General features: G+C 42.3%; 1 protein-coding gene across 2 annotated transcripts; it reads left to right on the top strand.

Annotated features, from left to right (window-relative positions):
* Positions 1-1,332: 1,332 nt before the first annotated feature.
* Positions 1,333-27,143, top strand: Slamf6 (SLAM family member 6). 2 transcript variants are annotated; one of them, XM_038349474.1, is made up of 8 exons: positions 1,333-1,656; positions 14,938-15,285; positions 19,400-19,663; positions 20,116-20,229; positions 20,558-20,590; positions 21,557-21,630; positions 23,919-23,990; positions 25,303-27,143. In XM_038349474.1, the coding sequence occupies exons 1-8, from the start codon at positions 1,575-1,577 to the stop codon at positions 25,342-25,344; spliced, it is 1,029 nt and encodes a 342-aa protein (XP_038205402.1). In that variant the 5' UTR covers positions 1,333-1,574; the 3' UTR covers positions 25,345-27,143. The 2 variants fall into 2 exon arrangements, with proteins under 2 accessions (XP_038205402.1, XP_038205401.1); XM_038349473.1 differs by lacking the exon at positions 25,303-27,143 and having other exon boundaries at positions 23,919-24,164.
* Positions 27,144-60,948: the final 33,805 nt, after the last annotated feature.

Raw genomic sequence — 60,948 nt, 5'->3', positions numbered from 1 at the left:
AATTTCAATTTTAATCAGATCAGTTTTATTTATACCACACAACTGCCACTACAGCACGAAGGCACACTGTCCCATACCAATAGGAAAGAGTAATCATATCAGGATTGCCCCATGGATGCTCCGCCCACAGCTGGATCCGTCATTATTGCATGAGTCTCACCCATAGCAAGGAAGCAGGCAACTCCTCCTCTCAGATTCCTCTTTGTTTTGTTTGTCCCAGTTCAGGCACCAATTGTGACTTTTTTTTTCTGGAGAGATTTAAACAAGTATCTCTCTTCACCCCAGATTGATCATTGACAACAAAACAAAGAAACAGCCCACATAAAGTCTACATTAGTTCACTGGAGTTACCTACCTGCGCATGAGTGAGGTATTTGCATACCTGAAAAGCCCACTGCCAAAGCACAATCAATGACCTAATAGAAGGACCCACTTCTCAAATGTCCCACCACCCCTCTGCATCACCACACTGGAGACCAAGCCTCCAGAATACAAATCTTCTGGGGTCAGAACAACAGGAAGTCCTGAGCAACGCTATGAGCCAGCAGGATCTGCCTGACGTTACAGACGACAAGGCGAGCATTTTCTCAAATGCACAGACAGCTCATGATACAAGTCTCCCTAAGCTTTCTGAAGTTAAAATTATACAAAATATTTTTAAAATTTATTCTCTTATATATTACATCTCGACCACAGTTCTCCGCCTTCTTTCCCTCCCAACCCCCCCCCACACACACACACACACATTCCTCCTCGATTTCCCTTCAGAAAAGAGCAGGCCTCCCAGGGATATCAACATAGTATCTAGAGTTGCAACAAGACTAGACACCTCCCCTCATATTAAGACTGGACTATGTAACCCAGTAAGAGAAAAGGAATTCTAAGAGCAGGCAAAAGAGTCAGAGACAGTCCCCACTCCCACTGTTAGGAGTCCCACAAAAACACAAAGCTGCACAACCAGAACATATTTGTCATATGTTACATAACCACAACATGGGTCTAGATCAGTACCATGCAGGCTCCCTGATTGTCACTTCAGTCTCTGTGAGATGCTATGAGCCTAGGTAAGTTGTCTCTAGATTTTCTTGGGATGTTCTTGATCCCTCTGACGCCTGCATTCCTCCCCCGCCCCATCTTCCACAGGATTCCCTGAGTTCAGCCTAATTGTTTTTAGGTGGGGCAGGCCATCCAACCTCTGGTTCCTGGCTCTCCGGGCACTGTCAGGCATGGGCTCCCTCTCAGCAGCGTGGGTCTGAAGCTGGTCCAGTCATTGGTCGGCCACTCCCACCATCAGCACCACCTTTACTTCAACACAGACTGTAGGCAGGAAATTGTAAGTCAAAGGTTTTGTGGCTGGACTGATGTTCCAATCCCTCCAGTGGAAGTCTTGTCTGGTTACAGGAGATGGCCAGTTCAGGTTCCTTATCCCTCATTACTAGGAGCCTTAACTTCTACAAGGTATTTCTATGAGCAGTGTGTGACGGTAAAGATCAATAACCAAAGGCTTGCTAACGCAGAGGAAGAGCTCACAACACTAGAGGAAAAGGAAGTCTCAGAGACAAGCTCGTGAAAGAATGGCTGTCTCAAGGGCTCCGGGGCCTGACTCCGCCCGTCAGATCATCTGGCTGTTCCCACTTGTCTTCTGCCTCGGCTCAGGTAAATGTCTGTGGACACTGATATTGTCGCTTGTTTGAGTCCCATCTTAGGGACAGCTTGCTCAATCTAAGTCATCTAGATCGGGCTGACTGCCTGGTTCTCTGTTCAGAGACGGAGGAAGTTTGAGGTGATTTATAACAAACTGCTGCCCTCAGACTGTGGTGGCGCTGAGTTGGGGCAAACATTTCAGATGGGGCTGAGGTATGGAAAATGAGGCTTTGTAAGTCAGGACTGTTTGTGACCAGTATGTTGTGGTACAAAAATAAGTTTTGGGGGGTGGGGAGTCTTCTACATTTTAGCCACTGTGATACTATGTATGTTCAGGGGGAGGTTATTATCCTTTCTGAACTTCACCCTTCATTCAAATACTGAAAACCCAGCACAGCAGTTGGGACTGGACTGTCTGTGCCTGCTTCTTCTCCCTGCTGTCTGTTTTGAGATCAGGAAGGCTCACATCAGGTTTGAGAAGTCACAGGGTGTCCATCTGGGCTGAAGTGCCCTAGCAAAGGTGATCAAAGGTTGCTAACTCAGACCTAACTCTGAGGGAGTTCACTGGAAAAAAAAATGCTAGCATTTATTTTGCTCCAGAAATGGGCTACATATTAAACATGCATTATGTTTAGAAGTCTTATGGCATATATGTGAATTTATTCTATTAATAGCTTCATGTTAACACAAGGAACTGAGACTATGATCATTTAAATAACTTGCCAAAATTTCATTAGCCAGCAAGAGGCTGAAAAGCAAACAACAACAAAAAATCAGTTTCCTAAACCTGTCCGTAACTCAAGAAAAATCAAGACAGACTGCAGACGTAGAACTACGTTAATTGACAACAGAAATAAGAGGAAAGGAAGGTTCATTAAGTCATTGGCTAACCATTCTAAAATGCCTACTGAATGACTGGGCTGTAGTAGTTTCAGGAGCTAAGTTAGCGTCAGCAAAACTTTCTCTTCTTAAGGAATTAACACCTTGGGAAGGACGATAAGCTCTAAACAAGTAAAATGTGCACTGGCTAGCAACAAATAATTCTGAAGAAATGAGCGAGAAAGAGAGAAAGAGGAAGGAAGTCATATAGCAGACAAGACAGTCAAAGATAGGAATAGAGGTCAGCTCCACTTTGGATCTTTATGATATCAGTGCCATCGCCAAGAGGCAATTCCTGGAAGGAGCTAGAAGCTGAGGCAGAAGACTAAGGCTGAGAATAGAGACTAAGTCAAGCTAAAGAGAACAGAGGAAGGAGGACAGAACCTTGGGAAATACAAACAAGATGCAGAAAAAGACAATAATTATTCCCCTCGCGTCTGTATCACCACTTCCTGACCTGGGACAGGCCAGCAACTTGAGTGTTTAGCCTCACATTTATCGCTATAAAACGGGAAATTCCTGAGAGTCCTCTTATTAAAATCCTCTCCCCCCTCCCCCCCCCCCCGCCATCTCGTGGATTCTTCTTATAACAAGCCTGTGAGATGTGAGGCTCAGTCCCCATCTGTGGATGAGGAAACAAGGTGCAGAGCCTAAGTAACAGCCACTGCCACACAGCTGTGGGGGAGGGTGCACGTGATGGTTGACTGAATCTGCAGGAGATAGAGGCAGGTGCTCAGAAACCCCTCGGTGGAGCAGAACTGTGGTTGCCCGCCGCCGCCGCCGGGGTGGAAAGTGGAGGCAAGGCAGGGCACCAAAAACAAGGGAGCTGCTCTGGACTCGGTGAGGAAGAACTTTCTGGAATAGGTGCTGGAATAGGTGCGAATGATACGTGAAGTTAAATAGAGAGTGAATCAAAGAAACGTGGGAGGGAGAGGGAAACGGAGCAGGGAAGAGTTTAGAGTGAGCGAGCGAGGAAAGACAAGGCCGCTGTAGCAAGTATGTAGGACAAAGATGCTCTCAGAGAAGATGGAGAGAATAGCTCGCTCGCTACAGCTTTCAGGTAGGTGAGACACATCCTGATTCCATTTGAGAAACTTAGCTCAAAGACAAACCACGTTGGAAATCTAATCTTCCTTCTTTTGTGTGCACCTCTGAGTGTTTACTTATTCCTGCCCGTTTACAAATGTGTAGGAAGGACATCCACTGATTGTCTTCAATGACGGCTTCTCTCTCTACCTTTGTCTTCTGAGATGGGGCTCTCAATGAACCCGAAGCTTGCTCTTTTGGCTAGGCTGACTGATCAGTAAGCCCCAGGGCTCCTCCTGCCTCCCCAGGGCTGAGTTAACAGCACTGGCTTTACATTAACTCCCCTTGACTTTGTACTTGGGTCCTGGGGATCTGAACTCAGATGGTCCTGCTTGCATAGCAAGCACTTGGCCAATTTATGCCTCACCCCAGCCCCCTTCATTCCCTTTAACTCATTTCCTTGGGTGCAAAACTAACCTACCATGTGACCTGAGCATTGTACTCTTCAATGAACAGCAGCTGTGACTACCAGCACAAGACATGCACAAAATTAGGCCTAGCAACATCCTGTCAAGGAGATGGAGGAGGCCAATCAAGCCCACTTCTCCCTCAGGACTTTTAAGTGGTTAATGGTTGGTTGGGTAGGGAGAGACATTTTCCTCAGTGGTGTGACCTCTCCTGCCCTCCATACATAACCCCTTACTCCTATAAGCAACCCTAAGAAACTCATTGGCTCATCGGAGGGAAAAAGAAAAAAGAAAAAAAAATAGAAGACAGATTAACAGGAGTGGGAAGGGGTCAGACAGGGCACTGTGGGTAAATATGATCAAAATGTATACATAAATGAAAATACAATGAAACCTTTTAACTACATATAATTAATGATAGATCCTATCAAAAGCACTTTTTGGACCTAATCTGACATCCAGGTGTGATGGTGCCTGCTTTTAATCCCAGTTCAGGATACTGAGGCAACCTGGGCTCTACAGCAAACCAAAGTGGAAAAACCCTGAAAGCAAAGCAGCGGTTATAGAGGAAATCAAGCACCGTGGTGGATCTCAGCTACTTCTCTACTTATTCTTTCTACGTAGGAATTTGTCAAACTTTCCTGTATATATCACTGAGAATTTTACTAGAATGGAGACTCTGAGGGAAGCTGTAAACATCTGCACTTCTAACAAACTCCCAGGTGCTATCAGGGTTGCCTGCCCAGGGACCGCACACTGAAACGGGTGCCAGAGGAAAATAGGAACTAATTCTTGGGGTGAATTTGAAGGATGCAGATACAGGTGCTGTGGGGCCCAGGGAAGAGCAGTGGCCAGATGGACATATGTGGCTGGCTCTCAAGTCTCCCTTCCCTCCTACCCTCTTCCCTTCCTTCTCTCCTCCTTCCACTTATTTTGCAGCTAAGGATCCAACCTGGAGCCTCAAGCATGCTACCATTCTGCCACTGAACTACACAGGCAGCCCTGGTTCTGAACTTTTTGAGACAAAAGTGTGTATGATTCTACGGCTAGCAGATTGTTGTTGTCTAATGACGCCCCTCCCCCGAGTGTCGTTATCTTCTCTTTAACAACCATCAGCTGTTCAAATGGTTATTTTACCTCATCAAAGGCAGAGTGCTGTTTCATATCTTGTTATTATGCTCAAATACACATGATTTTCCATTGCTCAGACTCTGTGTTCTGTCGTGTTTCTCTCTCCCCTCCCCCACACCCCGTGATCTCTACCCTTCCGGGCCTCACACCTCTCCACTCTGGGTCCCTCACTCCAGATCTAGCTTAGATTCTTTCCTTCACTCACGCTAAGGCCTTTGGCTTTTGTTTCGTTTTTTTAGTGTTTTGTTTGTTGGGTTTTTTGTTTGGTTGGTTGGTTTCTCAAGAAAGGGTTTCTCTGTGTAGCCTTGGTGCCTGTCCTGGACCTCACTCTGTAGGTCAGGCTGGCCTCAAACTCACAAAGATCCACCTGCCTCTGCCTCCTGAGTGCTGGGATTAAAGGCATGTGCCACCGTTGCCCAGCTGGTTTTTTATTTTCGAGATGAAATTCACATAGCACATGTTCTGCAATCATCACTTCGATTGTTTTAAAATGCCCATCGCTCAAAAAGAAAATTCCAAGCTGGGGATGTAGCCCAGTGGTAGAGTTTGCGCTTCAAGACCTTTGGATAAAACCAAGAGAGAGAGAGGAGAGAGAGAGAGAGAGAGAGAGAGAGAGAGAGAGAGAGAGAGTGCTGTTCTTCACCTCCCGTTTTCCCGTTTCTTCTTGTCCCAATCTCCTAGCCAACCCTAGCTTTCTGCATCCATTGAGCAACTAAATGAAGGTATATAATGGCTGACCTACTGTGTCCCATCTAACAGAATGTTGAGGATCTGCTAAGACATTGTGTACTAACATCCTTTGATATACTTTTTTTAGTTTTGATATAATAGAATTTACCTATGTTTTTCTTTCAGTGTGTTTTTAGTATCATATCTAAGAATTCATTGTCCAATTCAAGATCGTTAACACTGGCCCCTGTGGTTGTTTATAGTTCAGATCTAGAGCTTTGTGTGTGCTAAGCAAGTACCCTGCCACTGGCTGTATCCCCAGCCCAACTTTTCTGTTTTCTTCTACAAGTTTTATACATTTAACTCTTACAAATACTTGACATAGTTTGAGTTTTGCTTTGTTGAGACAGGGATTCACTAGTCTTGGCTGACCTGGAACTTGCTATGTAGACCAGATAGGACTAAAACTTATAGAGATCTTCCTGCCTCTGTCTCCAAATGTTGAGGCTGATGGCATGTGCCACCACACCCAGTTATAGTTTAAGTTGGTGTGAGAGACAGGAATTTAGCTCCATTCCTTTGTATTTGTCCCAGCATCTTTTCTTTTCTCTTTCCTTCCTTCTTTCTTTCTTCCTTTCTTCCTTTCTTTCTTTCTTTCTTTCCTCTTCCTCCTCCTCCTCCTCCTCCTCTTCCTCCTCTTCCTCCTCCTCCTCCTCCTCCTCTTCCTCCTCCTTCTCCTCCTTCTCCTTCTTCTTCCTCTTCTCTTCCACAAAGATAGCAACTAATTCTTTTTCACATTCGGAAATACTTAACTGCCTGAGTTGTATTGTTTTATAACTGAAAATTTTGGTTTGTTAAAGGGACTTGAACAATTACTTAGTATCAACCTTTTTTAGCTTTAAAACTAAAATAATGGAAATTTGATGCTAGGATCTGTCATAGAAGAAAGAACATGTGGCATTTGTCTTCCTGGGTCTTGATTATTTCATTCAAGAAGATTTTAGTTTTACCCATTTTCCCTACATTTCATAATTTCATTTTTTATAAATGAATAAAAAGTCTGTAGTGTATATATATGACATTTTAATTATTTGCTCATCTGTTAGTGGTCATCAAGGATGAATCTGTTTCCTAGCTGTGAACAGAGCATCAGTGAGCATAGTTGTGTAGGTGTGGAAACCTTTGCTATTTCTGGACCATATGCGAGTTCTGTGTTCAGTGTCTTTGAGGAACCTCCACTCCACAGTACATTACATCCCCACTAATACTGCACGAGGTTTCTCTTCACCCACATCTTCATTTGCAGTCATTTGTGTTTGTCATGTTGGCCACTCTGACCGACCTGAAATGGAATCTCAGATGGGTTTTGATTTTCATTGCCCTCGTGGGAGAGGATATGAACACTTTTTTAAAATATTTATTCGTATTCTACATTTCTCCTTTTGAAAATTCTCTGCTCATTTCCACAGCCTGTTTTTGATTAGGTTGTGTGGTTTGGGTGTTCAGCTGTTTCAGTTCTTTGCATATTGTAGATATTAATCCTCCACTGGGATAGAGAGTTGGTAAAGATTTTCTTCCATTATGAAAGCTGCTTTGACATTTGATTAATAGACTCATTGTTCTATAGAAACTTTTATTTTCTTTGAAAGTTCCATACATCTAGCCAATGTGAACTGGTCGCATCCATTCACTGCTTCCTTTCTCCTATTCCGCTTTGGCAATCCCGCCCCACTTTGCCTGCCTCTCGGCTTCATGTTATCCTTCTTCTTCTTTTATGTAGGCTGCCATTAATGAGCCTCTGAGTCCAATTAGTGCTGCCCATATGCATATGAGCGTGTGGCTAACTACTGGGGCATGAACAACCTATTATCAGCCACATTCCCAAAAGAGAGTGACTCTCTCTCCCTCAGCAGCCATCATCTGCCATCAGCCCCTCTGATATGTGTGAAATTTTGACCGGCTTCTCTTCTGCAGGTAACCACAGCTGCTGTGAGTCATTATGAACAACGTCCCTTTCACATCTAGATGGTATTTCACGGCTCTGCATTCTTTTCTCTTCCTCTTCTTTGAGGTCCCTCAGCCTTGGATGGTGAGAAGAAGTTGGTATAAATGACCCATTCACAATTGAGCACCCAGAGTTATTTATACCCAGTACTTTGGCTAGTCATGAGTCTATGAATTAACTACCAGTTGCAAAAAAAAAAAAAAAAAAAAAAAAAAAAAAAAAAAAAAAAAGAAGCTACCCTGATCAAAGCTGAGAGCAGCACAAATTTGTGGGTATAAACACAAATGTTTAGAACTCAGTTTGACGACTGAATGAACATTTAGCAAAATTCTGCAAACAAAAGTAGGTACCCTCTTCCTTGTCCAGCGCCTATGAATTCCCCCATTAAAGTCCTCTCACCATGCTAACATACCAGGCACAAAATCTTTCCTGTGCAACAGGCCTTATATCTGATCATAAAATAGTTGGTTTCCCCCCTGCAACAGGCCTTATATCTGATCAGAAAATAGTTGGTTTCCTCCCAGAACCTTTGATGCTACTATTGAACCAAAAGGCATACCTTGCCCACATGTCAGTGTTGTAGCACACAAGGTCCAGCACTGAGAGAATATTGATATCTTTCTCCCTCAGAGCTTGCATAGCACCTTCTGGAACTATGTAAGTTGGCCAGCAGCAAGAGAGGATCCTGGTAAGTTAGAGGTTGATTTCACTATATCCTGTATCCAAAATGAGCGGAATCTTCAGCAACAGAGTCTTACCATGTTGTTATGGTGGGCAACCAAGAGCCATTGCAAATGCCAGCATCTTTGAGTCTCCGCTAGGATCTCCCTGACCAAAAACTCATATGGGGCATCTGTGCCTGGAACCGAGATGTTTTGTGGGGTATTGTTGATGCTTCTGTAACCCACTGAGTCCAGTTAGTGCTGCCTGCTAGGATGTTGACCGATTTTGTTGGCTTGATCTTGTGCAAGTCACCATAGCTTGCTGTGAGTTCATGAGTGGCACTGTGGTGTCATGTCTAGAAAACAGCATTTCTTAGCATCCCTCCGCATTCTCTGCCTCTTCCATTCTTTCCACATCATCATCCCTGATGTTTCCTGAGCTTTGTGGGGTTGAAATGATGTCCTGTTTAGGGATGAGCATTTACCAGTCATTTATTCCCACCCTTTGACTATGAGTCATTACATTAACTCTTGCCCATGACAGAAGCAGTATCTCTGGCCAAGGTACCCCTAGCTATGTTGTTCTTCTGGGTCCTATTGTAGGTGGAATTTGTTTTCTTCATCTCCTTTCTAGATTGTTCTTCATTGATAGTGTAGACAAACACTAGTTTTTGTTGGGGTTTGTTTTTGTTTGCTTGTTGAGACAACTTCTCTCTTCATAGCTCTGGGTATCCTGGAACCCACTATGAAGACAAGGCTGACCTTGAACTCACAGAGATTACTTGCCTTTGTCCCTCCCCACCCCAAATGCTGAGATTAAAGGCACGAGCCACCATACCCAGCCAAACTAGTTTCTATATGTGTGATCTTGTGACCTGCAATTTTGCTGAATTCACTTATTAGCTCTGGTTTCTTTTGTGTATTCGTCAGGAATTTCTGCTTACGTAGCCATAGCATCTATGAGCAGGAATCGTTTTACTTTTCGTTTTTTACAATTGATATGCTTTTTGTTTCTTTTTCTTACCTATTTTCTCTGGCTGGGCCTGCTAGAATAACACTGAATAGAGGTGGTAGAAGTGGATCTCATTTTCTCCCAGCCTTAACTGGAAGACATTCAGTCTTGCGTATTGTCTTAGCCGGGGTTTCTGCTATTGTGATGAAACGTCATGACCAAAACACGAGTTGGGGAGGAAAGGGTTCCTTTGGCTCACACTTCCATATCGCTGTTCCTCACTGAAGGAAGTCAGGGCAGAAACTCAAACAGGGCAGGAAACCGGGGGGGGGGGGGGGGGGGGGGGGGGGGAGGGGGGGGCAGGATCTGATGCAGAGGCACCATGGGGAGATGCTGTTTACCGGTTGGCTCCTCATTGCTCAGCCCTTATAGAACCAGCCCAGGTGTGGCACCGCCTATAATATGTTGTCCCTCCCCCATCTTTCACTAACTGAGAAAATGTCCTACAGGCCTGCCTACATCCCTCTCTCATGGAGGCATTTTCTTAACCGAGAGTCCCTCCTCTCAGATGACTTCAGCTTGTCTCAAGTTGACATATAAGTATCCAGCACACATATTAAGTAGAATGCTAGCTGCAGGTTTTCATAAATGCCTTCTCATAAATGGTTTTTATCAGGTTATAAATGTCCCCTTTCGTCCCTAGTTTCTCAAAGAGTGTTGTTGGGTTCTCTCAAATCCTTTTCTTTATCAAAGGAGGTAGTATGTCTCTTTTTTTTTTCCTTTGTTTTGTTATTATCCATATATTACATTGTTTTGTTGTTATTTTGTTTTGTCTTGTTTTTTGTTGTTTTGTTTTTGTTTGTTTTTTTTAAGACAGAATTTCTCTGTGTAGCCTTGACTCTCCTGGATCTCGCTTTGTAGACTATGGTGACCAGTGTACTGGGATTAGAGATCCCAAGTGCTGAGATTAAAGCCACCACTTCCCAATTTGCATCATCTGAGATAAATTTCATTTAACCACGATGTATAACCTAATAGTGTTGTTCAGTTTGGTTTGTTACTATTTTGCTAAGGAATTTTTCATATTTAGTACCTAAGTGATTCTCAGCCTGTAGGTCACAACCATTGGAAAACACATATTTCCGATGCTCCTAGGAACCCATAACCATAAATTTATTTTTGTTGCTGTTTCATAACTGTGATTTTGCTACTGAGCAGAGTCTCAGTTCCTAACACCCTCAGAAATATGTGTTTTCCGAATGTCGCAATCCATATAATGAGAATCGCTGGAGAGTTAGGATTTTTGTTTGTGTGCTTGTTTTCTTTTTCTTTGACTTTCCTGCTGTCTTCGGCTTTGTTAAATTATTGACTTGAGATCTTCCTTCTTTCTGACTGTAAGCATTCAGAGCTAGAAATGCTCCTCTGTTCCGTGCTTTGGCTGTACCCCTATGTTTTGGCATGCTGTGCTTCCATTTCACGCCTCCCAAGCTACAGTCTAAATCCACTGATTTCCTCTGTAGTCCATCGACTGGTTTACACAATGGAGTCTAACTCCCACATTATTTGTGCATTGTTTGTTTATCTTTCTGTCTTTGATTTCTGGTTTTATTCCATAGTAGTCAAAGAAGAGTTTTTCTATTATTTAAGACATTTAGAATTTTTTGATACTTGTTTATGCTTTCATATAGTCTATCTTGGAGAATGATCCAAGAATACTTTCCTTCAGGACCTATCCAATCAATTCATCTTATAACCTTGAGATCAAGCTACATGAAGTATCTAAATATCTTCCTTCTCCTATAAATCTCTTAAGGTCTTAGCCTCATTCTTGCTTACCTGGTTGGAAGAAGACCTCCATTCAAAACTGATACCACACTTGTTCTTCTGAGCCCCACTTTGGCTTCCTCCTCAGAAACAGCTCTCTGTTTTCAACATTCCTTTCCACCGTATCTTTAAAGCCATTCTCCATGTCCTGTTCCCTTTTCTCTAAATTTACCAATGGCTCTTGCTATCCTTTCCCTCATCCCACCTCTACCTAAAAGGTCTACCCTATATTTCTCTTCCTTTCTCTGTCAACTTGCTCAATAAATCAGTCCCCACTTCTTTCACTCTGAATTCATTGTCTGGGAAGTAAAACAGCCCACCATATCTCTTTTGCCTGTGAACAGACCTAAGTGTTCTAGGTTAGAAACACCAGATCTCTTGTGACTTTCCATTCTTTTTCAGAGTCATCTTAGGCCTACCCATGACTTATGCTTCCCGAAACACTGTTTTCCATATACTTTTCTACTTCTCCAAAGTATGCTACATTTACTAATACCTTACAAAGTCAATTCCCACTGGTCAAGTGACCCATTAAGACTTTCTACATTCTAATTTCAGTCTACATAGCTTTCGTTGAATACTCTAAAGCAATTTCTGGAGGAAAAACGTTAAGTCAGACACTATTCATGTTCCCAGAAACATGTCATCCATTGGTCGGAACATGAAAAGTATGAGATCATGTTTCCTGGTTTGCTATCACCAGAGAATATCAGCACCCTCTCCATAATCCAAGTGGTCCTCCAGTGATTTATAGAGTACCAAAGGAATGCTTTCTATGTATCCTACCGGCCCCCAACATGCCAAGTAGCCTGCCACAGCCAGAGTCATTTTGAAGCATCTTTCCAACTTCTTTTTTTTTATATTTCCAACTTCTATCCTGGCTCTACTCTTCCATATTTACTGCCAACAGAGCACTTAGACATCCTAGAATGTCAGTATCCACACCAAAGGTATTGGTCCAGAGTGATTAAAAACATGTGTCCAACCCAAGAAAAAAAAATTCTGTGTTTCCTCTGGGACAAACCCCATCACCTAGTGATCTTTTGAACATGTTCAGTAACTTTTAATTTTCATCTTCATGCACTACAAGCAGGTTGGCTCAAATCTAGTTTTGTCATTATTTTGTCTTAGACCTGCAGGGAACTGCTCTTACTGTTCCTTCTGCTCATGCACCTCTCTGTCTCCAGCATAGCTCCTTTCTCCTCCCCCTGTACCGCTGAAAAGTTCCACAAACAGAAGGAGAGGCAAAGAGGTATTCCAGCAACCTTTCAAAGACAAGTAACAACTTCCCATGTAGAAATAAGGGGAGAGCATTTCAGACAGAGGCGACAGTCATGCAAAGGCAGCAGAATCGTCTAGGGAATTTGCACATCACTGAGCAATGGGAAAGCCCCTGCTGTCATTCAAAACCTTCCTACAACATCATGTTTTGTGGCTTGTTCCTTCCTAGCTGTCCCTGGTCCATCATTCACTATCTGTGCTTCTGTAGAGCACATATATACCTCCATCAACTCATTATTTATTGACTGGAAATTGTGCTAAGCAATAAGAAGAGTACATAAGAAACAAGCGTAACGCCTGCTCTCATTTAGCAAGAAAAGGAGGAAATAATACCATAATTAAAATAAAGGAAAAGAGTACTCAACATAGATGGTATGACAGTGGTGTTCAGACAATGCAGAGGCACCGAATCCCGAGTCAGTGCCTACTGTCCACATCATGGCTACTCATTCACCTGCCAGTCCTCTCTGCCAGAGAGTGAACCAGCAAATCAGGACTATCGTGTTCATCCATACAACATATGTATTCCCCAGATCCAGACCAGAAGCAAACATATGAAAGGGAATTAATAATATGGTCTGGATGCCATGATTTCCAAATTTTACCCACTAAATTAGTACAAAACTAAGTAAATCGTAGAATATATTTATTCTTTTTAAATAAACTAATAATTCAGGCATAGTAGCACATGCCTGTAATCCTAGACCTCAGGAGTCTAAGGCAGAGGATTGCCAGTTTGAGGCTAGCCTGGGCTACATTTAAGACCTGTCTCAAAAATCACAATTACATTGAAAAGTTTTGATCTATAAAATCAAGGGAACTTAAAGGACTCTGCTAGGCAGGGGAAAGAGGAGTTCCTGGTGAGTCCTGTGATTCCTGACAGTGCAGTCTTGCTTGGTTTAAGCAGAATACTGCTTGAGGGAGCCTTTTGGACTCAAGACTTTGCGTGTTATTTCTTTACTCGTGTGGTTCTGAGAGGAAAGCGAGGTCGAGACGACAAATAGCCGTGTGCCAAGAGGCTGATGGGAAACAAGCCGTGCAGAAGGGGATGTGCGATGGCAACGCGGATGTGCCTGGAAATCCTATGACCGCTCAGAAAAGAAAGCAGAAGTGCAAGGTCATGTAAGAGCTGAGTAAGGGTCAGGATCCTCGGGGCCACCCCATGAATACACACATATGCAACTCTTCCCTGGAAAGTAAGAGACACCGCCGCCCCCGCCAAGAAAATTGGCGTCCCAATCATGTTTAGGTGTTGACGGATACCACACACTTCCACAGATCATATCGTTGGTCAAACACTGTGCAGAGTGCTAAGGGTTGGAGTAAGAGAACAAGCACCGTGAGACCAGCAAGCAGAGCGCTAGAAAACAAAGTGACGGCGCTAGGAATTCATTGACTCTGAAGAAGCATCCATCCTCTCTAAGAGCTGTAACCATGGGGGTGGGGTGATGACTCAGCAGTTAGAGCCTGGGCTGCTTTCTCAGAGAACTCTGGTTTGCTTCTCAGTACCAACAAGGCAGCTCACAACTGTCTGTGACTCCAGTTCCAGGGGCCCAACTCCCTTTCCTGGCTCTGCTATATGTACAACGAAGGACCATTAGCTAACCTCTCTCTATCTCAGTCTCTTTACCCACAAACAGACATTTTTTTAATCTGCCTCAAAGACAGTTATCAACATCAAATGATGATGCAGGCAAAGAACAGCACATGCAGTAAATCCCTATTATTGGCTTTCTGGATTGCAAAAGCATGCTACATAGACAGACGTTAGGTAAATCCTAAATGACTGGCCGTGCCAATACTGCCATCAGCAAAGACTTGCAATTGTTGGAGTTTGTGTCCAGGGGTTAATAAAGTTTCTTATCCCTCTCACAGATTGGTGCCAAAATATTTTAAAGGCTTAAGGGACTGGAGAGATGGCTCAGGTTAAGAGCACTGACTGCTCTTCCAAAGGTCCTAAGTCCAATTCCCAGCAACCACATGGTGGCTCACAACCATCTATAATTAGATGTGGTGCCCTCTTCTGGCATGCAGGCATGGAGGCTGAACACTGTAATAAATAAATTATTTATTTATTAATTTATTATTAATAAATAAATCTTTTTTTTAAAAAAAGGCTTAAGGTCACTAAAGATTGACCAGCCAGGGTGGAAGTCGACCATGGGTCAGAATCATCTATCTAGACCAGTTGCCTATTGACCAAGACCACCTGATATTTTGCTGGAGGTGGAGCTATTAGGAGTGTCCACCACCACACTTGTAACGCTTTTTATCCCCATCACACCTCTCGCTTTCCTCCAAAGAGCTTAAACAGACTGGCAGAATAAACAGAAAGGATGCAGAAATGGAAGGGGCTGTCAGGAGCAGTTTTATAGTCTTCTCCTTCTGTGTTTACAGGGAATGAAGTTCCACAAAGCAGCGCAAGCCCAGAGGTGGTGAATGGTATCCGAGGGGGGTCTGCAACTCTTCTTCTAGAGCTTCCAGCAGGAAGGAATGCCAGTGTCATCGTCTGGCAGCACCGAGGAAGAGAGTCGCACGACACTCCAATCCTTATCATCCAGTTAAACAAGTCTGCAAGTCCACAAATCACGAGAACCGATCCAGAGAGGGGAAAGCGACTGAACATTACCCAGTCCTCTTCCTTACAGATCAGCAACCTCACAATGGCGGACGAAGGATCGTATACTGCACAGATAAGCACAAACTCCAGACAGTACTTGTCCAAGTATGTTCTGAGGGTCTTCGGTGAGTCCAAATACGGCATTCGATCACATATAAACTGAAAACAAATCCAAATCATGAATGTCAACCCTGTGTGCCAACAAGAGTGTACTGTATGTAACCTAGGGATAAAGAAGGTGGCATTTGGCGTCACCGCGAGGTCCAGAATTAAAGCAGTTAGATAACGCTGCACCACTAAATAGCAGCAGAGCTGGGCTAGACACTTATACCATGTGGCTCTCTACACCAGGCACTTCATTTCCCCCTTTCACCCAGAAAGATAGAGTTCATGGAAGCAAAATACTGCCCTTGCTCCTTACAAAGGCTCTGTGAGCTGTGCACAATCCTATGCCCAAAGCCTGGGCTTAGTCACAGAAGGTAAGTGGTGGCACTTCCCTCATGACTGACCTGTCTCTCGCTATACAAAGGCTGAGCTGACCCAACAGGGTTATCTACTCAGGAAGTGCTCTGCACAGGTGAGCCAATTAATAGAAAAACTAATAGAAAAATTCATAGGAAACTTTTTCTGTCAAGGTTATTTCATTTTTCATTTCTAAGGGTTATTTTCTCAAAATGGCTATTATTGATCACTAATCAAAAAAAAAAAAAAAAACAGCCTGCCTTTCTAACTGGAGTGATGATGTACCTCTAATCTCTAAACCCAACATTTGGGAATTTGAGGCAGGAGGATCAGGAGTTTGAGGTCAGCCTATACTTCATAGCCAGACTCCCTAATATTAAATAAATAAATAAGCCTAAATAAATAAGCCTACCTCCCTAATATTAAAGAATGAACATAATTTTCAACATAAAATTATGGAAATAATGAGATACTTTATTCATCTAAACCATGAAAATAGGCTACTAGAGATGTCCAGAAGTGCCAAGGGTGGCTTTAGCAGCAGCGTTTTACAGGAGACCCAAGCACGAGATTGGCTACCTAGGGGCAGTGGTCTTAGTTAGGGTTTCTCTCACTGTGAAGAGACACCATGACCACAGCAACTCTTAGAAAGGAAAACATTTAATCAGGGTGGCTCCCTTACAGTTCCGAAATTTAGCCCATTATCATTATGGTAGGAAGCATGGCAGCATGCAGACAGACATGCTAGAGAAGGAGCAGAGAGTTCTTACACCTTGTCCCACAGGCAAGTTATCTGAGATTGGGCATATCCTGAGCATAAGAGATCTCAAAGTCCACTCCTACAGTGACACCCTTCCTCCAACAAGGCCACACCTACTCCAGCAAAACTGCACTTCCTAATAGTGCCACTCCCAGTGAGCTTTGGGGGGCAATTACATTTGAACCACCACAGGCAGTGAGATGGCTCAGTAGGTAAAGGTGCTTGCTGCCAAGCCTGATGCCCTGAGTGTCTGATTTCTAGGACTCAGGTGGAAGGAGAGAACAGACTCCTGTAAGTTGTCCTCTGATCTCTTTATGCATACCATGGACTCATGTACACACACACACACACACACACACACACACACACGAGAGAGAGAAAGAGAGAGAGAGAGAAGTAAATAGTTAAATTAACTAAATATTAGTTCATCATGAGGTGTAAACCTTTAATCCCAGCATTCTAAGGGCAGGAGCAGGTGGATCTTTGTGAGTTTGAGGCCAGACTAGTCAGTATAATGAATTCCAGGACAGCCAGGGCTATGTACAGATAACTTGTCTCAAAAAAAAAAAAAACTAAATAAGTAAGTAAACATTAAATGTTATTACATTTTTAAAATAAATATGTGAATGGATTCCATACTAGACAACTCTAAAGACCACTGAGATTCTATAATTTCTATCTACTGAAGAGTCCACAAGATCTAAAATTCATTTAGAGTCCTTTAGCTTGAGATGTGGAACTCTTTAAAAGAGTTTATTTATTATTTATTATTATTATTTATTAGTTTATTTTTAAAAATAAAATATCTCCATAAATTGTTTACACTTTAACCTCCATATCCCCTGACTATTTGATGAGTTCGCCTTGTTACATTAGTCAAAGTCCCGTCACTGGAAAGAACATGACACGGAACAAGTAAACATGCCTGAGGAAAAAATGATGTCTGGAAATTTCCTGAACAGAGAATTCCTCGACAAGGGGCCAGGTAGCCTCAGGGCAATGGATTTGTTTGCTGAAATAGCCCAAATAGAATTTCACAAGGCTCATGGCCTAAATAACAAGAATCTACTCTTGTGAAGTTCCAGGTACAGCCAGATGCCATCCGTTCTTTGTGTCGCTGCTTCTGGTTATCATAGATTCCTTGGTGTTCCTTGGCCATGGCTACATCAGTCTGGCTCCGGCCTTCTCCACTCTCTATGCCCATCTTCTGTTTGTCTCAGATGTCCTTTTGCTTATCTCTTAGACAGATACTTGTCTTTGGAAAATCGGGGATGACCTTCTCAACTAGTTTATATAAAAGTTACACAGACCTTTTTTTCAAGCAAGATAACCCAAGTCTGGAATTAAGACATGGGTGTCTCTTTAGGGCTGTCCTCATTCCAGCCATCAGAGTCAGGACCACCCTGGCTGATTTATGCTCATCAGGACACTACTAGATTTATGGAGAGAACTGAGATGCACACAACAGAAAGCCTGAAAATAGTGCTGCCTGCCAGGCTCTATCACATGTGCTGAGACACCGTTATTTTGACACTACTGAGGATACCATAACGTCTACAGCAGCCAGGCTCCTTCCACTTATGGATAACCCATATTCAGGGCTGCCTAGAGCACCTTCCCTACAAAGACTCATATACCTGGAGATATGTGATCTGTATTTCAACCTTTTCCTCATCAGTGCAAAGGAATTTCCTAGGATACAGTACAGATTCTGTATCTCAAACACTGACCAAGCACTCTGTATGTGCTAAGATAAAGTAAAAACTTGACCTTTTAGATCGTTCCCAATTAATCAGGAGTAACTGACTAGAGTTTAGTATCGGATGTGAAGACGTGTTTAGTTTATTCATTGGATAACAATATTTATTGCCATGGATAATGTACAAGGCAGTCTGCTATGCAACTAGAAAACATCGATAAGCAAAACAAAGGTCATTGCCCTCATGAAGCTTATAGTATGCTGTGAGTGCTAAGGAAAAAAGGCATGGGGCATAGGGGTGCCAGGAAACAGGGCAGGAGACATGGTGCTAGGGACCAAAACTAGACCCTTGAGCAAGCTGGGTAAATGCTCTATCACTGAATGTCCACCAGGCCCAAGGTATCATTTTAGAGGAAGCAATCAGAATGGGCCTCACTGAAAACATGACGTGACATTTGAGTCAATATCTATTGGTATTAAGAGAGTAGGCATGCAGATATGCCTTCCTCCTCCCCCCAACCTCTCTCTCCAGACAGGGTTTCTCTGTGTGTACCTTTGGCTATCCTGGAACTTGCTCTGTAGACTAGACTTGTCTCAAAGTCACAGAGAGTTGCCTGCCCCTGCCTGCCAAGTGCTGGGATTAAAGGCGTGCACCACCACCAACCAGTTCTTTCTTTCCTTATGTTTGTCTTACTTTCACTGTTTCTCATGTCTGACTGGCTGGTGGCTGCCTAGTTTCTGGCCCTAGGCATGTCCCTCTCTTTCTCCCGCCTTCTCTCCTCTCTCTCTCTCTCTCTCTCTCTCTCTCTCTCTCTCTCTCTCTCACACACACACACACACACACACACACACACACACACACATCTATATTTGTCCTCTTACTTATTCTCCCTCCTTGTCAGCCCTGCCTATCCCTCTCCTGCTTAGCTACTGGCTGTTCGGCTTTTTATTAGACCAATCATAAGCCTTAGGCAGGCAAGGTGAAACAAGTGCAGCACATCTTTACATAGTTAAACAAATGCAGCACAAATAAATGTAACACATCTTTATATCATTAACAAAGGCAGCAGAAACAAATGTAGCACATCTTTGCCTAGTTAAAATAATATCCTACAATGGTCGTGTGTCCTTTTTCTTTTTCATGTGCATTGGTGTTTTGCCTGCATGTATGTCCAAGTGAGGGTGTAACTAGAGTTATAGGCAGTTGTGAGCTGCCATGTGGGTGCCAGGATTGAATCGGGATCCTCTGTAAGGGCAGTCAGCACCCTTAACCATTCTAGCCCAAGCCATGTGTCCTTAACTAAGTCTTTTTACACAGAACGACTGAGTAACTTAGAAGTTATCAACCACACTCGCCTGTCTGAGAACGGGACCTGCGAGATCCACCTGACCTGTACTGTGGAGAACCCAAATCATACTGCCTCATTTGGGTGGCAGGCCTCAGGAAACATCTCATTAGGGGACCCAAATCTCACTGTCTCCTGGGACCCAAAGAATTCTCGTGACCAGAGTTACACCTGCCACGCTCAGAACCCTGTCAGCAATCTGTCTGTCTCTGTCTCTGCCCAGAGTCTTTGCACAGGTAACACCTGCCTTGGGTTTTTGTGGAAGCTTCAAGCAGCTGTGTAGTGTTATAGCATGGTTTTACAGCCTGTGTGAATGACTGGACACTAGCAGTGGGAGGAGCCAAACTCCTGCGGGAGAGGGACAGGCAGGCTCTAAAACTCTGTGCCTCTCAATAGTGTCCGCCTTTCCCTTCCCAAGTCCTCTTCCAAGAGCAAGGCCTTAGGAGCCAGGATGACTTTCTCCCTCCCCCAGTGCAGCCCCCAACTGTCATGCCTCCACAGGGGTCCCCAGAAAGCCTGACAGGGCCCCAAACTAGGAGTATAAATGACCCATACCCAACCCCTGTAGGCAGCCCAGAAGAGACTCAAGAGGGTCCTAAAACAAGCTCAAAGGATCCCCCAGTTTATGTATCCTAAGAGGTTCCACTTCTCGTTTTTTTTTTTTTTTTCTTCTTCTTCTTCTTTTCAGGTGTTTTAACTAATGAAAGTCTACACCAGTATAAAGAATGGCTTTTTGGTCTTGTGCCTATAGTCACCATATGCATAGTTATATGCGTATGTAAAAAAACAAGAAAAAGAAAAGGTAAGTGTTCCATCTGCCTTCTTCTAGCTCCTCTAAGACTTCAAGTGTTTAGAGTCTGGTTGCCAAGGGTCAAAGGAAGGTGGACACAACCTCTGGCTATTTTAGTGTATTGGGATAGCCCCTGGGGTGTGGCCAGACATCTGTTAATATTTCAAGGGAGGTGTACTACCGAGAAAAACAGGACCCAGCCTTGGGATCCACTTGCTCACCCGCCCTTCTTTTGGGTCCTGCTGCCTGCATCCTCTGGAAAGACGCCTGTTGGGGAAGGAGGGAGAAAGCTGTCCTTCACTGAAGTCCTGCGTTTCAGCTTCCTGCTTTCGTTTTTCAGGTTCTCTTTCTCTGGGTAGAAGACAACATCCAGGTGAGCATCCGGGCTCTTAACGACAGAACTTAAAGCAGACAGGAAGAGATCAATGGAAGAGGAGAGAGAGGGGCTGGACAAAGGGCTGAACAGGGAGAGAGGAGAGAAACCAGACCATCCCTGGTCCGCTGGAGCCTATGGTGTCTGACAGTCTGGTTTACCGCCATGGTACCTGTAGACTTCCTCCCAAGCATGTGAGGGACATCACAGTTTTCTACAGCAAGGTCAAGATCACTCACTTCCTTTCTGATGAAGAAAATAAGTCCCAGTGAAGGGGTCATCCATGGACCACCCACTGTCACCCAGCTTGTGTGGGACAGAAACAAGGCCTGAGCGTGAAACACTCCTAACCAGACTCCATGGCTGTCCTGTTGATGTTCAGCCAAGGTTTAGACCCCAGTGAACTGGCGCCATTGAAAAATACGGCGTGGTAAAGAGATGGGAAGGCAGGCTCATTTCCTGAGTCTCATCCCACGGGTGACAGCTTCAAGATACCATTGTTGAAGTGAGGGCACCAAGTCACAGGTCAAAACACTTGCATTCCAGTTCCTGTTTGTCCCACTGTTTCCTGGGTGACTTTGTACAGGTCTACCAAGTTCTCTTTAGCCTGCAATTCTTCCTCTCTAAAACCGTCAAGTCTGACACACTGCCTGTGAGAACAGTGTCTCCAGGGATCCCGTGGGTGGTGGTATTCAGTCCTTCACGTGTTCAGCATGGGGAGTTGCCGAGACTCTAAGTCATAAGAACACCAAGAAATGAGGTTAGAAATAGACCATATGAAAGTTCTTGATTAGCCCAGAACTCCAAAGATTTGGAAATAGGGAGGGAGTCCCTAAGGAAGAGCAAGCTAGAAAAACTGATTTGGGGATAAAAAGTGCTCTGGGGGCCGGCAAGACCTAAAGTCCTGTAGGAAGCAGCCACCGCAGTCCTACGGCTGACAGCCGTACCTTTTTGTATTAACCATAGATTCCTCTGAGAACACAGATACTCCAGGCTCTCCAGGGAACACTGTGTATGTACAAGTCACTCACCCAGTGAAGGTAAGTCCTTTCCACTCTGTCCTCCACCTTGTGTTATTATTTTGGTTACTCGTAAACCTGTCACCATAATCATCAGCATTTGTTATTGGAGAAGACAACGACAGGGCTGACCATCCCAGTATCAGCAATGATCACCCCCAAGGGAATGCTTACTTCTACTTGCTTCCCAGTGTTCTCAAACTGCTTAATGTTCCAGTAGGGCTTCCCTTCTGGGTAGGGACAACCTGCTTGGAAGTACAAATTACATTTCCTCCCCTTTCCCTTGCTGCATGTAGCATGACACTCGACAAACACTTGAAGAGAACAGAAGAGATTATACCCTAGGATAATCCCAGGCTCATCCAGGTACAGAGATGCTAGGAGAGCCTGAGGTGGTCTCTCAATAAAAGAGGGGAGTAAGTATCATAACCCCTCCACAATAAAGGAAACTAAGGCATGAGAACCCCCACATAATAGGATGACATTGGTCAAGTGCCAGGAAGTCCTCTGTCCCCACTACCTATGAATAAAGCACGAAGTCTATTTTATACTAGTCATAAAAACTCAGTCAGATATAGGGGTTAATGCCAAAGATCAGAGAAGCAACGCAGCCAACAACTAGAGAGTTCTTTTACCTCTACCAATGCTCAGGTTAAAGGGGAGATCCTGTCCTCAGACTGCACTGCTCCTCAAACTGCTTCAGACTGACCGCCTCAGACTGCACTGCTCCTTGACTGGATGCTCCTCAGACTGCATCGAGCTCCTGTCTCCTCCTGCATTATATTCCTCTCCCGCCCAACCATATCACTCCTGTCTCCTCCTCCCTAGTGCTGGGATTAAAGGCATGGCATCCCAAGTGATGGGATCACGTTTGTGTGAGCTCTGTTTCTCTTTTAGACAGATTCAATCTGTGTAGCCCAGGGTGGCCTTGAACTAACAGAGATCCCTCTGCCTCTGCCTCTCACGTTCTGGGATTAAAATATGTGCCACCATTCCCTGGGCTCTAATGGCTTAGTTCTGCACTCTAATCTTCAGGCAAGCTTTATTTGTTAAAGCACAAACAAAATATCACTACATATGAATGAGGCAGTTGTGAAGACATTTCTTTTTTCTTCTTTCTTTTTTGTTTTTTGTTTGTTTGTTTTTTTGTTTTTCGAGACAGGATTTCCCTGTATAGCTCTATCTGTCCTGGAACTCACTCTCTAGACTACACTGGCCTCAAACTCACAGAGATCCACCTGCCTCTACCTCCCAAGTGCTGGAATTAAAGGACTGTACTGCCACCACCTGACAGGGGACGCTTTTCTAAATATCTAGATATACTGGTCATGTTTTCTGAAAAATAAGTCAAAAGAGCTTGGCATTCTTGAAACAATAGAAGCAACAGCCCAGCTAGAAGTCTTGGATTCTCCAAGCAAACACTCTTGGCTGAGATCATCACGGGCTTTGGGAAGTAGGCTCCTGAAAGGGAGGACAATAAGGGACATTCACACCACTTACTCAATTGCCATTCCCAGCTCCTGCTGGGAGCAAGCTCTCCAACAAACCCAAGCTCAAATGGCTAACCCATTTGTCAGCTTCTTTTCAAAACAACAACAACAAAAGCATTATACCTTGGATGGTTTCTGGGATCTTAATTATTCTCTAAATATTCCTTCATTAATTTAAAGTATCAAAACATATCAATGGGTCATCTAGGGTCTGGGATTTCTGCTGTTACTACTGCTTAGTGTATCTTTAGAGAGTCATTCTTAAAACTAGGAGTTTCTATACTTCTGGTTCCCTACCATGACCACAACAAGGTGACTGGGCCATTAGAATTACAGGGCTAAATGGAGCAAGCAACGTGGGTGGCTCCAGGTATAGCTAATAAAAACTGAGACAAAAGATATGACGCAATAACTGTCTGGCATGTAAGTTCTTACAGATAGAGGAGTAAACATAGAATCATATGCAACACAAGAATGTTTCCATCCCTTCACAGGAGGTCACCTTTCTGCTGCTCTCTGGTTGGGGCCTTTGTATTGCTGGGATGTTGCTCTTATATTTAGTTTGCTTTTCTGCTTCTCTTGTATTTTTGGTTGTGAGCCTAGATTTTAATGGCTGAGCCATTTCTCCAGCCGCTTTTCTACTTCTCAAGAAATGTTACTAAAATCTCACAGGTTTGAACCGGTAGAGCTTAGTCCCCACCTCCTCTTGGCATACCTCTTCTTTCTCCTCGCACTGCCTTTCCCCAAAATATGGGTATGCACAGACCTGTCTCTGTGAGAGGCGAATGCATATAACTCTTTTGTTTTTCTTGTTTACAGGAAACGAAAATTCCAAAATCTATAAAAAATGATTCTATGACAATTTACTCCAAAGTTAATCATTCCAGAGAGGTAAAATCCATGGCTGCTTTATCTTCTTTGATTTTGGATGAGTGAATATGTGTGTAATGTAATGTATGTTTGTGATTGTGCTCATGTGTGTGAGAATGGGAACATCTCCATCCAGTGCCCTTCCCTACCATTCTCTATCTTACTCCTAATAAACAGTGTCTCACTAAACCTGAAGCTAAACCTGTGGCCAGAAAGACCAAACAATCTTCCTACCTCTGGTCCCTAAAGTGCTGGCATTACAAGCATATGCACTGCTTTTTACATGGGGACTGGGGGTTTGAACTCAAACCCTCATGCTTGCTCAGCAACCTCTCTTATCCACTGAGCCATCTTGCCAGCCCCTATATTCATGTATTTTTTACTCCTCTCCCAAACCTTCAATTTTGCAAGTGAAATGTAAGGTCCATTTTACAGATATCCAAATACCACAAGAAAAAAAAAAAAAAGAAAGTCTTGGAACATTACCAAAATATAAAAAGTCATCTTGGGGCTAGTGAGATGACTCAGTGGGTAAAAGGCAGTTTTCACCAAGCCTGATGACCTGAGTTCAATCCCCAGGACCCACATTGTAGGAAAGAACCAACTCCCACAAGTTGTTCTCTAAAGTGGAAACAGACACACACACACACACACACACACACAGAGAGAGAGAGAGAGAGAGAACAGAGAGAGAGAAGTATACACACACACACACATATATACACACACAAGCACACAATAAATAAATAAAGTGTTGAAATTTTTGGTTATCTTGTATTAGGATCACCTATTATAATTAACCTACTTGTTCTTTAACGTAACCCTGCCTCATGCCATCAGTAGCCCTACTATTAGACCAGCAGGGTGTTGGAGGAATGTCTATATGTTACTTTCATTATTAATAAAGAAACTGCCTTGGCCCTTTAAGAGACAGAAAATTAGGTAGGCAGAGTAGACAGAATAGAATTGTGGGAGAAAGGAAGCGGAGTTGGGGAGATGCTTCAGGGAGTTGCCATGCCTCTCCTCTCCGAGATGGACGCAGGTTAAGATCTCTCCTTGTAAGCGACCACCTTGTGGAGCTACACGGATTACTAAATATGGGTTAAAGCAAGATATGAGAATTAGATAATAAGAGGCTGAAACAAATAGGCCGGGCAGTATTTAAAATAATACAGTTTCCGTGTAATTATTTTGGGTAAAGCTAGCCGGGTGGCAGGACACAGCCCGCCGCTCCATCTACAGCAGGGCTCTTGTGTTCTCTCTGCAGTCATGGAGGGTAGGCTATGCCTACCTATTAATCTACTTCTTTTCTTTTCTCAAAAAAAAAAAAAAGCCCATTTCTCCCAGGATGAATACTCTTAAGGACATCAAGTAAGTTGGTGGAAGGCTTTAAAGGAGTTCAGGCAAAGAACATCTATTGACCCCCTGGCCCCCTGGAAGAGAACAGAGAAGCATGGTTTCCTGCTGGCAATGGAATCTGAATATCCAGGGATATCACATCAGACTTGACCCTGCATACATAGGTCAGAGGCTTGACGAGTAGCAAGATCTCCAGTATGGAACCCCGAAACTGCTTTTCAACCCACTCCAGGACAAGTCCTGTCTTGGATAATACACCCACATGTTGCCTTCTCTTTGACAACTACACAATCTGAGTTTTGACTGACAGATTATAATTCTACAGGTAATCATTTCTCTCCTTCTAAAAGGCAAGCAGGATGTGATTGGTTGGAGAGAGAACATGGTGTTTTGGTTAAGTATGTAGTGTCTGGTGCTGAATAGGCCCACACTCATGTCCTATGAATCATTTTTACTAGACAGGCCTCCTGGGAAGTTTCCTGTGTTCTTGGTGCTTTAATCTCATAGCCAAAAAAAATGAGAGGAGTAATGCATCGATAGGGCCTATTACTCAAGCCAGAAATCTGAGCCGTCCCTGATTACAGCCTCTCTATCACCAAGCCCTCACACTCTACCTCCAGAATACAGTAAACATGTCTGTCTCTTTCCAACTTGTAGATCATCCTCCTGTATCCGACCGCCCCACCTGGAGCCGAATACTCCAATAACCTCTAAACATTCCTTCTAATTTTGTTCTTGTCTCCCTGCAACCCATGGTCCAAAAGACAACAAGCCCAGTGTCCCTAGTATAGACCAGCTCTTTCTCTTGTCTGCTCGTAACCCCACAGACTGCTCATTGCACTCAGTGTGAAAGCCAGTCTCCATGACCCAAGATGGTCTGACTCCTACTCAGACTCTGCCAGCTGCGCTCTCCCTGCTCTTTCTCTGTTTGGCCTTTGTGATCTTTCAAGTCCCCTAGGAGAGAAGAACATTCTCCATATTACCATCATTTGCATCTGCCTGAAGATCCTCTCTCTGCCTATTGGGCTCCTCCTGTTCTTTAGACTTCAGCTTAAACGCATCAACTTCTTCCCAGAACGCTCTGCTCTCCACCTAAAGTGGGTTTTCTTATCATTCATTCTTTTAAACCTTCCATGTTGTTTATCACATGTCATTTCGTATTTATTTTTATTTTCAGCATCTGTTTCCCTCATTAGAATTTAAGTTGGTGGGATCAGAGACAATAATTATTTTATTGCTAGAACAGTGTAAGTATTAATTAATTACATTATAAGTGTTAATTAATACCTAGTACATTGTAAGTGTTCAAACAATATTTTTAGTAAATATATTTGTAATGGTTTTGTGTGGTAATTAAATAAGACAATACAGTTGGCTCTTCAACTGTGGGTCTGCTTCTGTGTATTCTATCAACTGCAAACTGAAGTATTTGAGAAAGAGTTGTATCTGTACTAACTATATACGTGTGTTTTCTTATTATTCTCTTAAGGTAGACATAGGTTCTATACTATCTCATTTTATGTGAGGGACTGGCCTCTAGGGTTAGCCTAGAACCATCTCCCAGGAATACAAAGGATGACTATAAACTCTTAGCATAGTGCCTAGCACATTAAAAAAGCTCAAGAAATATCCCGTCTAATTGCTAGTAGTGCCATGTGGTAGGGCTCTCCTAGAATCCCAGAGTTTGGATAGTGGAGTCAAGAGAATTCAATGTCATCCTCAGCTATACAGAAAGTTCAAGGTCAGTCTGGGCTATGCGAAACCTTGTCTCAAAAAGAAATTGATCATTGATGTTATCATCACTATTAAATTTCATTCTCCTGAAGTCATAGAATCTTCTTGAATAACTTAAGGCAGAAGAATCCTAAACTCAAGGCCAGCCTGGGTTACATAGAAAATTCCATGACCATCTAAGTTACATAGCAAGACTCTGTCACAAAAAGTAAAATAAAACAAATGAGAAGAGAGAAAGCATAGTACTTGAAGGCATTTCTTGCCTTTACTCAAGTTTCAAATTCTCTTATTTTACCCTATGTGAAGAACAATGTTCCTCTGTCCTTGAGAAGCATTTTTAGAGGGGGAAGAGGTTCTAGTATTTCTTTTAGTATATTTCATTTTTCTCAAAAATACTAAATGTGCTTTTTGTGAATAATTGACATACTCTAAAACTTCTCTACAATATCCAAGGTAAAAAAAAATCCTAGCCAGGCGGTGGTGGCACATGCCTTTAATCCAACAATCGGGAAGCAGAGGCAGGCAGATCTATGTGAGTTCTAGGCCAGCCTGGTCTACAAGAGCTAGTTCCAGGACAGGCTCCAAAAGCTACAGAGAAACCCTGTCTTGAAAAAACAAAAAACACAACAAAACAAATCCTATATTAAATATAGTACCACTTTTACCAAAATGAAATATTTTCATAATTTTGTCTTGGCTTTTAGTTTATTTTGTTTTTTATTTGTTTTGACTTGCTTTATTTTTGCTTAACAATATCCCCGAAATAACTTTCTTAAATCAGAATATATAATCTTACTAACAGTCATCTTCGATCTTACTTTTTTATTTCAATTTTATTTACTAATTATGGGCTAATCCACAAGAGCCTGCTTTAAAAAGTAACTAAGATTTATTAAGATACACCCACAAATACACAACAAGGTAAATGGCCACCATGGTCCTCTGTTCTGTCCCGGGGGTGATTGGCACCAGCAGTCCAATCTCCAACCACCCAGCAAGAGAGAGCACAATTGCCTATCTTTTTTTTTTTAAAGGGGTCACGTTGGCAGGCCAGAAGCACTACCTCTATTGGGTCAGACAGCCCAAGGTCATGGGCGGAGCAAATACCCACTACAACTAATAGTTGAGAAATATTTCAAGCAATGGTGTGAAATACGTATAGAAAATAGATGGAGGATTTTATTTTGTGTTCCTTACTTCCATACCTTCCCATTCATACACATAAAACACATTATCTATTAATTCCCTACTATTTGTTGAGATACTTTTCCTGCCTCATCTTTCTACAGTGAATAAATGTCAATTTTGAATAAATACAAATTAAATAACTTTATCATTATGGCCATATTAAAAATTGATTAGTTACTGATGCAATAAGTGATGTGATTACATTTTCTTTCTCACACAACATTTTGTTTTTCGTAGAGTTAATAGTTACCTTATTTTTCGTTGCATGGTTTTCATTAGACTTCAGTCTTTCTATATCTTTCTCAACTATATAAACTGTTTCTCAAGGTACTCTCCACCTGGTTAAGTCTATTAACTAAGTTATAAGTTTATACTCTTCTGGAAAAACCCTCCTGGAGCATATGGCCTTCTATTCCATCTAGAGGTTACTTTCCATGCCTGAAGCATAACAACTGTCACAACCCTCTTGGGGTCAAACAACCTTTTCACAGGGGTCACCCAAGACCATCAGAAAACAGAGATGTTTACATTATAATTCATATCAGTAGCAAATTTACAGTTATGAAGTAACAACAAAAAAAATAACTTTATGGTTCAGGAGTGGGTTCACCACAACATGAAGAACTGTATTAAAGGGTCAAAACATTAGGAAGGCTGAGAACCACTGCCTGAGACAAGCTATTAAGACTTTTTAACTCGGATACATACTAACTTTTGGTTTCTTATACATATACATGAAATGTTTAAACCATTACAAAACAAAGTATTATTCTGGTGGTCTTTAAAAACAAATTCTCATCAATGTTTTTTTATTTGTTTGTTTGTTTTGGTTTGGCTTTTTTGTTTTTTTGTTTTTCAAGTCAGGGTTTCTCTATAAAACAGTCCTACCTGTTCTGGAACTTTTTAGACCAGGCTGACCTCGAACACAGAGATCCACCTGCCTCTACTTCCCAAGTGCTGAGATTAAGGGCATGTGCCAACAACACCTGACCAACATTTTATTTTTTAATTAAAAAATGTAATGTTTTTAGTGGGGAGACCCTTGGTCCTGAATCAAAGCAATGTGCTAGATTTTATTGACTCCCCATGGGAAGCCTTATCCTCTCTGAGGAGTGGATGGGGGTGGGGGGGTAAAGTGGAGGGAGCAGGAGGAGGTGAGGGAGTGCAAAATGGATTTGGCATGTAAAATGAGAAAAGATAGCTTTTTAAAAAATAAAAAAAAAATATTGTTTTAAATTGAAATATAATTACATCACTTAGTCCTTCCTTTCCTCCACCAGGTCCTCCTAGCTAACCCCCTTCAAATCCCTCCCATGGCCCTCAAATCTTTTCTTTTTGTTTGTTTGTTTGTCTGTTTTTTGAAACAGGGTTTCTCTGCGTACTCCTGACTCTCCTGGAACTCTCTTTGTAGACCAAGCTGGCCTCAAACTCACGTAAATTCATCTACCCCTGCCTCCTGAGTGCTGGTATCCTAAAGCATGGAGGAAGACTCACAGGACGAATATGCACTCCTTTGCTTTCTTACATTTATGTGTGCTTGGGTACTTATCAGGCATGTGGGGCATCAGAGGATGTCTTAGTTTGCTTTTTTGTTTGTTTGTTTGTTTGTTTGTTTTCCCCTGATCTCCCTGGAAAGGAGAAACAGAAGAGATTTTGTGAGTGGACTGAGGGAAGATGGGGATGGGAACACGAGTGATCACATTGTGGGGTAGGAAGGAGAAGAAGGAGAGTACAGAAAGAGACTACCAGAAAGGGGAGGTGCATTTTCTGGGACAGGTAAAAACCTGGTGCAAGTGAATCTCCCAGGAATCTACAAAATTACCCCAACTGAAGCCGGGCGGTGGTGGCGCACGCCTTTAATCCCAGCACTCGGGAGGCAGAGGCAGGCGGATCTCTGTGAGTTCGAGACCAGCCTGGTCTACAAGAGCTAGTTCCAGGACAGGCTCCAAAGCCACAGAGAAACCCTGTCTCGAAAAACCAAAAAAAAAAAAAATTACCCCAACTGAGACTCCTAACAAAAGTAGAAAACGTAGCCTGAACTGGCCATCTCCTGTGACCAGATTGGTGCGTAACCCAATTGTCATCAGAGAGGCTTCATCCAGCAACTGATGGAAATCTTTTTTTTTTCCTAGGGAGAGCGCTCTAGCCACTTGGGGGAATTAAACAATGCTGTCACTTCAGCTCCTCCAGCTTAAATTAATGAAATCAGTGTCTCTGGAGAGCGAACGCTGTCATTTGCATTTTCAAAAGCTTCCTAGGTGATGTGATGAGACACCAGTGGGCTAAGAGCCATTATAGCAGGGTGGTTTGATTAGGACTATGTAAGGTAGAGGGAGTCTGGCATAATGCAAATATCATTGAAAGGGACAATGGACCAAAGGGAAGTGGGAGACATTTGTGCCTTGCTGTGTAGTTCTCTGGTTTCTTTAGGACGAGGGTTGAAGAGACCTCAGAGTTGGCACAAAACACACCCAGACACCAATTCTCAGCACAAAGGAGATTTATTACTCACAGGGAACAAGCAGGTTGGGGGTGGGGAGCTGCCTCTGGATCAGACAAAGAGCAACAGGTGTTTTTGACGGAGTGGATTTTAAGGAGAAAAAGAGACATCTATGCTAAGATGAGTTGGTAAGTCCCGATTGGACTTGTTAGCCAGTGTAGTCAACCAATGACTTTTGTTTGCTGGACCTTGATGTTTTGATAGGTGGACCTTGGGATTTTAGTCAGCCATAAGGAAGTAGCCAAATAAGGTAATGGACCTTGGAGGCTACCTTTAGAAATGTAATCTAACGGTTTAGCAAGGGAGAGGGACAGGGAAGGACAAGGCCCTCTGGTGCCATGTTTGCAATGCTTGGGCTTGTTAGAGAGCCCTTCAGGGGTACGGAATCCCTTGGATTGGCTATTGGTCAAGAGAGTGGAAAGCAAAAAGGAAGGATATGTGGAGCATTAGTAATGGGTTTGCTGGTCTATGAACAAGAAATTAAAGATGGCCAGATAGAGACTAAGGGTGGAACCCAAGGGTGCAGGGAGAATGGAAGGAAGAAGGAGAGGATCACTGTAAGAAACAAGTCTGGGTTTTGTCATCCTGATGTTTGGCTCCCCAGTGGTTCTGTTATCGGGATCAGGAGGAAATGGGACAATTCTCCTGGAGATTCCAAGTTGCTGCTTCTGTCACGCTGGAACCATGCTCCCACAGAATGGCATCACCCAAGAAGTTCTGGTCCTCTGCTAACTGGGACTGTCTCTCTGTTGATGTAGGAGGGCCTTCTGTTTTAATAAAGAAACTGCCTTGGCCAGCCCTTAGGTGGGTGGAGTAGACAGAACAGGAAGAAGGAAGTGAGGTAGACGGCTCAGTCAGATGCCACGTCTCTCCTAAGTGAGATAAATCGCCATGCCTCGCCTTTCTGGGCAGACTGCCATGCCTCTCCTGAGGGAGACAGATGCCATGAAGCCAGCCGCCAGGTCAGACATGCTAAATATTTCCCGGTAAGACACCGCTCATGGTGTTACATAGATTATTAGATATGGGTTAAAGCAAGATGTGAGAATTAGACAATAAGAGGCTAGAAATAATGGGCCAGGCAGTGTTTAAAAGAATACAATTTGTGTGTTCTTATTTCGGGGCATAAGCTAGCCAGCGGCCAGGAGCTGGGCATCAGGAACGCAGCCCACAGCTCCCCACTACAGAATGGAGCCCAACGTAGACTTGCTTCCCTAGATTCTGGGCAACCTCTTGGATAGCCCATTATCACCCTAAATTCTGCTTTTCTCTCTCCCTGTGTCCCTTTCTATGTACAAATATGGATGAGTCTTTTTTGTGTTTTAAGTCAGAGTCTCTCTATGAAGCTCTGGCTTTCCTAGAACTCACTATGTGGACCAGGTTGGCCTCAAACTCACAGAGATCTGCCTCTTCTGCCTCCTGAGTGCTGGGACTAAAGTTGTGCACTACCACACCTGGCTCTTAGTGAACCAATGGAAGACATATGTCTATGACAGAACCTGTCTCTGGATCTTACTACAGCCCAGACCACGGGGAGCATTCAGACAGGTGGGCAAATAAATTGAGCACCTAACTTCTTGGGATAGAGATTTTCATGGGAGAAGGGATGCAAGAAAGGATCCTACCTATAGTATAGAGCAAAATGTATAATTTGACAGGGCATAGACAATAGTATAGGGTTTTATTTTAATTGATAGTGCCAATCAGTTGGTTTCACTGCGGCATTTCCATTTATACATATATCATGTTTTGGTCATTTTTCAACTATTCCCTTTCCCTGGTCTTTTCCTTACCCTTTACTAAATTGTCCCTCTACTACTTTTAAAAGTATTTTGTTTTTCATCTTTAAAAAAATTAGGAGAGGGGAAAAACATAAGTTATCTGGGTATAGTAACACATATATCTGCAGTCTCCAAACTTGAGAGACAGAGTAGAGAAGAGCAGAAGTTCAAGGCTAGCCTGGGCTATGCAACAATTCCAAGTCTAGCCTAGACTACAGGAGATCCTGGCTCAAGAAAGCTATGAAATGGAAAAATGCAAAAATTAACTATTAAAAAATGAATCCCCATGGAGCTGGAGAGATGGATCCACAGTTAAGAGCACTCACTGTTCTTACAGAGAACCTGGGTTTAGAGTCTCAGAAGTCACCTGGCAATTCACAACTGTAGCTCCAGTCCCAGGGGTTCTGGTGTTCTTTTCTGATCTCCACAAGCACCAGGTATGCATGCAGTTGCAGGAGGCACAGTTTAAAGAAAGCATTGGAGGAACCAGACTTGTTAAACATGCAGGTCTATTTTCTTCAAAGGAAGATAAATGACTGACACCTGGTCACCCAGAAGGCTGGAGTAAATTTGTCTAACTACCTGGTGATCTTTTGGCTTTTCTATGCAGTCCTGAATCCCCCAATATCCTAAGCATTCTTTAGGCCCTTATCCTGGGCTTTAGTTTCTCAGTATTCTCAGTGAACAGAACCCATTCTATGAAGGAGGTACCATGTACTTTGCATCCTACATCACTAGAATCTATCCTCATGCTTATTACAAATCCTTCCCACCTAAGCCCTTGCCTTGAGCACTGCTTATCAGCCAACAGGACACATTCTTACTGTAAAAGTCATGGGTGTTTTGCTATCTTGCTAGGGGTTTTTATGTAGCTATGCCTAAAGCTTTGTTGAGATCATTGTCACCTAGAAAACTCCTTCCAAAGTTTTACTGTGCTTAAATGTGTAAGAGAAATAAACCCTGAGGTCAGACTCTGGAAGTTTTGACCCAGCATCTGCAAATCTTCACCTCATGGTGTAGTGATATTTCATTTGTATTTTAATAAATAAAGCTTGCCTAAAGAGCAGAGTAAAACAGCCACACTGGTTAGCCTTACAGACCAGGCAGCGGTGACACACACCTTTAATTCCAGTAGTCTTGCTGGTTTGCCACAGAAACCAGGCGGTAGTGGTGCACACCTTTAATACCAACACTACAGAGGAATATGAAATGGGAGGAGACAGCTCTCACACACAGGCTTTAATCTCTGCATGAGAGAGGAGTATATAAGCTCTCACACACAGTCTCATTCTATGTGTGAATCCTGGAGGCAGGATTGCCATTTCAGATTGAGGTAGAAGTAAGAGCCAGTGACTGGCTGTTTTGCTTTTCTGACCTTCAGGCTGAACCTCAATATCTGTCTCTGGGTTTTTATTAATTGTGCTACGTTATGGGACTTTTCTCCTGCTAACTGTGATACTCACGGGGTCCCCAGCATGTAGGCAAAACACTCATACAAATAATGTAAATAAATAACTCTTTTTTAAAAAAACTAAGCCTACCAATAATATTATTTAACAAGTAGTTGTCATATAATTATTTATAGATTTAGGTAACATTTAACTGCCACTGCAGTTCTGCAAGAACTGAACTGACCTTGAATATCATGGACATGGCCCTAGGTATCAGGAATCTTAGAAATAACAGACAATAAACAAATATGCAAACAACGCATGGTGGTTTATGACTGTGATCCCAGTACTTAGAATTCTAAGGCAGAAGGGCCACCATGAGTTTAAGGCCAACCTGGGTTACACAGTGAATTCCAGGACAAAACAAAACTAGTGTGTAATAGCTCTAAATAGGTAAACAAAAATAACAGATTAAGTCTGTAGACAAAAGTTTCTGTTATGCCTGGTCCTGCAGCCATTCAGTCCCCAAAAAAACACACAGAGGCTTATGTTAATTATAAACTGTTTGGCCTATTAGCTCAGGCTTATTATTACCTAGCTCTTACAAATTAAATTAACCTAATTCTTGTCTATGTTTGGCCAATTGGCTTGGTACCTTTTCTCAGTAAGGCATTCTCATCTTGCTTCCTCTGTGTCTGGCTGGTGATTGGCTCTCTGCCTTTCCTCATCCCAGAATTTTCCTAATCTGGTTGCCCTACCTATACTTCCTGCCTGTCTACTGAACAATCAGCATTTTATTAAACTAATACAAGTGACAAATCTTTACAGAGTACAAGAGCATTGTCCCACAGAGTAAGTACAATGAATATTTCAGTGGTGTTGATAACATCTTTGCACATGCCAAGGTTGTACTGCCTCAGGACCTTCATGCTTGCTGCTCTTCTTTTATGGCTAACTTTATTTCTTTGTTCACATACTAAAAACTTCATCCTCATAAAAAGGCTATGATATATCAACTTAAATGATTCCTTTCCTCCCCCACCCCATTCATTCTTGGCCTTTGTTTTCTTCATAGCACTGACCACTACTGAAAAATACATTGTGTTAATTTTTTTTATCAAGGATGTGAATTTTATTTATGTAGTTTACATTGTTTAGAGGATGCAGCTCAGGGCTTCAATCATGCTGGGAAATAACTGTACCACTGAGCACACTGTTCATTTCTGTAGAGTTTCTTACCTGTTTCCCCCAGGGTGATGCATAATCTCGATTGTCAACTTGGTGGAATCTAAAGCCACCATGGAAACAAATCTCTAGACATATTGTGAGAAATGATCTAGATTGGGGTTATTGAGGAGAGGAGACTCATCCAAAATATGTATGGTATCATTCTATGGGCTGGGTTTCCAGACTTAGGAAGAGGAGAAAGCACACTGAGCACAAGCATTGCGCTATTTCCTGACTACAGTGATGAGTCAGCCTCCTATTCCTGCTACCACCCCTTTCCACTTTGGTGGACTGTCTCCCCTCAAACTGCAAGCCAGGATAAACTGGTCTCTCCTTAAATTGCTTCTTGTCTGATTTTGTTACCATAAAAAGATAAGTAACTGATTCATCCACTTTCCTCTAAGTTCAAGAAAAACATCACTGCTACATTCCTAGAACACAGAATACATGAGTTAACACAGATATCTCAATATCTATAAACTAATAAAGGTACAACTAATGCTACAAAGAAGGTTTATGGGGATAGAGTGATTAGGGAATATTTTTCTGAGATGGTGACTTTTTTATTGTTTCTCTCTTTTTTTTAGTTTTTGGGCTTTTTTGAGTTTTTGTTTTTGACAGGATTTCTCTGTGTAGCCTTGGCCATCCTGGAACTCACTTTAGAGACCAGGCTGGCCTCAAACTCAGAGATCCACCTGCCTCTGCCTCCAAGTGCTGGGATTAAAGGTGTACACCACTACCACCCAGCTGTTTCTATTTTTCATTTACATTGATAACTACAACTAAAACTTTTAATCTCATTTGGATTCATAGGGTGATTTTCAAACTATAATGTTTAGGGAGCCACATATCTGAGTCATAGATTATAGTGGTTTAATATTCAACATGTATCTAATATTCTATGTGCCTGTCTTGAGACAGGATTTTGCTATCCTCAAGCTAGCCTCAACTCAGCATCTTCCTATCTCAGCCTCCCAAGTACCACCAAGTCTAGTTTCATTGTACTGCAGGAATTAATATAGAATAAACTGTATTGCCTAGATTTCCATGAAGCTAGATAAATGCCTCCCTGCCTTTCTTTGACATTTTTTTTTACTGATACAGATTTGACAGATGAACAGGGTTAGTGAGAGTCAATGAGTGTTGGCATTTCAGAAATAGAATTTGTATTTCTCAAATGGTATCCACAAGGCAGGGGAAACTGCTTAGTCAGAAAAGTACTTACTGCACAAATATAAAAACTTGAGTTTAAATCCCCAGAACCCAAGACAAAGTCAGGAGCAGGAGTGCATATCAGGTACCCCGGTATACTACAGAGAGATGATAGGGAAAGGCAGAAGAATCCCCAGAAGTTTGTGGGCCAGCTAGTCTGATGTATACAACACCGAATGAAAGAGGGCATCAGGGCATCAGGTTTCCCAGAACTGCAGCTATAGGTGGTTGTGAGTTGCCTGATGTGGGGACCAAACTTAGATCTTCTGGAAGAGCAGCAAGCACCCTTAATCGCTGGGCCATCTCTCCACCCTGTATAAATGTCTAAAACAAGGTGGAAAGCAAGAATCAACACCTTAGAATGTCTTCTATCCTCCACACATTCAGTATGTCAAGTGTGTACCCAAACTCATACATACAAACACACACACACATAGAAAAAAAATGAATCCATAAGAATTAGTGACTGAGTTTATATAGGAGATGAGGAAGCGGAATAGACTGGTAAGTCAAAACATCTTTGTGGTTGACTGGGATTTTAAAATGAAGCAAAAGAAACTAGAAAAGATAACTCAGACCCAATTTAAGCTGCCAGAAGGACATCTGAATGCTTCTCATCAAGCACTCCGAAATATAGTACAGGTACAAAGGAATTCAGTTGAGGCTAGAGATAAAGATTTGGGGGCCATATGCATTTGGGCAATAGCTAAAGTCATGAGATTCATAAAATCACCCAGGAAGTATGCACACAGTGAGAAGAGAGAACACTGGGCAACCCCTCTGAACAGAAAAGTTTACGAGATGACAAAAAACAAACAAACAAAAAACAAAAAACAACAGAATTGACCCAAAAAGTAGAAGAACAAACAATTCCCAGGACTGAAGCATTTCAAGAAAATATAAATAATTGAAGGTGAAAGTGTTATCCAGGGTTAGTCACACACAGATACAATCTATAATCCCAGTACTCACTATGGTAGGAGGATTGTAAATTCACGGCCACCCTGAGCTACACAACAAAACCTTGTTTTTTTAATTTTTTTTCAATAAGAACTTAAAAGGAAGGAAGGGTGAATGAAAGCAAAGAATAAAGGAAAAGAGAATGAAAAAAGAAAGAATAAGAGAAAAGGGAAGTGAAGACTAATTCTGAAGAAGACCTCAGATAAAATTTTAGTAAGAAGGAAATCCTGTGTGGCTCAAGGTAAATGTTTTTAGACTGACCCACCCTGCTCTTCCTGTTGCAACCACTCCTCCCTAGCAATTGAAGTGTTTAGCTCCTGGCTGCCTCTCTCCTTTACCACGCCTTTCTAATTGGTCACTAGTCTTCCCTCCAACAACCCTGCCCTCCATTCCTTTAGCCTTTCAGAAAGTCACCTCCCTCTTCCACAATTCCATTCTGAACATCTCACTGTTTCTAATCAACACCATCTACTAATTTTCTCCAAAAGCCCTTTAACCTCTTTAGAAATCTACCGTTCTTTTTAATAATGCAATCTCTTTCTACTCTCCTCGTGGCCCCTTGTGTTATCATATCCCTCCTACACTGCATTCTTTCCTCAAGTGCCTCAAGGCTTCTACACTTAAATCTCTTTCATGAATTAATCAATCTAAGCAGACCCCCCACACACACACACACACCTATCTCCCTACAACTTGTTTATGGCACAGTGTTCCCCAGCTCAATAAGTTGCAACTCCATCTTTCCCAGTGCTTAGATAAGAATCCTTGGGTTCCTTTTCTCCATACTCTCTCACCGAACCTGTGGCCCCATGCTCTTAGTTCTCCCTTTGAAAACAAAACTGGAATCAGCTGCTTCCCTGCTGCTCCCTGGTCCGGAACACCATGGGCCAGCTGCTGTGCTACCTCCTGTCTTGTTCTTTACAAATTGCCTCCAACGGAACATAACCCTCTCTACTCCATTCCTCCAGGACGTTTTCTCTTCTCACAGAAGTCAGAGTCAGTCAAATGGTCCCACATGACTTGAGCCCTCATGATTGCCTCTCTGTCCTCATTTGCTACTAATTTCCTCTCAAACTTTCCGCTCCATCCTCACTGGCTTCCTTGTCCTTCTTTGTATATGCTGAGTACACTCATATCTCCAAAGTCTCTGATAGTTTTCCAGGTGTACACATGATTTGTCTTCCCCCCTCACCTCTTTAAGGGAGCTGGTTGGAGAGTTACACAGCTGGGGACCATTTTCATTTGCATGAAAACGAGAACCATGGTACTACTGAGACTTTGCAAGTAGCGTGCGGTAGGGAAAGATGCTCATATACAGAGCCCGTGGTAAGTGGCAGGGATCCCAACAGGATAGAAAGGGGAATTGACAGAAGTTAGGGGAACCAGAAGAACCTAACTTCATAACAAGCGAAGAAGAGGGGAGTTCCAAGAAATAGGAAACGTGTCAGTAAATTCTTCAGAAAACTTAAGTAACCTATGAGTTCGGTAAGGAGGAAGTCAGAAGGGAGCTTCTGCTCACATAGAAGCTAGAAAGCAAGGATTTGAAAAATGCCAGGAAGAAATGGAAGTAGAAACTAAAACTGGAGATTGTTTTCTCAGAAGCTGAGCTCAGCAGAGAATACATGCCTGTCTGAGGGCAAGAGCAGATGTTAGCAAAGAGGAGAATGCAAATACACATGAAGAAAGGATTTGCTTGAGGGTTTCTGTCTTTTGTGGCTTCAGGTTGGGCAGTGGTGGCTGGAGGCAGAAGGTGATGGTACACACCTCTAATCCCAGCAGAGGCAGGTGGATCTCTGTAAATTCGAGGCCAACCTGGTTGACAGAGCAAGTTCTAGGACAGGCTCCAAAGCTACGCAGAGAAATGCTGTCTCAAAAGACCAAAAAGAAAATAAGTGCAAATTTGAGGATCTTGAGAGATAGTTTTGTGGGCCCAAGTACAATTCTAGCCCATTGGGCAGCTCAAAATCGCCTGTAACTCCAGCTCTGGGGATCCAATACTCTCTTCTGATCTCTGCAGGCACCCATAAACTCGCTATAGTCTCTCTCTCTCTCTCTCTCTCTCTCTCTCTCTCTCTCTCTCTCTCTCTCTGTCTCACACACACACACACAAAGATAGAGAGAAAGAGAGAGAGAGAGAGAGAGAGAGAGAGAGAGAGAGATACAAATTTGAAGGTGGGCAAGGTAGCTCAGTAGGTAAACATGTTTGTCACCAAGCCTGAGCACCTATGTTTGATATCCAGGATCTCTCGTAGTGGAAAGAGAGAACCAACTTCTGCAAGTTGTCCTCTGACTTCCACATGCATGCCATGGCTTACATACATGCACATGCATACATACATACATACATACGTACATACTGTAGTGAGGAGGCGAGCAGGCCTGCTTTTCATCCCACCTGGCTCCCGCATAGCTAGCTTAGCCCCAGAAATAACAACACACAAACTGTATTCATTTAAACACTGCCTGGCCCATTAGTTTCAGCCTCTTATTAGCTAATTCTCACATCTTGCTTTAACTCATATTTAGTAATGTATGTAGCACCAAAAGGTGGTGGCTTATGGGGAAAGATTCAGCATGTATAACCTGGCGGCTGGCTCCACTCCCTGGCTCACATAAGCTTGTAACAATATCATAATGCACCAGACAGTGATGGTGCACGCCTTTAATCCCAGCACTCAGGAGGCAGAGACAGGCAGATCTCTGTGAGTTCGAGGCCAGTTTAGTCTACAGAGTGAGTTCCAGGACAGGCTCCAAAGCCACAGAGAAACCCTGTCTCAAAAAACAAACAAACAAACAAACAACAAACTAATATAATGTAAAACTGTATTCAGTCCAATTTCAAAGGTCCCCAGAGTCTATCACAGTCTCAACAATGTTTAACAGTTCAAAGTCTCTTCTGAGATTCATGCAGTCTCTTAACTGGAATCCACTATATAATCAAAATCAAAAACAGACTACATACTTCAACATATAATGGCACAGATTACATTACCAATCCAAAACATAGGGAAGGGAGCAGAGGGAGGGGATACTGGAGGAAACACTTCAGGACTGCTTGTAAGACCTGGGCAACAAAATCTGGTACAGTTCTTCTGGATCTTGGGATCTTGGTGTCGCAGGATATTTGATTGCACTGGGATCCCCCAAGATTGTGTTAATAAAGTTAACCTTGAATCAGGGCACAGATCCAGTGACAAGCTGACCAGAATTAGCCATAAAAAAATCCAAGAATATGAATAGAGAGACGCACAGAAGAAACAGGAAAGGTCTTAGAAGTTTGTGGTCCTTTTTGGTTTGGAGTGAGTGAAGAGATGCTTCTCTTGCTGGGTCTCCAGACAAAAAAAAGTTCAACTGGTTGCTTCTCAGCTTCTCTGATCTATCAGTTTTTTACCCCAAAATATGAATCACAAATCTTTATCAGTAAATAGAACAATAAAGACTTAGTTAAAACCTACATTTGGTGGCCACAGCTAAATTGTAGCTGGCAGGACTGAAAGTCACACAAGTCTAAGCAGCAGGGTGCTGACTGCAGGGTTGTGGGCACAGACGGTAGTTAAAATATCAATAGATTCAACTTTGGCCCCTATGCTAACAGATAAACATCTTAGTTAGGGTTTCTATTGCTGTGGAGTGACACCATGACCTCAGTCCTGATGTTGCCACTCCCTCTATTCCATTTCTTAATCTGTTTATCTCCTTGAACACAGGACTTAGTTCCATTCACTTCCTGGTGCTCCTTTTCTCCTCCAATTGTACATTTTACATTTTTCCTTTCTCAGTTTGCTCCTATTCATTATAAATCCTCATTAGAACTAACACTAAAAATAACATGACAGAGTTTATGCTAGACTGTTTGGAGATTTTCTTTTCCAATGGAATTAATCCAAAACTCTTTACTTTAGCCTTGGGCAGACTCTTCAGATAAGGGCCAAAAGCAGTCACATTCTTTACCAAAATATCACAAAAACAATCTCTGGGCAATATACTAAAATTTTTTTCCTCTGAAACCTCTTGAGCCACGCCCCCACAGTTCATCAAATCACACTCAGCACCACTGTCTTCCATGTTCCTACTAGTATGGTCCATTAAGAAGTAGATTAAACATTTCACTGTTTTCCTAATCCATAGTCCTAAAGTCCATATTCCTTCAAACAAAAATATGCTCAGGCCTATGACAGCAATACCTCAGTCACTAGTACAAACTTATATCTTAGTTAGGGTGTCTATTGCTATGAAGAGACACCATGACCATGATAACTCTTATAAAAGAAAGCATTTAATTTAATTCAGAGGTTTAGTCCATTATTATCATGGAAGGATTGGTGGCATTCAGGTAGACATGGTGCTGGAGAAGGAGCTGAGAATCCTACACCTTGATCTCCAGGCAATAGGAAGTGAACTGAGATGCTGGGCATAGCTTGAGCATAGGAGATCTCAAAGCCTGACCCCACAGTGACACATTTCCTCCAACAAGGCCACACCTTCTAATAATGTCGCTCCCTATGAGCTTATGGGGGTTAGTTACATTCAAACTACCATACTTTGCAAATCTCAGTGACAAGGGTTTTATTCCCCTTTAAATGGCAATTCTCTCAATGCCTTTAATTTGTTGTAAGCTTTCCATCCCCAAATAGTTTAATAGAGCCCACTGAAGCTTCAGGTGGTTAAAGAAATGTCCCCTAAAATAAAGGGAGTAATTTGTATAAACAAGTGTGGGAGGATGTGACCAAGCCAGTGGATGAAAATCTGTGGATCTAGTAAGTTCTCCCCTGACTCGACTTATCTACATGAATATAATTATCAGACACATCAGAAATATGGCTTCCAGGCTATTTCCCAAACCTCGTGCTCTCCCCATTTGCACTAGCCTTATTATCTGACCCCCACATTTATTGGCAGAAGCATCTTCCTTGTAGTTTGTATAAGAGACCTCCTCCTCCTCTTCATCAGCTTCAAGAGTCAATGGGGTGGAACTCCCCTCTGTATGTTGTGAATGTGTTTTGTTAGTGAATAAAGCTGCTTTGGTTCTATTGCAGTGCAGAATAGGGCAAGGTGGGAGTTCCAAGCAGATAGAAGAGGAAAGAGTAGATGGAGTCAGAGAGAAGCCATGTATCCACTACAGGAGACAGATGCTGGACACCGGATGGAACCTTACAGGTAGGCCACAACCATGTGGTGATACACAGATTAATAGAAATGGGTTAATTTAAGATATAAGAGCTAGCCAATAAGAAGCATGAGCTATTATGCCAAGCAGTATTGTAATAATACAGTTTCTGTGTAATTATTTCAGATCTGGGAGGCTGGGAAATGAACAAATGGCCTTCTAACCTCCATCCTTCCAGTCTTTCTGAGATTCATACTTGGAATCAGGCTCTTCCCTGAATCTAGAAATATCTGTGTGTTTTAGAAGTATCCAAAATGGAAGTCCTGTACCTTCAAGGAATACATACCTTCACCCCACATTAACACAAGGAATGGGCCAAACCATTTTTTTTTGTCATGGCATCTTTCCATAGCACCTTATATATTATCCCCCTGTCCTTTGGCAACCAGTACTGTTTCACAGTTCCTCAAAATCCCCTTCAAAGTACATACATCTAACTACACATCTCTAGATTCTGCTCATTCCATGTTTTATGCTCATTGCTTAGAAATGCCTTCCACCCTACCTTTTTATCTAAGAACTTCTGATGGGATCATTCCCTCATCAAACCAATGTGCATTCCCAGTAGTCCAGGTTCTTGTTCAGCAACCTGCACAGCTTTGGGCTTGACATGACATGTGTGATGGGGCTTTGAAGAAAGGACAAACACGCAGGCACAGACACAGAAAAGCTGGGATCAGTAATCCATGCATTCTAATGAGTCAGCAGCAACCTGGGAAACTCGGAGTTTATTATATATCACTGAACAAGGAGGAGGGTTTATTATGTACCTGAGTGAGTAGGTAGGTTGGCTCATCTCAGTTGGGGGGGGGGGTCTCTGCAGGGAGGAATTCTCAGGCTACAGTCTTCCAGCAGAGGGAGCTGTGTTTGACACTTTCTACAGGTTCTCTTAACCAAGGGAAGGCCTTGCCAGTGCCAAGGGCCTGAGGCATCAGGGACATTGACCTGGCTGTGGCTGTGTCAACCATACACATTCACTCAGGACTTCATTCACTGCCTCCAAGAGTCCAGTCTCCTCTACTTCCTTCTTTATTCTGCCTAGAGCACAATCATAATGCCAGCTAAACAGCAGCCACATGACAGCCTTGGCCCAGCAATAGAAAGGACAAAGTCAACACAGTAAGATTAGCACCTGGGTTCCCATGGCATGCTAGAGCCGCTACATATCTTAGTTGGGGTCCTTTGCCACCTATCTTAGTTAGTTATTGCTGTGAAGAGACAACGTGACCATGGCAACTCCTATAAAGGAAAACATTTAATTGGATAGTTTACAGTTCAGAAGTTCTGTCCATTATCATCATGGTGGTACATGGGGTACAGGCAGACACGGCTGGTGAGGTAGCTAAGAGTTATGCAGGTAACAGGAAGTGAACTGAGACACTGGGCATAGCTTGAGCTTAGGAGACCTCAAAGCCTGCCCCCACAGTGACATACTTCCTTCAACAAGGCTACACCTAGTTCAACAAGGCCTTACCTCCTAATAGTGCTACTCCCAATAGTGTAATTGGCTTATGGGGACCAATTACATTCAAACTACCATAGCACCCTACTTCAGGTTTATTATTATTTGGGTTAAATAAACATTTATATAAGACAAATTTTTTTAAAATAATTTCTTGGTGATGCATCAACAAATTCATTACTGAAAGAGACTATGAAACTAGATAGGTTAGTTGTAATAATGTTAGAAAACAATCAAAATCTATGGTTTGGATGTGGAATATCCCTGAAAGGCTCATGTCTTGGAACACTTGGTCTCCAATTCATCTGTTTTAAAAGCTTGTGGGACTTTAAAAGGTGAACTTCACGGAGGAACTTCACTGGGGGTGGGGGCAGACAGGCCTTGGGATTACATAGTTCCGTCCCACTTCTTGTTCACTTTCTGTTCCAGCTTCCTAACTACTGAGCCCATATGACCAGTCACCTCATGTACCTGCAGCTGCGCCTCCCCTGCCATGATAGACTGAATTTCATTGAACTGTAAGCCAAAATAAAAATCTTCTTCCCTTATGTTGCTTCTGACATTTGGTCATAGCAACCAGAAGGTAGCTAATATAACAGTGTAATGAAAAAAAGGGGAGGGGATCAATAGGCTTATATAGATGGAAAAATCTAAGATAGAAGTAGCGTCCAGCCCAGCAGGATCCACAGGTCAAATAATATAATAAGAACCTTGTCTCACTTCATCTCTTAGTTCTACTTGTCCCTGCTTGACTTCTGTCTCCAAATTTGTCCAATTATGTCAAGGCTCCAGCAATTCTGTTCTTGTATGTTCCTTATGGCTCACAACGCTTAGGCAGACTTGGGAGCTTTCTCTCACAGTATAAACATCTAACCTCAATAATGATTGCTTGGCCAGTCTGGGTTAGGAGACCACACCCAGGTCTTAGGATTTTATGTACATATACAAAAAGGAAATGAAGTTTTGAAACCTTTCAAAGTCCAGAGATGAAACACAAAAAGTCCAATAAAGTTAGCATCGCCCCATGCATGATCTGGTAGATTAAAGAGAAAAGCCGTCCATCTGAATTAGGGGATGTCTCTGAGGCTTGTCTGTCTGCCTGGACTCTGAGTAAAGAAAACAAAGCCTCGTTTGAGAAACTGAGGATTCAAAAACCAGACGTCTGTTATTAGGTTTAGGGTTCAAGTTCGTACCACTCAACCCTGGAGCCCTCCTGAACTCAAGACACCAGCACCAAAATTGGCCTTGGTTTGTGGTCGTCCTTTATCACTCTCTCACATAGGCTCCACATGCTTAGAAAAGAGAGTCCCCAAACCGAGACTACCAGAGAGTCTCAAAGGAAAACAAAACTCAAAGCACACAGAAAGCGTTGATGAGCAAAAGCATCCTAACAAAATGAAAACTAAAATTCCTGAACACTTAAAATAGACAACATTCACTTAAATATAAAAAATTTACATCAAAATTATTTAAATATGCTGGGTATGGTGGTATACATCTATAATCCCAGCACTTAAAAAGCTGAGGCAAGAGGATCATGAGTTCAAAGCCAGCTTTGGGTGCATAGCAAAGCCCTATGAGAAAGGAAGGAGAAAGAAAGAAAGGGAGGAAGAGAGGGAGGGAGGGAGGGAGGGAGGGAGGGAGGGAGGGAGGGAGGGAGGGAGGAAGGAGAAGGAAATAGGGTCAGCTGTGGTGACTAAAGAAACTCCATTTTGGGCTAGGCATCCCTCTTGGCCCCCACTAGCCATTTATCTCTGACTCCAGTCCCTAGAGAATAAGCTCCCAGCAACCCGGACTCAGTAACCTCCACACGAAAATGAACAGTTGTGACCATCTGCTTTGTTGTGATATAACTAACTGTTTTTTTTTTTTTTTTGACTTCTGTAACATGCTTATGTAGACATTCAAGGACTATTTTGAGGCTGCCTTGACTACCTAACTGGCAGAGCAGAATAACTCTTGGCTTGCTTGTGCAGACACTCAAGGTCTTCTTACAGTTTTTATCTTTAAAAATCCCCCCTTTGTGCGACAGTCTCCAGTTTGGTTCAAAGACTATTGTTCTGCTAGCAGTTTTAGTGAATTTAACTAATTATAATCCAGATAGAGTGTGTGATCGTTTCCTACAGGACTCGAACTCCATAACATAGCAAGATGGCTCAGTGGGTTAAGACACTTGCCACCAGTCTAATAACTTGGGCTCAATACCCAGAATTTATATAGTAGAAGAGACTCTTGAAAGTTGTCCTCTGACTTACACACACACACACACACACACACACACACACACTGTGGGACATACACACCCACACACATACAGACAAAAAATAAACAAAACTTAAATAAAACCAGGCATGGAGATACATGCCTTTAAGCCAGCACTCAAGAGGCAGAAACAGGCAGATCTCTGAGTTCCAGGCCAGCCTGATATATAGGGCAATTTCAAGGGCAGCTGGAGCTATATAAAGAAACCTTATCTTGAGAAACAAACAAACAACAACAACAAAAAGAATTTAGGGTCTGGAGAGGTGGCTCAATGATTAAGAGCATCATTGCCTGCTCTTCCAAAAGTCTGAGTTCAATTCCCAGCAACCACATGGTGGCTCACAACCATCTGTAATGAGGTCTGGTGCCCTTGTATACGTAATAAATAAATAATACTTTTTAAAAAAAATTTAAATAAAATAAAACAAAGAGCAATAATTTACAAAATTTACATCCATTGATGAGCATGTAGTCATTGAAGTTAGAAAGTCAGTATAAATTCAGCCCTAATTACAGGAATTCTATCACATGCTATAGCATGGATGTTACATTGTTGAGTGAACTAACACAGGCACAAAAAAGCAAATAGCTAGCTATGCTCATGAATGCCTGTGATTCCAACACTTCAGAGACTGAGGCAGGAGACTGAATGTGAAGTCAGCTGGACTACACAAGTTCCAAGTCAGTTGGGGCTACATAGTGGTACATTGTATATATGAGTGTGTGTGTGTGTGTGTGTGTGTGTGTGTGTGTGTGTGTGTGTGTGCTCAGTATGATCGTGTTTAAGTTAGATGTCTATAGAACTCAAAAGTCCAGAAAGTAAAATTAGGCAGTCACCAAGGTTTGGGAGTAGGAACCATGAGAAGAAAACACAGAGGGATAGAGCAGCCAATGAAACTTCAACAGGACTTTAAACATGAAATGTTCCAGGAGCACAGACACTGAGAGCAACAATTAATAAAGGGGACCTCCTGAAACTGAAAAGCTTCTGTAAAGCAAAGGACACGGTCAACAAGACAAAACGACAGCCTACAGAATGGGAAAAGATCTTCACGGACCCCATATCGCTCAGAGGACTGATCTCAAAAATATACAAAGAACTCAAGAAACTTGACATTAAAAGAACAAATAATCCAATAAAATTGGGGGTACAGACATAAACAGAGAATTCTCAACATAGGAATCTCAAATGACTGAAAGACACTTAAGGAAATGCTCAACATCCTTAGTCATCAGAGAAATGCAAATCAAAACAACTCTGAGATTCCATCTGATACCTGTAAGAATGGCCAAGATCAAAAACACTGATGGCAGCTTATGCTGAAGAGGATGTGGGGTAAGGGGAACACTCCTCCATTGCTGGTGGGAGTGCAAACTTGTACAGCCTCTTTGGAAATCAGTATGATGATTTCTCAGAAAATTAAGAAATAATCTACCTCAAGACCCAGCAATACCACTTTTAGGTATATATCCAAAGGACCCTCAATCATACCACAAGGACATGTGCTCAGCTATGTTCATAGTAGCATTATTATTCATAATATCCAGAACCTGGAAACAACCTAGATATCTGCCCTTCAATCAAAGAATGAATATAGAAAATGTGGTACATTTACACAATGGAGTACTATTCAGCAGTAACCAATAATGACATCTTAAAATTTGCAGGCAAATGGATAGATCTAGAAAAAATCATATTGAGTGAGGTAACTCAGACCCAGGAAGACAAATATCATATCTACTCAGTCATAAGTGACTTTTAGACATAAAGCAAAGAAAAACCAGCCTACAGTCCACAACCCCAGAGAACCGAGACAACAAAGAGGACCCTAAGAGAGATTACGTGAATCTACATAGAAAGGAGAAGAAGACAAGATCTCCTGAGTAAACTGGGAGTATGGGGGTCCCCTAGAAGGGGAAAGGGGAGGAAATGAGAAGAGCAGAGAAAAATGTATAGCTCAATAAAAAGAACACGAGAATGTGTATGAGAATGGGAAAGCTTTCAAAGATTAGCCCAAGGCATCTCCCTTGAGAACTGTGCCACAAAAACAGAGACTGAGAATTAGGAGCAGGAAGTAGACTTCTTGTGCTTTCTTCGTAAATAACTTGAGAATGAGATAAGAACAGAACATTAAACTGAAAAGCATAACTGGAGAGGGCAGCACGGAGGTGTTTCGGTTAACATGAAATACAATCATAGAAACAAATCTGGAAAATGAGGAGAGTGGTTACGGGGGTGTTTGGGAGCTCAAATATGAAAATGAATAGTTCTGTCTGCCTTTACAGTGCGCTTAAGAAACAATGGGACTGATCCACGCGTTGGGTCTCAGAAACACTTCAAGCTACTTCTTGTAGTAAACATCTTGATGAAAACCTTCAATAGGGCCACCATTTCACCATTCCCTGGTGAACCATGCTTGTCACTGTGACTGTTATTTTACCACACTTTATCGGGTTTCTCTATAAAACCCTGCCCTATCAAGAGAATACTAATGACTTGTTTTATAGGAGCCCCTTGTAACCCCAGTACCTTCTAACCAGCCATGTCATTTTTGCTGTGTTCTAAGAATACAATTACCACTGATTCTCTATGAACAAAGGGCTAAGAGATTACTCAAGAACCTCTCCTAAAGAGCTTTGGGATAAACACAGTGGTAATTTTTTTTTTTTTTTTTTTTTTTTTTAGCTAAGCTCTTCTGGACATTTCTCAAAGTCTGAGGATGTCTATGTGATAATTTTACAGGCACAGTTTTTTGGGTCACACTTTCCATACACACACCATGCCATTCTTACAGTCCGGAAAGGAATCAGAGTGGAAAAGTGGCCTGGACATATACACACACTTCCAAATTAGCACAATTCTTCATTGATCTAACAATTACAGGACAGGTAAGGTGGCTCAGTATGTTAAGGAACCTTCCACCAAGTTGGATGGCCGGAGCTCAATCCCTAGATCCCACATGGTGAGAGGAGAGAACCAACTCCTAATATCCAATGGCAATAATGACGCAAATCTGTTTGTCTCATACTTTTCTATTTAAGTTCTGTTAATATTCAAATATTTCTCAAGTAGATAAGCCAAATGTTTCCATGTCTTTTGCCTTTTAAGGTCATTCTTTCATCTAACATCTAAATAAAATATACCTTTGCGTGCTCCACCAGGAACCTGCATTTCCACCAGGAATCTGCAATTCCAATGGGAGCCTGCATTTCTGAAGCACTGGGAAGAGATAATGCGTATGTTCTCCTAGTGTCTTCTCCAGATTCCTGGGCCTAGAGGCTTTCCAACCCCTATTGCCATCTCCCCATCTGCAGGTGTCCTCACCATACTGTTCCATCTCAAACACGGGCTATGCCCCCCAAGGACCACCAATAAAAGTCTGTGTGTCTCACTCACTCTCACTTGCAGATCGCAGGGCGAGGGCAGGAATGTAAAGCACCACGCAGAATAGGAAGCACATGGCTGGGAAGATTGCTCAGTTGGTAAAGCGCCTGCCAAACAAACACGAGGATGTGAGCGCAGAGCCCCAGCATCCAAGCACAATATTGCATAGCTGCATCTGTAGCCCTAGTGCTGGGGCTTGGGGGAGGGGCGGGGGTAGACAGATACCCAGAGCTTACTGGATAGCCAGTCTAACCAGCTAATGAGTCCCAGACTCAGGAAGAAACCCCATCTTAAAAAAAAAAAAATAATGCATGAGAAAGGACACCCAGCATTGATCTCTGGCCCCATATGAGAGAGAGAGGGGGAGAGAGAGAGAGAGAGAGATATCAACAATTTGTTTTAATAATAGAAAACATTAAAATTAAAATTTAAGTGCTTTAAGTCACTGTCCTCAGAGTTTGGGGTCATTCCTGCATTCGCGCACAGAGACATTCTTACTGAGTATCATTTTTCCAAGCTCCTGAAAGCATCCTTTTTTGGGGCCTACTGCTATTCCTGAAGCTATTCATACCTACTTGGCTTATAATAAAATACTATATCCTGGTGGACATCTTTCCCCAGTAACTTAGTACAAATGTTCCCTCAGAAACCGGCAGACTGCAAAGCTGTTTGTGTGTGTGTTTGTTTGTTGCCAGTACATTTACTCCTCTGCCTCACCCACCACGGAAAACTGAAACACGCTCATTACCCTGCAATTCAATGTCAACACTTCAGTAAACAGCTGATCCCGCTTCAGGATGGGCTTCGGGGCCTATACCTGCCCACTGAGGCTTTCCTAAGCCCAAGAGCCTTCTACTTCTTAGACAAAGTTTAGCAGCCATGATCAGTTTCTAAATAGTCTATTAACAAATCTTTGGCTCATGCACTGTTTTTATGGATAATAATAAGTATCAAACATAACATTGAGAATAAAGATGACTCACAAGAAGTCAAAATGACCTGCAAGGTCAGGAGGCCTGTGGTATCTTTGGAAAAGGTGATGCTCCCTCACGGGAGGGATTTGGGAGGCTTTGTCTTCTTGAAGGAAAGCTTTGAAAGCAAAGCTAATGGAAACTCTCTTCTCTGTGAGGGGGAGGGTGGCTAATAAAAGTGAGAAAGCACCCCTTTCCCTCCTTTGTGAGTCATTTCCTTCTCAGGGCTTCCTGTTTGTCCTTGGTTGTTCCTCAAGCCTACCTTTCTGCCCTTGCCTCCCCCTCCCCAGCACGATTTTCACAGTTCCACGGTTGAGTGAGTCGAAGGAGGCCTCCAAAGCCTTTGATGTTGAAAACCTGTTATGAAGCCAGAAATGACTCCTGAATTTGCAAACTTTCCAGTCATGGTGAGCCTGTCTTGATGCAACAGGTAGTTACAAGCTCCAAACCCAGCCCTGCTCATGTGTGTGTGTGTGCTCCCCCTTCACTTCCCTCCCTCCATCTCGTCCCATTTCTTCATGATCATCTCTCTGCTCCCCCTCTTTCTTACTTGAGTGTTGTTTTTATGGATTTAAAGGCACTTAGACTAGGAATGCAATCTCAAACACGGAAAGTAAAGCTTTTTTGTTTTCTTTTGAAACAGGGTCTCTCTATATATACAGTTGTGGCAGTCCTAGAACTCCCTCCGTAGACCAGGCTGACCTTGAACTGCCTCTGCTTCCCCAGTGCTGGGATTAAAGGTGTGCCACCTTGTCTGGCAGGAAACAAAGCTTTGAGATGAAGATTATGAAGCTTTGAACTCCAAGTTGGCTGGTCCTCAAGAAGCTTAAGAAATAAAGGGTTTTTTGTTTTGTTTTGTTTTGTTTTTAAGGATTAAAAAAGAAGAAACAGAGATCTTTTGCAAGGGTAACCACAAAGCCTGGTGTCTCCTGATCCAAGTGACATCAGTATAGCTGCTTCTGAGAATAATGACAGCTGGCCTATGTGTGGCTACTTTTTCTCAAGCAGACAAATCATCAGCAAGAGGTCACACTTCGTTGTGGGATGGCTCTGAGAATAAATGCTGGCCTTCCTCGCTAGCTGGCTAGCCTTGGCTAAGGCACGTGGCCTAGCCCAGCAGTTTTCATGAGCACAGCGCTACTGTTAGGACCCTTAGTGGCCAGTACCATCCTAATTGCCAATGACTATGCTGGACCAGCTGCAGCTATTATTAACTCTGAATAAATTAAGTTTTATATGTAAATAACTTATCAGTGACACATAATTGTAGATGCTCAATTAATTTTAGCTCTACTGATGATTGTTTTCCTCCCTACCCACCCCCAGACCTCATCATCAAGTCAGTTCTGTTGGGAAACTGTTTTTTTTTTTTTAAGTATTATTCTAATGTTCCACAGTTTACAGAAAGGAAACCTTAGACACAGAGGTGAATAGACTAAGAACACAATATTGAGTCAGAGGCTCCAGTATAAGACTGTGTATGCCAGTTTAGAACGCAAGCCAAAAATTCCAAGTCTAGAACTCTATAGAAATCAATTACAGTTGTCAAGAGAAAAAGAGCTCAAACTTTTAAATCAGGAGGACCTGGATTCAGGCTCTGTTCCTGCCAGTTACAATCCATGTGATCTCAAAGAAGCCACTTACCCTCTACAAGTCCCATTTTCCCCGTGTATAAAATGGCACCTAAGTGATTAAGTGGGATAAGTCAGACCATGTGCAAAGGAAATTTTAAATGGGATTCTTTCTCCTTTAGTTTTAACTGGTGCTCCAAAAACCAAAATCCGAACTATAAGTTTTCCTGTATTGCAAAGCATGGGCACTTGTTCAAAGGATACAACCAAGGCTGGTGTTGTGACCGTTGGCACATCACCTACTTCGTGACTTGAAGTCGAAGAGAAGCAGGGAAGGATCTTAGGCAGCGTGTATATCGCATTCTACTCCTCTTCCCTATAGGGAAAGGAAACTCGTGTCAAGTCAATCATCAGGCTTCAGTGGAAACATGAGTGGCTCATTCAGAGAGGCATACGCCCCCAGAATACAGATGGTAGGAGAGAGGCTGTCCAGACGTGCTTGAGAGCACAGAGCAGAGGAAGAGAGACCATGAGTAGGATGGTGGCACAGTAGTGTTTTTACAGATCAGCATAAGCGTTCCAAGGTGGAATTAGTTGGAAAGCTCACCACTCCATGGACGTCCATGAAGACCAGGAATAAAGTTGCAGCTGAAAGGGAAATCAAGCCCGATAAGAGTTATAATATCAGAATTAAAGCCCCCAGCGGGGAAGTCTTTGAAGAACCTAAAGTATATTCCATGGGAGAAGTAGCCTTCTGGTTTATATCTGTTACGTTTCAGGTCACAGTTGGATGTAAAACACACTCCAGATGTTACCAAAGTCCTAGGCTATAAAGGGCTTGCTTGACTTGAGAGAGTCCCAACAAATTAGGTCTGACTACTCACTCCAGAAATCAAAAAGAAAAAGTAATAGTAAATATGGGTTCTATCAATATATTTTAAAAAGAAAAGAAATCAATGTACTCCAGCCCTGACTTTGAGCATATGGCAATGAGCTTTAAGGTTGGTGAAGGAAGAACTGAGGCATAAGGGCAATAGGGATGCACAATTAGGTCACATACACACACACATCAAACTATGGTCTGGTTGACCCTTATCTCAATTCTGGCTCTGTTAGGTTGGTCCAGATAAGTCACTGTCACACCAATTAAGGGATCATTTCAGCTTCCTCTGTTTCTGGCATAGGATAACTGCCTTTGCTTGTTGTGAACACTCTTATAGAGTAATCTACCTCCAAGACTCCACTGTTCCTAGAATTCGACACAACTGGAGATTTAGAGCAACGTCCAAGACTTTCAGATACATTCTCAAGGGTTTAGAATAGATTTTGTAAAAGCTAGCAGTAAAAATGCCTTGGTTCTTTTTATTTTGATGACTTCAGTCTTAAAAGGTGAAGCAGATTAGATAAATTTGAGGCCAATCATGAAAAATAAATTAAAAAAAAATTGAGACTAACCAACCTGTATTACCAGCTTTTACACCAGTACTGTTTGAGTAATTAACACACCTATAGGCAGAGCTGAATAGAGATCTGACCCAAAGTAAAAGACAGATACAAAAGGAGGATAGATGTGTTAAGCTTCATCCTGACTTTAATTATGCAGCTGCAGGCGCAAGTGCAAGTCTTGACTGTGCCTGTTACAACTTGAATATGAAAAAACCTTCCGAAAAGATCTATATGCTGAAAACTTAGTGCCCAATTGGTGGCCAATCATTGGGAGGCGATTGGATCATGATGGCTCTAATCTAATCAGTTGATTAATTTTTTTGAATTATTTATTTTTATTTACTATTGGGTAATTTCATATATGTATATGTAATATATTTTGATTATATTTACAAACATCACATTTTTTTTATCTGCTTCCAATTTCCTCTGGACCGACTCCCTTTTTTTTCTTCCAAAATGTCTCTCTCCTATCTTCATGCATTATTGGTTTGGGGGGGTTCTCTTTTTTATTTTATTGATTTTTATTGAGCTCTACGCTTTTCTCTACTCCCCTCCCTGCCTCTCCACTCCCCTTCAACTCTCTCCCAAGGTCCCCATGCTCCCAGTTTACTCAGGAGATCTTGTCTTTTTCTACTTCCCGTGTAGATTAGATCTATGTATGCCTCTATTAGGGTCCTTATTGATGTCTAGGTTCTCTGGGATTGTGATTTGTAGGCTGGTTTTCATAGCTTTATGTTTAAAAACCACCTGTGAATGAGTACATATGATAATTGTCTTTCTGAGCCTGTGTTACCTCACTCGAAATGATGTTTTCTAGCTCCATCCATTTGCCTGCAAAATTCAAGATGTTGCTATTTTTTCTGCTGTGTAGTACTCCATTGTGTAAATGTACCACATTTTTATTATCCATTCTTTGGTTGAGGGGCATTTAGGTTGTTTCCAGGTCCTGACTATGACAAACAACGCTGCTATGAATATATTTGAGCACATGTCCTTGTGGCACGATTGAGCATCCTTTGAATATATACACAAATGTGGTATTACTGGACCTTGAGGAAGGTTGTTTCCTAATTTTCTGAGAAATCACCAAACTGATATCCAAAGGGGCTGTACCAGCTTGCACTCCCACCAGCAATGCAGAAGTGTTCTTTTTACCCCACATCCTCTTCAGCATAAGTTGTCATCACTGCTTTTGATCTTGGCCATTCTTTCAGGTGTAAGATGGAATCTCAGAGTTGGTTTGATTTGCATTTCTCTGATGACTAAGGATGTTGAGCATTTCCTTAAGTGTCTTTCAGCCATTTTAGATTCCTCTGTTGAGAGTTCTCTGTTTAGGTCTGTACTCCATTTTTTATTGGATTATTAATTCTTTTGATGACCAATTTCTTGAGTTCTTTGTATATTTTTGAGATCAGACCTCTGTCTGATGTGGAATTGGTAAAGATTTTTTTTCCCATTCTGTGGGCTGTCATTTTGTCTTGTTGACTATGTCTTTTGCTTTACAGAAGCTTTTCAGTTTCAGGAGGTCCCATTTATTAATTGTTTCTCTCAGTGTCTGTGCTACTGGGGTTCTATTTAGGAAGTGATCTCCTGTGCCAATGCATTGAAGTGTACTTCCCACTTTCTCTTCTATGAGGTTCAGTTTGGCTGGCTTTATGTTGAGGTCTTTGATCCATTTGGACTTGAGTTTTGTGCATGGTGATAGATATGGGTCTATTTTCATTCTTATACATGTTGACATCCAGTTATACCAGCACCATTTGTTAAACATGCTTTCTTTTTTCCATTTGATATTCTTTTGCTTCTTTGTCAAAAATCAGGTGTTCGAAGGTATGTGGATTAATATCCAGGTCTTCGATTCGGTTCCATTGGTCCTCCTGTCTGTTTTTATGCCAATATCAGGCTGTTTTCATTACTGTAGCTCTGTAGTAAAGTTTGAAGTCATGGTTTTTTGTTTTTAATGACTCACAAATTTTAATTAGGGTTGCTTCCATGACCATAAACATGCTGTTATTTACTGGAGCATGGGAAACTTACAGTAGCTTTACCACTGGAGAAAAACAACTTCTCCTTCTTTAACCACTATTAACTGTCAAAAGTTTCTAATCTATAGGTATAAATGTGAATATTTAAGAGACATTTTGATAATACATCCATTTAGCAAAGCATCAGCAGTAGGTTCCCATCTAGTCCCTATGACCTCCTCATCCACGAGCTTTTGATTTACAGTGCCAGTCATGAGCTCCCTTCTGTGGGGGCAGGTCTCAAATTTAACTAGAAAGCAATTGAGAATCTTCCTAACTGTCATGCCACTACCACACCAACAGGCACGTCTTGCCTGGTAGATTGGCATTACAGATCAAAGAGCTCACAGCTAAGTAAGACTGTTGATGGTTTTTCTCAATCAGCAGCCTGGATAGCATCTTCCAACACTGTGAAAGCCAGCTGGCAGGAAAGAAGCTTCCAACTCAACACCAGCTTGATTTCTCTCCATGTCCTACAACCAAAGTGTGCAGTATCTTCAGCAATATGGTCTTACCATCTAGTTCTTGCTGGGGACTAAGCGACTGATAGTACGGCAGGGGGTAGTAGGAGATGAAGCCTAGCAGGAGGAAGCAATAAGGGTATCTTGTTCCTCCCCTCAGAGGTGGGGAGGACAGTGTGGTGCTGCTTGACAGCCATCAGGAGGTAAACACCCCTGTTCTGGTACATCTTCCCTGTCTAGTCTCAGAACCACAGTGATGGGGCCAGCTACCCTTTGGGCAATTAAAGCCTCTAAAATCATGATCTCAAAAATAACTTTCCTCTTTTAAGTTGTCTTTCTAAACTATTTGTCACAGTTATGAAAAGGTGACTAATATAGTACTTTTAAATTTTTTTTTAAATCAGTCTTTGAATCCTCGTTACAATTTCCATTCTAGCCCCTATCGTATTCCAGTATCTTCTGCCAGAGCAAAGTTCATGGTCCCTCCAAATTCCTACTTCTGATTAATTACTTTAGTTTATGAAACATTAGTGACCGACTTTCACGTGCCTTCCCTACCTACCTTGAACTAGGTATTCTACCTTAAACCTTTATTCTCCTAATGGTTTTTCTTTACTTTTCTCTGTCTTCAGTCTCCTATTTCTTCCTAAGGTCAAAACTAGATTTCTTCCTTTTCTTATGCAGAAAAGTCCAATCCAACTGTTTCTTTCTTTTTTTTTTTTTCAGGATGAAGAGATGTAGATGAGGAGCCCTGGCTGCTCCTCCAGATGACCTGAAATTGAGTCTCATTGGATCTGATGCCCTCTCCTGGCCTCTGCAGGCACTGCACACAGATGGTACACAGAAATACATACAAGCAAAATATCCATGCACATTTTTTTTTTAATTTTCCCTGTATGCTTCCTAAAATCTTTGTTTTCAGGTCACTTCTTTCATCTTGATTGTTTTATTGAGATATTTTCTTAAAGATAGGTCAATAGCTGAATACAAGAAAATGTCTTAGGTGTGGTAATATTCATCTATAATCATAGCACCTTGGGAAGTAGAAACAGCAGGATTAGGGGTTTGAGGACAGCAGGCTACACATAGAAAGAAGAGTTACATCACAAATTAAAGGGCAGTCTGGGCTACATGAGCTCTTGGTAAAAAGAGGAGGAAGGCAGAGCAGTGGTAGCACACACCTCTAATACCAGCACTCAAGAGGCAGAGGCAGGGGGAGCTCTGAGTTCAAGGCCAGCCTGGTCTACATAGCAAGTTCCAGATAGCCGTGGCTACACATAGATATCCTGTCTCAGGGGGGAAAAAAAGAAGGAGAAGGAAGAGGAGAAGGAGGAAGAGGGAGTTAGAATATAGCTCGGTAGTAGAGGGCTCACTCAGCATATTTTTAGGTTCAGTTATCAACACTGGAAAGAAGGGGGTGGAGGTATTTGAGCCATTAATTGCTACTTCAAGAAAGAATTCAAACCAGGGGGCTTTCGCAGAGTAAGTTTCTGGATAATTGGTCAGGTAAATTAATGTTCTTCATCTATAGACCTACGTAAAAGAGTTAGCCTGGCCTTTTTAATAAGCTTAGAGAAGCCAAGTGGATTGCCTAACTTTAGAAAGAAATTGGTAACAACATAAAAACTGGTGTTGCAAGGAGGGGCCGCTTGTTCATCCTGGCTGCCCGGCTAGCTTAGTCCTGAAATAACCACACAGGAACTATACTAATTAAATCACTGCTTGGCCCATTAGCTCTAACTTCTTATTGGCTAACTCTTACACCTTAATTTAACCCATTTCTATTAATCTGTGTATCAACACATGGCAGTGGCTTACCGGGTAAAATTCCCAGCGTCTGTGTCTGGTGGCTCCATGGCATCTCTTCATTCCATCCTTCTTTTTCCCAGCATTCAGTTCCATCTTCCCCACCTACCTAAGTTCCGCCCTATCAATAGGCCATATTCATTAACCAAGAAAAGCAACACAGAGACAGAAGGATCCCACACCAAACTGGGATCCTGATTTTTTTTTTTTTGTGGAGAGTTCCCTGAAACAAACAACAAACCCTTTTGGCTTGACTACTGCCAGAATATAGGTTGGTTTAGATTTAAAAATTCATTTCAAAAGGGACTCCTTACCTGAAGGGGGTGGAGATGGTAGAAGGATTGCTACAAAAATAGAGTTAGGAAATAATGGAGACATCAAGGTGTAAGCAGGGATGGGAGTGGAGAAATCAGGGAGAAGATTGGGTGCAGAGAAGGGGTTATCCAAAACTAAAGGTGTAGGAAGAAGTCACATGAGAATGTACTAGTTTAAAAAAAAAAACAAAAAAAACAAAAAAAAAAAAAAAAAAAAACAAGACTTCAAGTATATGGAATGCATGGTAGATGATGCCAACCCCAGAAACTATAGGTTTCTAAACTGAAATCTCAAGGCTGCGTGTAGGCCACCTCCCTAGGAGTTGCTGACCAGGCATGCTCCAGAGGTCCGCAGAACTATCCTGGTTATGGCCATTGCCCTTGGTTGCCCACCAGACCCCTTACAACGTAGTTACAACATACAGAGAAGTTATGCTGGAACTGAGCAGGATGTTGCTCTCTGCTGGCTAACCTACAAGTACCAAAAGTGTTAGGAATGCAGCTGAAAGGAAAAGTTACCAATAATCTTTCCTAGCTTTGGGCTTTTCAAGAAGTGTTTTGTTGGCAAAATAATGGAACTGTTACGGGGTTCAACAACCGATTTTGGGTTATGTCTGAGGCCCACTCCATAGAAAGGAATTCGTTCCCAATAGTGTGACTATGGTCAAAGACCCATTACTGGGGAGGTCATAGGCTCTAGGAGTGAAACTAGTATTTTTGCTTTGCTAAATAGCCATGTTGTCGAGTATATTTATACCCCTGGACTAGGGCAGGCCTCAGCCATCATCAAAGAAGCCTCAAGTGAAAAGCAGTTAATGCAGAGACCAGAGGCTGGTCAAGGTCCTGGGGGAAGTGACTGTTGAATGCTGAGACTTAAAAGGGACAACCATATCTTTCCCTCCAAGTTTCCAGGAACATTGTAGAAAAGGGAGCTGGGAGCTGTGAAGCAATATGTTATGTACATGACACAGTCATAGCTAAGTACTTACAACAGTTGTCGCTGTTCACAAAGGGCCCACACAAGACTGAGCTGTAAACATGCAGTCATAGGTGGGAGAGGGGCTCACAGTACCCCCACCCAGCAAATGGCAATCTAGGGCTAGTGCGCCAAAAGAAAGTATTGTCTTCAATGAAGAAGCTACCAACCAATTACCCATATTCCAGTGGGTAGCTTCACACCCATGACCTTGTGAGTAGCCTGGGTTAAATCCAAGGGGTCACAAAACAAACACGAAAACAAAACGAAGGGGCGTGGGAAGAAGAACCGGTAAGGTGAATGAACAGTTAAAGACGCTTGCTGTTAAGCCTGCTGGTCTGGATTTGATCCCGAGACCCTCTGGGCGGAAGGAGAATTGACTCCTGAACGTTGTTGTCTGATCTCTACATGGGCACTTGCTGCAGACACCTCTCCCAACATACTTACACAATTAATTGATTGTTTAATTAATTAATAACTAATTCACGGAAAAAAGCAAAGCAGAAAGACACGGAAGCGAGGCAGGGACTTGGCAAAAGTGAGGAAACGGTGAGACACGGGCTGAGAGTGGCAGGATGAGTGTGACATGAATGTGTCACACATGAGGGACCCCGCCAAGGAATAAATTAATTTTTAAAGTTAATGAATTAAAAGGACCTCTGCTCTTTAGTCCCTCGACCTTAAAACGATGAAAAGTAGATGACCAGTCATCAAACACCAATCTGGAAGCCCTTTTTCTGACTATAAATAAAAACCAAAATAACAACAATAATAAATAGGTGAATTCGGGTCATCCAAGAAGCAGATGCCAAAACTGTGCTGAGAAGATAGCAGTGAGAGAAAAGGTCACAAGAGCTGGAGAGAGCAGGGAGATTGAGCTGGAGAGAGCAGGGAGACTGTGATGAAGATCGGACCCCTGGGAGAAAGAGAGGGAAGGGAGGATTAGATTAGCTGAGTCTCAGACTGCTGTGCCATTCTAAGAAAGTTTTAGCCGGGCCACTGGGGAGTCATCAAGTCAAAGGCACCCATCAAAGGAGTCTGCATCTTGCAGGCAAAGGCCTACATTAATATTCATGCCACCCTGAGTAACCGACTAGGAAAGCCCCATTAAAAGTACAAACACAATGGTGAATTCAGAGACCAGCTGCTAAGTCATCCATCACTTAGACTTTCTCAAAACAAAGGATTTGAGTGTCCTTTCTAGCTGCCTCAATAAAAAAGATTTTAAAAGCAGAAATCACATTTGGATATATATATTCATTATACATCTTTCCTCATTGTGTTGATATGGAAACAAACTAAGCTATACAGCTGAAAAAATACAATATCTGAAATAAGATTCACTAGGTAGAGCTAACTGGAGCATAAAATGAACAGTAAACTTGATGGTATTCAGTGCAAACCATCTAAATTATGAATAAAGAAAAACATCAATGAAGAGAAGCACTGCTAAGCGATATAATATAAATGGAATCAGAGACCCCCCCCCAAAGAGGAAGGAATAAAAAATAATTGGAAAAATTAATAGCTTCAAATATTTCAAATTTGATAAAACTCCGAACAGAGACATCTAAGGTGCTCAGAGAACCTCAGACAAGAGAAACACAATGCAAACTGAACCAAGTAATAAGACCAAACAGAAAAAAGAAGAGCTATAAAAAAGAAACTCTTAAAAGTAACCTAAGGAAAAGAGAAAACGGCAGACAAAGGAACTCACAAAGGTGGAAAGATTTGGGAGGGCAGGGGTGCAAAATTCTAGTAAAGCACAATGTTAATCCA

The sequence above is a fragment of the Arvicola amphibius genome, chromosome 12 (assembly GCF_903992535.2).
Source record: "Arvicola amphibius chromosome 12, mArvAmp1.2, whole genome shotgun sequence".
Classification (NCBI taxonomy): domain Eukaryota; kingdom Metazoa; phylum Chordata; class Mammalia; order Rodentia; family Cricetidae; genus Arvicola; species Arvicola amphibius.
The sequence above is the reverse complement of the archived record's forward strand: the minus strand, read 5'-3'. Positions and strand labels throughout refer to the sequence as shown.

Coding starts and splice junctions, on each gene's coding strand:
- Slamf6 (XM_038349473.1), top strand. CDS start 1,575: ATGGCTGTCTCAAGGGCTCCGGGGCCTGACTCCGCCCGTCAGATCATC. Junction 1,657..14,937: donor TGTCTTCTGCCTCGGCTCAG/GTAAATGTCTGT, acceptor CTGTGTTTACAG/GGAATGAAGTTCCACAAAGC. Junction 15,286..19,399: donor GTATGTTCTGAGGGTCTTCG/GTGAGTCCAAAT, acceptor CTTTTTACACAG/AACGACTGAGTAACTTAGAA.